At 49.9% G+C, this 70,072-nt stretch overlaps 4 protein-coding genes across 5 annotated transcripts; 3 read left to right on the forward strand and 1 right to left on the reverse strand.

The window, feature by feature from the left end:
• Positions 1–1,012: 1,012 nt before the first annotated feature.
• RHBDF1 (rhomboid 5 homolog 1) lies at positions 1,013–7,316 on the forward strand (the record flags this gene model as incomplete). 2 transcript variants are annotated; one of them, XM_080704110.1, is made up of 18 exons in its annotated part: positions 1,013–1,132; positions 1,200–1,330; positions 1,533–1,637; positions 2,042–2,255; positions 2,663–2,872; positions 2,938–3,060; positions 3,132–3,289; positions 3,758–4,015; positions 4,122–4,233; positions 4,350–4,424; positions 4,508–4,669; positions 5,245–5,345; positions 5,461–5,524; positions 5,916–6,010; positions 6,219–6,294; positions 6,362–6,462; positions 6,573–6,726; positions 6,897–7,316. In XM_080704110.1, the coding sequence occupies 18 exons, from the start codon at positions 1,013–1,015 to the stop codon at positions 7,314–7,316; spliced, it is 2,679 nt and encodes an 892-aa protein (XP_080560236.1). The 2 variants fall into 2 exon arrangements, with proteins under 2 accessions (XP_080560236.1, XP_080560237.1); XM_080704111.1 differs by lacking the exon at positions 1,533–1,637.
• Positions 7,317–8,383: 1,067 nt separating this feature from the next.
• SNRNP25 (small nuclear ribonucleoprotein U11/U12 subunit 25) lies at positions 8,384–12,160 on the reverse strand (the record flags this gene model as incomplete). Its single annotated transcript, XM_080704225.1, has 5 exons — positions 8,384–8,441; positions 8,829–8,903; positions 10,159–10,264; positions 10,702–10,792; positions 12,119–12,160. The coding sequence occupies 5 exons, from the start codon at positions 12,158–12,160 to the stop codon at positions 8,384–8,386; spliced, it is 372 nt and encodes a 123-aa protein (XP_080560351.1).
• Positions 12,161–12,728: 568 nt separating this feature from the next.
• On the forward strand, positions 12,729–18,519 carry POLR3K (RNA polymerase III subunit K; the record flags this gene model as incomplete). Its single annotated transcript, XM_080704649.1, has 3 exons — positions 12,729–12,839; positions 15,647–15,734; positions 18,392–18,519. 3 exons carry the CDS (start codon positions 12,729–12,731, stop codon positions 18,517–18,519), a joined length of 327 nt encoding a protein of 108 aa, XP_080560775.1.
• Positions 18,520–38,294: 19,775 nt separating this feature from the next.
• IL9R (interleukin 9 receptor) lies at positions 38,295–45,865 on the forward strand (the record flags this gene model as incomplete). The annotated part of the gene is made up of 9 exons (XM_080704040.1): positions 38,295–38,341; positions 38,497–38,666; positions 38,944–39,091; positions 39,164–39,342; positions 39,785–39,930; positions 40,288–40,489; positions 40,952–41,057; positions 43,965–44,049; positions 45,389–45,865. 9 exons carry the CDS (start codon positions 38,295–38,297, stop codon positions 45,863–45,865), a joined length of 1,560 nt encoding a protein of 519 aa, XP_080560166.1.
• Between the last annotated feature and the right edge of the window lie 24,207 nt (positions 45,866–70,072).

Raw genomic sequence — 70,072 nt, forward strand, 5'->3', positions numbered from 1 at the left:
GGGAGATTCCTAACTGGCGGATTACCTGCCCTGCAGCTGAGAGCCTGTGAGGTCTGTGTGCTTTGAACAGGTGAAGGGACTGGGGATTTTCTGCCTTACAGGCATTTACTCAGGAAGGCCCTCCCCCATGTGTCCTTTACAGTCTCCCAAATCCCAATTTTGAATCTCACGTTCCAGTTGTTGGACCACCCTTGCGGTCCTTCTGCAGATCCCTGGTGACTCATTTACAAGGGGGAAAGAGTCCTAAGGAGGCCAAGACTTGCCTTCTAGTCACGTGCAAGGCAGTAGTGGCCTGACCGAACCTGGCCTCTCTGCTTTGGGCCCTTTCCCTGTGTGGACTGGTGGGTTGAGGGTCTTACGCTCAGGGCTGGCCAGGCACCAACCCACCTGCCCTGAGCCGGCTTCCCACTGCTGAGTGTGTGGCGCCACCTGGTGGCCACCGTGGTTTCTGCTCCCATATGGTTTTCTGCAAGTCCTTTCCACAAAGGCACCTGGTGCCTCAGCTGCCTGGGAAGCTACATTTCTCTCTATGTTGCCACTCCTTGAGCGTTGTGTGTCGTGTGGTTAGTAGGCCTCCGCCTCTGAAGTGGGTCGTACTGCTGATAAGCACGCCCTGCGGTGTTCCTCCCTCCCGAAAGCCTTTTTTCAGCTCTCCTGTCCCAGGAGGCTTCGCTGCCCCTGCCAAGCAGCTGCCAACTGCTGCCTCCCCATCACACTCAGCATCTTTTAACACAGTACACGGACTTATTTATAGGGTTATTGTTTTCTAGACTCAGCTGCAGGTGTATGCCGAGCACCTCCAAGTGGACCTATAAAACCTGAACACCGTGAGGAGGGACAGGCAGGCACAGAGCATGCCAGTGCCCGGCACGTAGTAGGGCTTCCTCAGCAGGCGCTGCACGCACCACCGCAGGGCTAGTCATTGCTCCTCCTTCCTTCTGAGCCCCGTGGGTCGTGATCGTGACTGGACGGCACCCCGCACCCTCAGGTCTGCCTTGTTCCACTGGGTACCATGGGTGAGGCCCGCAGAGACAGCACAAGCAGTCTGCAGCGCAAGAAGCCACCCTGGCTAAAGTTGGACATCCCGGCTGCGGTGCCCCCAGCAGCAGCAGAGGAGCCCGGCTTCCTCCAGGTAGGCCCTGAGCCATGGGGCTGTGGGTGTGCTGCCTCCAGGCGGCTCACCGGATCCTGTTGCACAGCCCCTGCGACGCAAGGCTTTCCTGCGGAGCGTGAGCATGCCAGCCGAATCAGCCCACGTCCCTTCACCCTACCATGAGCCCCGGCGGCCAGTGCTGCAGCGCCAGACGTCCATCACACAGACCATCCGCAGGTACTGCCCTTGCCACCCCAGGCCTGGGCTGGTGTTGGGCACAGGGGCAGGTGCACAGGCCCCGGGGTACTGGGCCGGGTACTCGGCTTTCCCTCCTACCCCGGTTCTCACATTGCCCGTCCTCCTCCTGTCCTGGGGACAGCCTGCTCTCACTCCTACTGTCCCCGCTGGCCGCCCCACCCTAATGCTCGACCCCTCCTAGCCGGCAGGTGCGCTTTGGGCGGGTCCACACCCTGCCCCTCCTGGGTCCCCGGGCTGCCTGCAGGGCTCCCCCGCAGCGCCAGTCTCTCTCTTGGTCCCTGCTCAGGTACCTCAGGCAGGTCGTGAGATTGTGTTTCCTGGCATGTGCATGTTTGTGGCCTCTTGGAAGCTGGCTGTGGTTGGCATTCCCTGCGGCTCCTGATGGCAGGTGCTGGCAGAGCTTTTGTGTTTGCATGTCCAAGGACTGTGGGCAGCCTGCCTGGGCCTGTGGTACCTGCTGTTTGAGCTGTCTGGGGTCAAGTTCCTTCTCTGGACTCAAGGGTTGGGTGAGGGCCGAAGTGGACCAACCCCACTGGGTGAGGAGCTCCAGTGGGGACTGGACTGGCTAACCGTTTAGGGCGGCCGGGGATGGAGCCCACTTGAACTTGAAATTGGATGGGCCCATCCAGACTCTGGGCAGCAGAGGGGAGGGAGCCAGCTGGCTGCCCCGCTGAGCTCTCCCCACACCAGGGGCACAGCTGACTGGTTTGGAGTGAGCAAGGACAGTGACAGCACCCAGAAGTGGCAGCGCAAGAGCCTGCGCCACTGCAGCCAGCGCTACGGGAAGCTGAAGCCCCAGGTCATCCGGGAGCTGGACCTACCCAGCCAGGACAACGTGTCGCTGACCAGCACCGAGACCCCACCCCCACTGTATGTGGGACCATGCCAGCTGGGCATGCAGCGGGTACGCCATTGCCGCGCTTCCTGCAGGCCCCTCTTTGCTCCCCTGAACTGGGCCAGGGGTACAGCCAGTCTGAGCAGAGGAGCTTGCCAGGAAGGCAGTCAGATAGTCCCATGAAGGTACCCACGATACTCCGGGAAGGGAGCCTGGGTCAGTGTCCAGGGTCCAGGGGCTGCACCAGAGGCAGCTCTGATAGGAGATGCCCAGGTGGCCCAGTGGTACAAGGGGAGGGAGGAGCCCTCTGGGAGCTGTGGGTGGGGATGCATCCACCTGGCTGCTCAGGGGCCTGCAAGGGGTGAGGGGAGCAGGAGTTACGCTCCCGATGCAAGGTTTGCATGGGGCAGGGTGTGTTCAGAGCTCCCTCAGCACTGACCCCAGCTCTGACTGCAGTGTCTCCTCACCTCCACCAGATAATAGACCCTCTGGCTCGTGGCAGGGCCTTCCGCATGGCAGATGACACTGCTGATGGCCTGAGCGCCCCCCACACGCCCATCACACCAGGTGCTGCCTCCCTCTGCTCCTTCTCCAGCTCCCGCTCGGGTTTCAATCGGCTCCCTAGGCGGCGCAAGCGTGAGTCGGTGGCCAAGATGAGCTTCCGGGCAGCTGCAGCCCTGGTGAAGGTGGGTAGGGTGAGGGTGGGGGCAGGCAAGCTGGCTGCCAGGTCCCAATACCACCTTCCTCTCAGGGCCGCTCAGTTAGGGACGGCACATTGCGCCGGGCACAACGCCGGAGTTTCACTCCTGCCAGTTTCTTGGAGGAAGACACAGTGGACTTCCCCGAAGAGCTAGACACATCCTTCTTTGCTCGGGTAAGAAGAGCCTGGGATGCCACCCCATCTCCCCGTCTCTGTATCCAGCCTCACCGCACATGTTTGCTCAGGAAGGTGTCCTCCACGAGGAGCTGTCCACATACCCGGATGAGGTGTTTGAGTCCCCATCAGAGGCAGCACTCAAAGACTGGGAGAAAGCCCCAGAGCAGGCGGACCTCACGGGTGGGGCCCTGGACCGCAGCGAGCTTGAGCGCAGCCACCTGATGCTGTGAGTGCAGTGGTGGGTGAGGGGGCACTGGGACACCTCTGCCGGTCAGGAGCAGCTGGGCACGATGCTCCAGAATTCACGGAGCGAGTTGCCAAGTGGTCTGGGAACCGAGCTTGGCCACTCTGGTGGGGGACCATGGGCTGGGCGTGATCCAGGTTTCTACTGACTAGGGGGAAACTTCAGAACTGAGAATCTGGGTGACTCCAGCTGGGAGGAGGAGTGTGACTGGTGGCTAAGGTTCAGAACCTCTGTTGGGTCTGGGCCCGTCTGGGCCACCCCAGAGATATGTGAGGTTGCTCTTTTACCAGTAAGGTAGAGATAAAGCTGCAGGACTTGTCCCTACCTCGTCTTCACTGGTAGCTGATAGCGGGGGCAGGACAGAGACCGACCAGCACTCTGGTTCCACCCAAGAGGACTGGCACCAGGTGGCAGGGGCCGGGCAGGGGGTGAATGTGCTGGCTCCCTCAGGCCCCTGGAGCGAGGCTGGCGGAAGCAGAAGGAGGGCGGCCTGGTGGCCCCCCAGCCCAAGGTGAGGCTGCGGCAGGAGGTGGTGAGCGCTGCGGGGCCCAGGCGGGGCCAGCGCATTGCAGTGCCAGTGCGCAAGCTCTTCGCCAGGGAGAAGCGGCCATACGGATTGGGCATGGTGGGACGGCTCACCAACCGCACCTACCGCAAGCGGATCGACAGCTACGTCAAGCGACAGATTGAAGACATGGACGACCACAGGTAGGCTGCAGGCCGTGCCCCCAGGAGGAGGCTGCGTGTCGGGTGGAGGCTCAGGGCGAGGTTGTGCCCCAGGTTGGCGAGGCGCCCGCTGGTGCTCCACCTGCAGACCTTTCTTCACCTACTGGCTGACCTTTGTGCACTCGCTGGTCACCATCCTAGCCGTGTGCATCTATGGCATCGCGCCCGTGGGCTTCTCGCAGCATGAGACAGTGGACTCGGTGAGCCCCCAGTTCCTTGGGCTAGATGAATGTGGTCTGAGCTCTGGGCCCCTCCTCTCCTCTCTGGGAGAAGAGGGCCCTGTAGCCTGGTCTAATCTGGCTTCTTGGCGTCCCAGGTGCTGCGAAACCGTGGTGTCTATGAAAATGTCAAGTATGTGCAACAAGAAAACTTCTGGATTGGCCCCAGCTCGGTGAGGATGGCGCTGGGGTGGAGCCTGGCCGTGCCAGAGTGGGCTGGGTCTGGGGCTGCTGCTGCAAGTCTTCCTCTCCACAGGAGGCGCTCATCCACCTGGGTGCCAAGTTCTCCCCCTGCATGCGCCAGGACCCACAGGTGCACAGCCTCATCAGCGCTGCTCGGGAGCGCGAGAAGCACTCGGCCTGCTGCGTGCGTAACGACCGGTCTGGCTGCGTGCAGACCTCGGAGGAGGAGTGCTCGGTGTGTGCCTGCGTGCAGCTCCCACGCTGTCCTCCTGAGTCCCTGTTACTTCAGACTTCCACAGGTTCTGCCTGGTTCTTCACCCTGGCAGCTGGCGTTCCACACTGCCTCCAGACTCAGCCTTTGCCTGCCACTGCCATGCCCACGCACCCCACACTCCATTTCCATCCTCGACCACTGACTTTGACTTGATCTTGGTTTGGGTGAACTCCTTTAGCACCTGTCTTGTTTGTAATCCTAGTATTTGGGATGCTGAGATAGGAGGACCACAAGTTTGAGGCCAGTGTGTAACTTATAGAGACCTTATTTCAAAACAAAAGTTAAAAGGGGCCAGGGGTGGTAGAGTACCCTGGGTTCCATCCCAGTACCAAACCAACCAACCAAAAGCTTCTAGGAATTATGTTGTCAAACTCCTTATACCAGAATCTCTCTCGGCATGCATGTGTTTTAGGGGTGTGGACTCACAGGGGTTAGTAGTGGCTTTCCTTTTGACTTCTGACCCTAAGGCCCACATCACTTCAACTGCACTGGGCAAGGGGTGGGCTCTGACCAGAGCTGGCCCTGTGTCCCCACAGTCCACGCTGGCAGTGTGGGTGAAGTGGCCCATCCATCCCAGTGCCCCTGACCTTGCTGGCCACAAGAGGCAGTTTGGCTCTGTCTGTCACCAGGACCCCAGGTCAGTCCCGATGGCTGCCCCTTACCATATAGGTGTTCCCCTTGTTGTTGACTTGGGCGGGACGGTGCCAGTGCCAGGGGCTCCAGCACTCTGACCACATACTGGGCTCATGCAGGGTGTGTGATGAGCCCTCCTCTGAAGACCCCCACGAGTGGCCAGAAGACATCACCAAGTGGCCGGTGAGCGGAGTGGGGATTGTTGAGGAGCCCCGCCTGCCACTCTGGGAGGAGGCCACGCCCCACCCCTAGTGATTCCAGAGCCCACACTGGGCCCTCCCTGTTTGTAGACACCATGTCCCTGGCCTTTGCCCAACCTGTCCACTAACCAAGGCTGCCTCTCCTCAGAGCAGTAGTCAGTGAGGATGGGTGGAAACCTGGAGGCCAGATGACATTATTCATTATTCCAGTTTGACAGACAGCCCAGGTTCAGGGTGTGGTGATCGGCCTGAAATCAAGAGAAGCCAGTTCCCATCCAATGAGCATGCCCATCTTTGCCTCAGGGCTCAAATGGGGTGTGGAGCCAAAAGTTGGGGGAGGCACTGACTCAGATTGATCCCTATTTGTGACCCAGATCTGCACCAAAAACAGTGCTGGGAACCATACCAACCACCCTCACATGGACTGTGTCCTAACAGGTCGGCCCTGCTGTATCGGTACCAAAGGCAGGTGGGTGTGCAAGTACAGGGTGGTGCTTTCCTGGGGCTGTGCCCTTCTCCCGCACTAGTCCTGAAATGACCCAAGATCCCAGGGGGAGTGGGGTAAGAAGGGGCCAACAAAGGTGGTGGGCGAGGCTGAACCCCGTGTGGGTCCTGCCTGGACTCCAGCAGCTTTCCTCTGCAAGGTGGCACTCTCCAAACCCTGCCCGACTTCCCAGGTGTGAGATCACCTCCCGGGAGTACTGTGACTTCATGCGGGGCTACTTCCATGAGGAGGCCACACTCTGCTCTCAGGTAGGCCTCAAGGGCACGCCCATCCTGTCCTCTCAGCCTGTGGGTGCTGACTGACCACTCTGCACAGGTACACTGCATGGATGACGTGTGCGGCCTGCTGCCTTTCCTCAACCCAGAGGTGCCTGACCAGTTCTACCGCCTGTGGTTGTCCCTCTTCCTGCACGCTGGGCAAGTGAAACTGGGCAGGGTGGTTGGCCTCAGGACCGCAGCTGTGGCTGGCTGGAGGTGGAGAGCCAGCATCCCCGCTGAGTGCCCCACCTGTACCCCACGTCCCACAGGGTCTTGCACTGCCTGGTGTCCATCTGCTTCCAGATGACTGTGCTACGGGACCTGGAGAAGCTGGCAGGTTGGCACCGCATAGCCATCATCTACCTGCTGAGTGGTGTCACTGGTAACCTGGCCAGTGCCATCTTCCTGCCATACAGGGCAGAGGTAGGCTGCCTCCTGGGGTGGGGACCTGCCGTGCCCACCCGTGTCGAGCAGAGTGCTCAGCCTGGGAGCATGTTTGGCTCCTCAGCCTGCTTGTGCTGGGCCTTGGGAGGTGGGATGAGATGCCACGAGCCCGGGAGGGTCCCTGACCACACCCACGACCGCTGTCCCAGGTGGGCCCGGCGGGCTCGCAGTTCGGCATCCTGGCCTGCCTCTTCGTGGAGCTCTTCCAGAGCTGGCAGATCCTGGCACGGCCCTGGCGTGCCTTCTTCAAGCTGCTGGCTGTGGTGCTCTTCCTTTTTGCCTTTGGACTGCTGCCCTGGATCGACAACTTTGCCCACATCTCGGGCTTCATCAGCGGCCTCTTCCTCTCCTTTGCCTTCCTGCCCTACATCAGCTTTGGCAAGTTTGACCTGTACCGCAAGCGCTGCCAGATCATCATCTCCCAGGCAGTCTTCCTGGGCCTGCTGGCGGGCCTGGCAGTCCTCTTCTACGTCTATCCTGTCCGCTGCGAGTGGTGTGAGTTCCTCACCTGCATCCCCTTCACTGACAAGTTTTGTGAGAAGTATGAGCTGGACGCTCAGCTCCACTGAGTAGGCTGTGGGTGCTGGCGGCCACAGCCACCTTAGCCTCACAGTCCTGTGGACTCTGCCTGATCCATGTGGGGGCTCATGTTTCTGGAACACAGACCTTTTGTGCCTTGTTCACTTCTGTTGAACCCTTTATACTGCTGGGCATTTGTTATACTAATTCCCACGATAACCTCCTAACTAGTCCCTGACGACCACCTAACGTGGCCAATAAATGGACTGGGAGCGTTTTAGCTGCCACTAACATGACCAGGGCGTCTCCTCCTTCCTGGTCTCTGGCTGAGGGGAGGGAGGCCCTGCAGGCCCCTGGCCTCTGGCAAGAGTTCCCCAGAACCGGGAGCTAAGTGATGAGAGCCACTGGCACTTCCGGCTCCCCCTAGTTGCTTGGCCAGGTGGCCACCTTGCTCCTCTTCCTTAGTGGGAGTGGAAGCCAGCGATGGAGCACAACCTGGGATGCGCTGCTACACTTCCCCTTGCCAGACTGGAAGGCATGCAACCACACACAGCACCTTCGTTTCCTATCCCATGCTGCCCCCTTCCCACTGCGCCTGGGGACGGCACTGCTGTAGGGAACCCTGTGCGTGGGGCTGGAGGCATCATCCCTGCCCGTGTCCGTGCTGCATGCTGGCTCCCACTGCAGGCCGATTCCCCTCACTCAAGTAGAACCAGAATGCCAGTGTTCTGCCTTTCATTTCTGCTCTGGTCTTACCCCTGCTGTGGAGATCATGGCAGCAGACATGTGGTATGGCATCTTGGACTCAGGACTCACCTGCCCAGCTCTCTGCACTAACCTCCCCTGGCAACGGGGTAAATCCAGTCCCTCCGACACAGGATATTATCTGACTGTTCAAAATACGAAGCACATAGGTTTATTTTGCACATAGAGTCAGGCCCACAGCCGTGGTCAGTGACCAGGGCCTTCAGGCCCACCCAGTCCAAGTCCCAAAGGTCCCAGGTTCATGCTGACCATTCCGGCTGATGCTAAAGGCGTGGCCACTCCAATACCAGGAGGGCTCCATCCTGTTGAAAAGGCCTGACCACCAGTGAATAGAGATGTCCTTGTCTGTGATTCACTTTTGCCTCAGCTTTTTGATGAAGGAAACTTCATCCCGATTCCGGATACCATAACTGAAAGAGAAGGAAAAATACAGTGTCTGATCTACGGAAGGGTCATTTGTGACTCCTCACCTGAAGCTTGTGAGGGACCAAGAAAGAATAAATGGGAACGACTGGCATCCAGGAAGATCGAGGGTGGTGCAGCCATTCTCCACGGACCCACACCGCCCATGGCCCGCCTTTCACCTCCACATCTGGTCTCCTTTCCTCCCCCTGCATCGTGCAGCCCTGGTGCCCCTCCTCTGCCTACCATTCTCCTTGTGGGCCGGCCCGAGGAATATCCAAAGGAAGGTGTCAGGCCAGCCAGGGCCCTTCCCACGCTAGCCCTCTGGCAGAACATGGGCACTAGAGGGCAACAGACCAGATGGCTCTGTAGCTCAAGGAGGGGCCTGAACTTACTCTCGGAGCTTCTTTCTGTCATCTGTGAGCTTCTCTCCTGCAGAGATCAAATGGTATGTCCTCCACACATACGACCTGCAAGAGGTGGACGGGTGAACCATTAGCCCTGAGCAGGGAGAGCTGAGCAGCTGCTGGGTGACAGACACTTGTGTGCTTAGCCCGCTGGAACCTAGGGCAGCTGGGCCAAGTAGGTCGCTGATGAAACAGGTGACATTACTGAGGCTCAGCGAACAGGGTCTATAGAAGTGTAAGGGCTGACAGCGCCCAGGGAGGGGACAGAGGCCACTGGCATGTGGACCACTCAACTAGGGAGAACACTTCTGGACGTGCCCGTGCCCCAAGGCTTAGTAAAGACCCAGTGGTGACGCTGATGAAAGAGTGTGGAGTCAGGTGTGGTGATGTAGGCTTGTAATCACAGTACTGGGTAGGCTGACACAGGAGGATCACAAGTTCACGGCCAGCCTCAGCGACATGGCAAGACCCTTCGCAACTTGTGTGACCCTGTCTCAAAATGAAAATAAAATGGGGCTGGGAGTGTCGTTAGAGGTGGAATGCTCCTGGCTTCAGTCCCTAGCATAACACATGCAAAAGAAGGTAAAGGCCCAATAATAATTACTTAAATAAACTGGGCGTGGTGGTGTACTTTTGTAATCTCAGTACTTGGGAAGCTGGGAAAGGAGGATTGCAGGTTCCAAGCCAGCCTTAGCAACTTAGGCTCTGCTTAAAAAAAAAAAAAAAAAAAAAAAAAAAAAAAAAAAAAAAAAAAAAAAAAATAGGGCTGAGGGTGTAGCTCAGAGGTAGAATGCCCCTGAGTATGATACCCAGTACCTCCCCAACCCCACAATGCTGGGTGTGGTGGTGCACGCTTGTAATCCCAGCATTTGGGAGGTTGAGACAGAAGGATCATTGTTCACAAACAGCCTCAGATACTTAGGGAGCCCCTTTGGAACTCAGGGAGACCCTGTTTCAAAATAAAGAATAAAAATAGGGCTGGGGGTATAGCTTGGAGGTAGAATGCCCCTGGGTTCCATCCTTAGTACTGGAAAAAAAAAAAAGTGGTGCTTGCAGCAGCCTTAGAAAGGGTTACAGTGAAATCGGGCATGGTAGCGCACACTTGTAATCCCAGCATTTGGGAGGCTGAGACAGAATCGTGGCTCGTGACAGCCTCAGCTACTTAGTGAGGCCCTTTGCAACTCAGTGAGACCCTGTTTCAAAATAAAGAATAATAGGGTTGGGGTGTAGCTCGGAGGTAGAATGCCCCTGGGCTCTACCCCTAGGACCTCAAACGACGAGAAAGGGGTACAGTGTTAAGAGCTGCTGCTACACTTACCAGCTGATGTGCTGAATGCCCCCTTCACGCTCCTGCTTGAGCTGCACGTATCTCTGGAGGGCCTTCTTCAGGTCCAGGACTGTGGCATTCTGCACTACGACCACAGCTGTAAGCAGGGACACAAGTGGAAGAAGACCCGTGTGGAGACCCACAGTTAGAGACTTACAGAGCAGGAGAAGAATCCAGTCCCTGTCAGGATCTGCTCTGCTTGGCCGGTCAGGTTTGTGGTTGCCCCAATACCCTGAGCATGGCTCCCTCTATTTCCACTGACTACCCTTTCCTTCCTGTCCATGTGAAAGCTTAGGCCTAAAGAAAGGAGTACAGAACTGGGTGTGGGAGCACTTATAATTTCAGTCTTGGGAGGTTGAGACAGGAGGATCACAGGTTTGAGGACAACCTCAGCAAATAGTGAGATTTTCATTAACCTAGCAAGACTCTATTTCAAAATAAAAATAAAACAGGGCTGGAGGTAATAAAATAGCTTGGAGGTAGAATGCCCTGGGTCCAATCCCTACTGCCCCCCCACAGTAGTACAGCACTTACGCATCACTTCTCCGTCCATCTTGCACACTCGGACTGTCATTGCTTGGCCGTATTCTAGTGCTATCTGAGAATTGACCTCCTCCAAAGTCACCTAGGAAAGATCAAAAGGGGAGGCAGTAACCCTTACTCTCTACCACCCCAAACAACAAAGAAAAACAAGTGGATAGTGGTAAAAAGAAAAAATGGTGCCCACTTGTGAAGGGCAAAGAAGGGCTTTCACCTATATTTTAGGGTTTCCCAGTTTTTCAGTACCTCATTCTCATGTCCTACCCGCCTTTTTACTTAAAATGCTGACGTGAACAGAGGCTCTGGAGAAAGGTGCAAAGAATCAGGGGAAATAAGCCATCTGAAGATGAGGCTGGACACGGAAAGAACTGAACTCCGAGGCTGCCAGTTTACCCAGAGTCCCTGATCACTGGCATTCAGCCAGGGAACTGAGAAGTGAGGCAGGTATGCAAAGCTTACCACGAAGAAATGGCAATGAGAAAAAAATTTTTTTGGTACTGGGGATTGAACCTAGGAGTATTCTGCCTCTGAGCTACACCCTTTTTATTTTTTACTTTTAAATAGGTTTTTAAGTTTTTTATTTTGAAATAGGTTCTCACGAAGTTGCTGAGGCTGGTCCAAAACCTGTGATCCTCCTGTCTCAGCCTTCCAAGCACTGAGATCACAAGTGTGTGCCACCATGCCCAGCAATAACTTTTCTTTTGGCACTGGGGATTGAATCTAGGGATATTCTACGTCCAAGCTACAACCCAGACCCATTTATTTTTTATTTTGAGACAGGGTCTTGCTAAATTGTGAGAGTTTCACTGTGTTGCTGAAGCTGGCCTTGAACCTCTGAGCCACCTGCCTCAAACTCTCAAGTACAGGGATTACAGGCCTCAGCAATTTAGTGAAGCCCTCCGTAATTTTAATGAGACGCTGTTTCTAAATAAAAAAGATAGGGCTGGGGGTGTAGCTCGGAGCTAGAATGCCTCTGGGCTCAATTCCCAGTACCCCTCCCCCCAGACCTTGGTTGTTTCGTTTCCCACGGACTTTCCGCATCAACTCTGACTTTTTATTTTTTTGGTGGTACTGGGGTTCCTGGAAACCCTTCTACCTCCGGGCTACACTCCCAGACCTATTTTTACATTTTTATTTGGAAACAGGGTCTCTTAAGCCAGAGCGGCTGGCTTCGAACCTGCGCGATCCTCCCGTCTCCGCCTCCCAAGCGCGGGGATTACAAGCGTGCGCCACCACGCCCGGCATCACCTCTGACTTTTAAACTAGTACGTTAGAACGCCATTTACCAAGGCGAGGGAGTGTCTCGGCATCCCAGGCCTAGCCCAGGCCGAGCCTCTCGCTAATGCAGAGGCGCCTGCTTCCAGCCGGGCCACGACCGACCGTGCGCCCCGCGGGCGCAGTCCGTGCGCACCTGGATCGGCAGGTCGCAGAGCAGAGGGTCCTGCACCACCATGGCGAGACCCTCTTGGAACACGTCCACGGCCTCGGAGTGCGGCAGCGCCTCCTCTTCATCCTCCTCGTCCTCCTGCTCCTCCGGCCGGCGCGAAACCTCCGGTTCTTCCAGGGCTGCCCGCAGGCCGCCGGACTCCGCCGGCCCTAAGAGTCCGCAGGGGTGGCGGAGCCCGCAAGTACTTGTGCGCCAGCCCCTGCCAAGCAGCGGCCTTTGGTGCGCCGAGAAGCAGCGCCTGCGGCGACCAATGAGAGTGCGAGGCTGCCTGCCGCGAAGCCGGCTGGGAGCTCGAGGCGGCGAGCCTATAGGTGGACCGGAGGGCGGGGCGGCGAAAGGCAGCGACCAATCAGAATCACGAGCCGCCTGCGTAGGCCGGCTGGGAGCGTGGATGCGGCGAGCCCATAGGTGGGCCGGAGGGCGGGGCGACCTCAGCGACCAATCAGAAGTGCGAGCCGCCTGCGTAGGGCGGGCTGGGAGCGTGGAGACGGTGCTTCTGTTCGGAGGCGAGGAGGTGCGCGGCTTCCTTAGCGCGCAGGCTGGCGGTGAGAGGCGGCCGGGCGGGATAGGGGCCATGCTGCTCTTCTGTCCCGGCTGCGGGAACGGGCTGATCGTGGAGGAGGGCCAGCGCTGCCACCGCTTCGCCTGCAACACGTGCCCCTACGTGCACAACATCACCCGCAAGGTGGGCGCCCGCGGGCCGCGCCGCCGAGCCAGCGTCGCTCGCGCGGTCGCCTGGCCGGGACGCCGTGGGACCCCGGCGGGCCCCTCGCCCGCGCGCGCCTTCGCGGTGGTCGCCGCAGTGGGAACGAGTTAGGGCTGGCCGGACCCACTCGCACCGCGCTCGAGACCTGCCGCGGGTCCCGCCGGCTCCGCCCTGCTTCTCTGACCCTCAAGCCGTTTCTCTTTTGCTCCAGCCTCAGGCTCTGATTCCTGGAGGATTTCCCGTGGTCACTTGGCCGGCTCACTCTTCCCCTAGAGAGCCACCTTACTTACTGGCCCTGTCTCTACTTAAATGGTTACTCTGCTTAAAATTGCAAGCAATTCTGAGCTTACTCTCTTTTCCTGCTGTATCTTTCCCACGGGACTTATTACTAAAGTATTACACATCTTATTAATACTAGGACATAATTTATCATTGCCTATAAAATTTATTTTGACACAATTTAAATTTTTTCGTGTAATAAGATACTCATAAATACAACATAAAAAGTATATCAAAGTTGGGTGACAATATTTATGATGATACATGATAATACTTGAAAAGTTTAATTTGGGTATATAATTAATTCATATGTTTTTACCTCTATTCATTTTGACTTAAAAAAAGAAGAAATGCAAGTAGTGAAAGAATATTTACTAATCTAAAGAAAAATAAGACAAGATTTTTGGATTTAAAATTTTAAAATGTCAATCATAGTTATGGTAGACAAAAGATGGGAAAAATAAAAGCCATTTGTACACTCTCCCCAAATGGGATTGCTCATTGTACACATCTCTCTGCTGTCCTGTCTGGTTTTAGTTTTTTTTATTTTATTTTTTCTCTTTGAACTGTAGTTATTTTTTTACACAAATTTTTAATTGAAAATAAATGGTATAATTTCAACTGTACTTGGTGCCCTCCCCCCCTGCCCCAGCCCCCCCCCCAATGATTGTCCAGGGTAATCATGCCATATTCATACTTTTACACATATTCGGATGTAGACCCTTATTAATCAAGTTCAGCCTTCCTCCTCTCCTATCTTTCCATTCTAACTTTGCTGAGATTTCCCCTCCATTATCTGGAGTCCCTCTGGTATCCCCTTTGTTCCCTAGTTTGGGCATATTAGAGGAAACATATGAATACTAGGACATAATTTTAAGAGCGCAGGGAGTTTTCTGTTTTGTCTTGCATGTTCCAGCCTGAATGCTTGGAGTAGAATGTACAATATAGTAAGTGTTCTGAAAGTGGAGGATGCATATTTATTAAAATGTGTCATTTTTCCTTGCTAATCCAGCTTTACTTCTTAGAAGGTAGGGCACATCGGTGCTGCCTCATTTTTGTTTGCTTGTGCTACTGGGGTTGAGCCCAGGGCACTCCACCACTGAGCTACACCCCTAGCCCTTTATTTTACTTTGAGTCAGGGTCTTAGTACTTGGTGACGTCAGCCTTGACCTTGCAGGCTCTGTCCCTTGCCCAGGTGACAGGCACCGCACCCCCGCTGCGTCATTTCTTTCTTTTTTGTACTGGGGATTGAACCCACGGGTACTATGCTTCTGAGCTACACCTCCAGCCCTTTCAGTCATTCGTTAATTAATTCTTGTGTGGGGTGCTAAGGATTGAACCTATTCTACCTCTGAACTACGTCCTCAGCTCGCTCTCGCTCACGCGCGCTCTCTCTCCCTCTCTCTCTCTCTCTCTCTCTCCTCTCTCTCTCTCTCTTTTGGTGGTACTGGTGTTCCTGGAAACCCTTCTACCTCCAGGCTATACTCCAGACCTATTTTTATTTTTATATTTTGTATTTGGAAACAGGGTCTCTTAAGCCCGGCCTCCTCAGCTATTTTTATGTTATTGTTTTGAAACACCGTCTGCTGGGTTGCTGAGCCCATCATCCGACCTGCAATGCGCCTGGCCTAATCTCCCAAATACTGGGATTATAGGCATATGCCACCATGTCTGGTTTATTTTTAGTTTGAAACAGGGTCTTGCCAAATTTCCGACACCAGCCTTGAACCTGCAGTCTTCCTGTCTCAGCCTCCCTAGCACTGGGATTACAGGTGTGTGCCATCTTTCCCAGCCTACCTCATTCTTAATATTTGCATACTGCACTTTATAGCTGTGTGGCAGGAGTTTAGATAGTCTCAAAATATGGAAAGATGGTAGCCGGGCATGGGGGCACACGCTTGTAATTCCCGCGCTTGGGAGGCGGAGACAGGAGGATCGTGCAGGTTCGAAGCCAGCCGCGCTGGCTTAAGAGACCCTGTTTCCAAATAAAAATAATATAAAAAATAGGTCTGTGAGTGTAGCCCGGAGGTAGAAGGGCTTCCAGGAACCCCAGTACCCCCCCAAAAAAAAAATATATATATGGAAAGATGAATTCTTATGTATTACTGAAGTTTCAGGAATGTCTGATAAAACTTGGAAAGAAAACAAATATGGCCTGCTTTGGAAGTTGCCTGCCTGGGGAAGTGGCTGGGCGACCTGGTACGAGTGGGCTGCAGTTGTCTTTGTTTCTGTCATCTCAGCTTGTTAGGTATCTTAGAGGTCACACTAAGCTGCAGTCTTTATAAAGGTCTCTGACAGTTGTATCTCCTGCTTGGAGGACATCCTAGTCATGGAACTTCTCCATGGAGTGTGCTGTTCTGTGAGGAACTTTGGTTTTGTTTGGCATCTCTGCATTCTTTGTGGAGGGATGGCAGTCAAGGGACCGCTTGAGGGCAGTGGTGGTTTGGTGGCCCATATGTTTCTTTTAACCTACTTGGAGTCCAACAGGCTTTTTATTTGTGTTTTAGGTAACAAATCGGAAGTATCCAAAGCTAAAAGAAGTAGATGATGTACTTGGGGGAGCAGCTGCCTGGGAGAATGTTGACTCTACTGCAGGTGAGAGGGAACACCTTTTCTGTTACTGTGCTGTGGCAGCTTTGATGTTGCTGACTCCATTCCATGTTGGAGTCTATAATGTACTTCTCTTTTTTTGTGTGGGTGGTATTGGGGATGAGTTACATCCCCAGGCCTGTTTTTCCTGTATTTTGAAACAGGGTCTCACTAAGTTGTGGAGGGCCTCACTAATTGCTGAGGTTGGCCATGGACCTGAAATCCTCCTGTCTCAGCCTGCCAAAAAGTACTAGGAATACAAGCATGTACCACTGTGCTTGGCCTTTTTATTTTTGCGGTACTAGGGATGGAACCCAGAGGCATTTTACCTCCGAGCTACACCCCCAGCTCTATTTTTTATTCTTTATTTGGAAACAGGGTCTCACTGAGTTGCAAGGGCCTCACTGAGTAGCTGAGGGTGTCCGCAAACCTGGATCTTTCTGTCTCAGCCTCCCAAATGCTGGGATTACAAGTGTGTGCCACCACACCTGGTGCCTGGCCTATTTTTATTTTTTATATATTTATATTTTTTTGAGGTACTTGGGATTGAATCCAAGAGCATTCTACCACCAAGCTACACCCCTGTCCTATTTTTTATGCTTTTTACTTTTGAAACAGGGTCTCATTGAGTTTTGGAGGGCCTCAATAAGTAGCTGAGGCTGGCTGTGAACCTACAATCCTCCTGTCTCACCCTCCAACTATTAGATCAGACCCACTCTAAGATGTACATTTATTTATTTATTCTATTTATTTATTTATTTACGTATTTATTTATTTATTTATTTATTTATTTATTTATTTTTGTGTCTGGTACTAGGAGTGGAACCCAGGATCCTTCTACCTCTGGACTATATCCCCAGACATTTTTTTTTTTTTTTTTTTTTTTTTTGCGGGTCTGGGGTGGAACACAGGGCATTCAACCTCCGAGCTACACCCCCTGCCCTATTTATTTATTTTTTTGGTGGTACTGGGGTGGAACCCAGAAGCTTTCTACTCCCAGACCTATTTTATACTTTATTTGGAAACAGGGTCTCACTAAGTTGCTGAGAGCCTCACTAAGTAGCTGAGGCTGGCTTCGAACCTGTGTGATCCTCCTGTCTCAGCCTCACAAGCGCAGGGATTATAAGCGTGCACCACCACGCCCGGCTCCCCTGCCCTATTTTTTATTCTTTATTTTGAAACCGGGTCTCACTGAGTTGCAGAGGGCCTCACTAAGTAGCTGAGGCTGTCCGCAAACCACGATTCTGAATGCTGGGAGCCTCCTGAATGCTGGGATCCCCAGACCTCTTTTTATATATTATTTGGAAACAGGGTCTCACTAAGTTGCTGAGAGCCTAAGTAGCTGAGGCTGGCTTCAAACCTACTATCCTCCTGTCTCGGCCTCCCAAGTACTAGGATTACAAGTGTGTGCCATCACGCCCGGCTTTATGATGTACTTTTTGATATAGGTGTCTAAAACTGAAAAATATGTCTTTAAAATATTTGTTATTATTTAAATTTTTTGCACATTTGTTGTCGTTGTTTTGTTCTGGAGATTGAACTCAGGGCATTCTGTCTTCTTTCTTTTTCCTTTTGAGTCCTTGCTAGAATCTCCTTAATGTTCCATTCATAGCAACACAGGCTTTTTCCAGCATTCAGTTTAAAACTGATCGACCAGGTACTTTATCCGCATATGGTGGGTCGCATGAGTCTTGGGAGGCTGAAGTGGGAGGATTGCTTGAGCCTTGGAGTTCAAGGCCAGCCTGGACAGCATTATGAGAATAAATAAAAATATAAATGTTCCAGGCCGGGCGTGGTGGCGCACGCTTGTAATCCCCGTGCTTGGGAGGCCGAGACAGGAGGATCACGCGGGTTCGAAGCCAGCCGCGCGCGCTGGCTTAGGAGACCCTGTTTCCAAATAAAAAAATGTAAAAATAGGTCTGGGAGTGTAGCCCGGAGGTAGAAGGGCTTCCAGGAACCCCAGTACCACCAAAAAAAAAAAAAAAAAAAAAAAAAAAATATATATATATATATATATATATATATAGTGTGTGTGTGTGTGTGTGTGTGTTCCAGCTTCTGCCAAACAGGCATTTTGCTACAGTAGCACAAAACAGGCTAAGATGGTTGCATTCCATTTTATTTATTTATTTATTTATTTATTTTTTATTTTTTGCGGGTCTGGGGATGGAACCCAGGGGCATTCAACCTCCGAGCTACACCCCCTGCCCCATTTTTTATTCTTTATTTGGAAACAGGGTCTCACTGAGTTGCGGAGGGCCTCACTAAGTAGCTGAGGCTGTCCACGAACCGCGATCCTCTGGTCTCAGCCTCCCGAATGCTGGGATTTACATTCCATTTTAAGCTTTCAGCAGTCTTCAAGCTGATTAAAGGAGGAGAGTGGGAGGATTGCAGGTCTCCTTGGTTTCCTGATGCTAGTGCATCATGGGAATGGTGTCACTATTTCCTCGTGCTACTGCATCATGGGATGATGTCACTATTTCCTCGTGCTAGTGCATCATGGGATGATGTCACTATTTCCTCGTGCTAGTGCATCATGGGATGATGTCACTATTATAGATTTACCACAGCAAGGGAGGCCAGATGAGCAGGGGTCTTGTCAGCATACTCTTCACAGCATCTTGCTTGTGTAATGTGGGTCTCTTGGTTTTCTTCATTGCCAGAGCCATGTCCCAAATGTGAACATCCTCGTGCTTACTTCATGCAGCTTCAGACGCGCTCTGCAGATGAGCCAATGACTACCTTCTACAAGTGCTGCAGCGCCCAGTGCGGATACCGCTGGAGGGACTAGGGCCCAGCTGGCCCAGATGCTTCAGTGTTTGCTCACCTCGTCCCCCAAGGTGGATTCCCATCTAGGACCGAGTTGTGTGTCCTAAGGGTCTTGGCTAGTGTAGTGGGAGGCTAATCCTTTAGGGTTGGTGGGCCAGGGTGCCAAGAAATGTAGCCAGGAATTCTTTCTGTGGGGAGGAAACCCTTAAGGAAGGGTACTCGGTTTAAGGGCCTGTTTTTTTCCCATTTTTACATTTACTAGGCAGTTGACATTTCCTGACCAGCTCCAATATTGCACTGTTTGCACAATTTAGTACATTAAATGCCCCTGAATATTTAACTATTAGTTGTCAACTTACTTAGCTGCACATGGTAGCCCACACCTATAATGCCAGTATTTCGTAGACGACAACAGCAGGATCAGTGGTTTGAGGCCACCCTGGGCACCTTAGAGCCTCAGCAATGTATTGAAACTCTGTTTCAAAATAAAAAGGTGAAAAGCTATGGGTGGGCTCAGAAGTAGAATGCTCCTGGCTTCCATCCCCAGTACAACCCCCCAAATAAAAAACAGAAGGGGTTGTGGATGTAGCTTACAAATGGAATGCCCTGAGTTCAATCCTCAGTACCCTTCTCCCCCAAATTGGAAAATTGTAAACTAAATAAAAATTTATTCTGAGCTGGATGTGGTGGTACATGCTTGTTATCCTAGTAGACTAGAGGCTAAAACAGGAGGATCGTAAGCCGGGCGTGGTGGCGCACGCTTGTAATCTCAGCGCTTGGGAGGCTGAGACAGGAGGATCACAGGTTCAAAGCCAGCCTCAGCTACTTAGGCTCTCAGTAACTTAGTGAGACTCTGTTTCCAAATAAAGTATAAAATAGGTCTGGGAGTATAGCCTGGAGGTAGAAAAGCCCCTGGGTTCCACCCCCAGTACCGCCCCCCCCACACACACACACAAGGAGAATTGTAGGTTCTCGGCCAGCAATTTAGGCCCCTTGCAACATAGACCCTATTTCCAAAACAATAACAACAAAAAAATAGGTCTGGGGTGTAGCTTAAGAGGTAGAATGCTCCTTGGTTCAATCTTCAGTATTACACATACACAAAATTCTGGATATTTTATAAAAACGAACTCTAATAATTGACCTTTTAATGTTTTAAATACTTTAAGAAATAGATCAAGCTGGGCGAGGTGGCGCACACTTGTAATCCCAGCATTCGGGAGGCTGAGACGAGGATCGCGGTTCGTGGCCAGCCTCAGCTACTTAGTGAGGCCCTTTGCAACTCAGTGAGACCCTCTTTCCAAATAAATATTAAAAAATAGGGCTGGTGGTGTAGCTCGAAGATAGGATGCCCTTGGGTTCAAACTCCAGTACTGAAAAAGGAAAAAAAAAAAAAAAAAAAGAAATAGATCAAAGCACAGTGATTTCCCTACATTTACTACTAAGGTTTAAACAGGTGACAGAATTGTTTTTCTTTCTTTTGTTTCTTTCCTTCTTTCTTTCCCTTTCTTTCTTCCTTCCTTCCTTCCTTCCTTCCTTCCTTCCTTCCTTCCTTCCTTCTTTCCTTCTTTCCATACTGGATAGAACCCAAGGACATTCTACCTCTGAGCTACACCCCAGCCCTATTATTATTTTTTTTTGTGGTACTGGGGATGGAACCCAAGGACATTCTATCTCTGAGCTACACCCTCAGCCCTATTTTTTAGTCTTTATTTGGAAACAGGGTCTCACTGAGTTGCAAAGGGCCTCGCTAAATAGCTGAGGCTGTCCACCATCCTCCTGTCTCAGCTTTCCAAATGCTGGGATTACAAACATAGGCCACCACTCTCAGCCAGCCCTATATTTTATTCTTTATTTTGAAACAAGGTCTCACAGAGTTGCAAAGGGCCTCCATTAAGTAGCTGAAGCTGGCTGGAAACTGCAGTCCTCTTGTCTCAGCCTCCCGAGTGCTGGGATTATAAGTGCATGCCACCACACCTAGCTTATTTTTTATTTTGAAATAGTCTCAGTAAGCTGCTGAGGCTGGCTCCCCACTAGTGGGGCTATAGGTGGTGCCACCATGCCCAGCTTCTTAATCTCTTTTTTGTTGTTGTTTTGTGATATTGGGGATTAAACCCAGAGGCTAAACTGGAGGCTAAAACAGGAGGATTTTAAGCTATACTCTAAACCCATTTTATTTATTTATTTTGTTTTGAAATAATTTTGTTAGGTTCTCACTGAGTTGCTGAAGTTGGTCTCAAACCTGAGACCCTAGTGTCTTAGCCTCCCAAGTGCAGGGATCATAGGCATGCACCACGATACCCAGCCAATCTTCTTAATAGTGAGATCTCACTTAGCAATCACGGGGCTTAAATTTCTTTTGATACAGATCTTTCTTTCTTTCTTCTTCTTTTTTTTTTTTTTTGGTACTGAAATTGAACCCAGGGACATTCTACCCAACCCTTTTTATTTTGAAAGAGGGTCTTGCTAAGTTGTTGAGGCTAGCCTTGCACTTGCAATCCTCCTGTCTCAGCCACCTGAGTCATTGGTACTGCAGACATGAGCCACTAAACCCAGTCAAGTTTTTACTCTGTTTATTTGTTTTTGTTGTACTGGGAATTGACCTAGGGGTATTCTACCTCTGAGCTATACCCCAGACCTATTTTATTTTTTATTTTGAAACAGTGTCTTGCTAAGTAGCCAGGGGGATGCAAGCCTCTTGCTTAGCCTCCCACTGTGCCTGGCTTGGCTTAATTTAGTTTTTTTTTTTTCTTTTGTTCTTTGCGGTACTGGGGATTGAACCCAGGAGAATTCTACTTCCAAGCTATAACCCCATCTCTAATTTGTAATTTTTTTTTTTTTTTTTTTTTTGGTGGTACTGGGGATGGAATCCAGGGGCATTCTACCTTTGAGCTATACCCCCAGCCCTGATTTTTATTCTTTATTTTGAAACAGGGTCTCACTAAGTTGTGGAGAGCCTCACTAAGTATCTGAGGCTGGCTGTGAACCTGTGATCCTCCTAAGTACTGGGATTACAAGCGTGTGCCACCATGCCCAGTGTAATTTAGACTTTGAGATGCGGTTTCCCCATGTTGCCCAGGATGGTCTGGAACCTGACTTAATTATTTCATAGTATTCATAAATTATAACATCACTTTGTATTCTGTACATACATACAGTAATAATTTGTTTATTAAAAAAATGACCCGCCGGGCGTGGTGGCGCACGCTTGTAATCCCCGCGCTTGGGAGGCAGAGACAGGAGGATCGTGCTGGTTTGGAGCCAGCCTCGCTGGCTTACGAGACCCTGTTTCCACATAAAAAAGTTAAAAAATAGGTCTGGGAGTGTAGCCCGTGGGAGTGTATCCCGGAGGTAGAAGGGCTTCCAGGAACCCCAGTACCACCAAAAAAAAATGACCCAACCCACCAAGCAGGCATGGTGGTGCATGCTTGTAATCCCAGCATTCAGGAGGCTGAGATAGGAGGACTGTGGTTCGAAGCCAGCCTCAGCTACTTAGTAAGGTATTTGCAACTCAGTGAGACCTTGTTTCAAAATAAAGAATAAAAAATAGGGATGGGAGCTGGACATGGTGGCACACGCTTGTTATCCCAGCGCTTGGGAGGCTGAGACAGGAGGATCGCACAGGTTCGAAGCCAGCCTCAGCTACTTAGGTTCTCAGCAACTTAGTGAGGCTCTGTTTCCAAATAAAGTATAAAATAGGTCTGGGAATGTAGCCTGGGAGTAGAAAGCCCCTGAGTTCCACCCGTAGTACCACCAAAAAAAAAAAAAATATATAGGGGTGGGGGCATAGCTCGGAGATAGAATGCCCCTGGTTTCCATTCCCAGTATCATACACACACAAAAAGAATAAAAAATAGGGTTGGGGGATGTAGCTTGGAGGTGGATTGCCCCTGGGTTTAATCCCTAGTACAAAAAAAAGGTCCAATTATCTGCTATCTGCAGAAGACTCATTGTAGGTCCCAAGACACAAACTGAAAGAAAGGGAAAAGATGCCGAGAAAGCAGAGGCAGCTATATGTAAGTAATCCAGTCACCAAAGAAAGAAAATTACCATGTGATTTTGTCAAGACCTTGGATTCTAACCAGGCGTGGTGGTGCACACTTGTAATCCCTGCACTTGGGAGGCTGAGACAGGAGGATCGCACAGGTTCGAAGCCAGCCTCAGCTACTTAGTGAGGCTCTCAGCAACTTAGTGAGACCCTGTCTCTAAATAAAATATAAAATAGATCTAGGAGTGTAGCCTGGGAGTAGAAAGCCCCTGGGTTCCACCCTCAGTACCACCAACCAACCAACCAACAAACAAAACCTTGGATTCTTGGATCCAGAGATGTAGAAATGAACTATGGAGTCAGATATGGTGGCCCATGCATGTAATCCCCGTACTTGGGAGGCTGAGACAGGATTGCAGGCTTGAGGACAGCCTCAGCAACCTACCGAGACTCTCAAATAAAAAGGGTTGGGGGTGTGGCTTGGAGATAAAATGCCCCAGGGTTCAGCCTCCATTACCACACACACACACACACACACACACACACACACACACACACACACACTGAAAATGGACCTGGAAAAGATTTAAACAGACAAAACGGTGTTAAGGACTAGTGCGAGAGCCAGAGGGAGAGAGCACGGGTGCAGGTGCCCAGGCTGGCTCCAGCAGGGAAGGTGTGGAGCAGTTAGGGTGCACACATCTCCCTTCCTGTGCCACGCGCATCTCCGGTGTGTCCTGGGGCGTGTGGGGTACTGTGCTATCAGGAAAGGCAGCTGTGGGTCACCTCAGTGACCCCCCCACTCCTGTGATTGCCTCACCACCTGGGAAAGACTGATATTTTCAGAACTGACCTTTCTGCTGGAGCTAACTTTCCCAGCGCCCATCTCCTGGGCTGTCTTACTCCAACAGCCTTGAATACTTTATGTCATGATGTCCTTAGTGACGGTGGCACACATGACTGCACTTGGCGGGCTTCATTCCCCACCCTATACAGGGCGCTGATATTGACACAAGTGTTCTCGCATGTGATATGGTGCAGTGGAAGTGATCCCTTCATTGGCGCCCCTTCTCCTGACTACCTCCCTGGCTACTTCACCCTTTAAGTCCTAAGTTTCTGGTACGGCTGGTAACCCTGTAAGGCTGAGAGCTAATTTAGCTGCCTTACTTTCCCCGAGAGGTTTTAGCCCTTGGTCCTGAGTGGTCCTGCTTTTCATCTGGGTTCCTGACTCAGTGTTACTTATGAGCACCAGGAGACTGTGGGACTCAGACAAGGTCGAGCTGGGTGGGGGAGTGGCCGGTGAGGTATTGTTTGATGGGGGTGGAGCTTCAGTTGTGTAAGATCTGGAGATGAATGACGGTGAGGGTTGTACAAAACACAAACACACTTGTGGTATTGGGGATTGAACCTAGGAGTGCTGTATCTCTGAGCTACATCCCAGCCTTTTTTTAATTTATTTTTTGTTTTGACACAGCATCTCACTAGGTTGCAGAGCATCTCACTGTTTCTGAGGCTAAATCTGCAACCATCCTGTCTCAGCCTCCCAAACCCTGGAATTATAGGCATGTGCCACTACACCCAGGTATGAATATGAATATACTTAAAAATGGTTATGATGGCCTCTGTCTCTCTCGCCCTTTTTTTTTTTTTTTTTTTTTTGGTACAGGATCAAACCCAGGGGCATTCTACCTTTGAGCTATACCATTGGCCTTTTTAATTTTATTCATTCATTTTATTTTTTACTGGGAATTGAACTCAGAGATGTTCTGTCTTTGAGCTACAACCCCAGCCCCTATTTTTTGTTTTAATAGAATCTCAGTTGCTGAGGGCCTTGCTAAATTGCTGAGGCTGGCCTTGAACTTGCGATCCTCTTGTCTTAGCCTCCCAAGTACTGGGATCACAGGCATGTGCCACCATGAATTACTTATTTTTTTTCTAAACGGCCTCACAAAGTTGCAGAGGGCCTCGCTAAGTTTCTGAGGCTAGCCGCAAACCTTCAATCCTCCTGTCTCAACCTCCCAAGTACTGGGATTATAGGCATAGGGCTGGCTAGCGTGCCTGTCTGACCCTGTACCCTTGAGTTGGGGAGCAGATAGAACTTGTCTTCAGATTTTTAACTGTAGTTCTTCTGTGTGGCATTGGCCTGCATGTGATTAGTTCAGGAGTTTTGGGTTGAGTTTAGATGCAGAATTTGGTGCATGTTTTCCTTCCTTCCTTCCCTCCCTCCCTCCCTCCCTCCCTCCCTCCCTCCCTCCCTCCCTCCTTCCTTCCTTCCTTCCCTCTTTCCTTCCTCTCTTGAGTAATATCAAGGAAGTATAAAATAAACATTGAGATATCTTTGCCTCTCAAACTGGCAAAGATTAAGAAGTCGGTCAGTGTTTACTACTGGCAAGAGTTACACTGCTAAGTCAGGTGTGGTGGCGCACACTTGTAATCCCCACGCTTGGGAGGCTGAGACGGGAGGATCGCACAGGTTCGAAGCCAGCCTCAGCTACTTAGTGAGGCTCTTAGCAACTTAGTGAGACCCTGTTTCCAAACAAAGTATAAAATAGGTCTGGGAGTATAGCCCGGAGGTAGAAAAGCCCCTGCATTCCACCCCAGTACCCAAAACAAACAAACAAAAAAGAGTTACACTGCTGGTGGGAGTAGAAGTTTTGTAGGGCCCCTGACAGTTTGTGTGTGTGTGTGTGTGTGTGTGCGTGTGTGTGTGTGTGTGTGTGTACATAATTTTGTGGTAGTAGGGTTGAACCCAGGAACATTCTACCTTGAGCTACATCTTTTTTTTTTCCAGTACTGGGGTTTGAACCCAGGGGCATTCTACCTAAGCTATACCCCCAGACCTATTTTTTATTCTTTTTTTTGGGGGGGTTAGGGATGGAACCTAGGGGCATTTGACCTCCGAGCTACACTCCCTGCCCTGTTTTTTATTGTTTCTTTTGAAATAGGGTCTCACTAAGTTGCAGAGGGCCTCACTAAGTAGCTGAGCCTCCCGAATGCTGGGATTACAAGCGTGCGCCACCACGCCTGGCTCTGTTTTTTATTCTTTCTTTCTTCTTTCTTTCTTTCTTTCTTTCTTTCTTTCTTTCTTTCTTTCTTTCTTTCTTTCTTTCTTTCTTTCTTTCTTTCTTTCTTTCTTTCCTTATTTATTTATTTTGTGGTACTGGGGATAGAACCCAGGGGCCTTCTACACTCCCAGACCTATTTTATATTTTTATTTGAAAACAGGGTCTCACTAAGGTGCTGAGAGCCTCAGTACGTAGCTAAGGCTGGCTTTGAACGTGTGCGATCCTCCTGACTCAGCCTCCTAAGTACTGGGATTACAAGCGTGCACCACCACACCTGGTTCATTCTTTATTTTGAAACAGGGTCTCACTGAGTTGCAGAGGAACTCACCATGTAGCTGAAGCTGACCTTGAACCTGCGATCCTTCTGTCTCAGCCTTCCAAATACTGGGATTACAAGTATGTGCCACTATGCCCGGCTCACCCCAGTCCTTTTTGTTTGTTTGTTTTTGTTTTTATTTTATTTTATTTATTTTTTCTGGTTCTGGGGATGGAACCCCGGGACATTCGACCCCCCAGGGGAGTGGTCTCCTCTGGGAATCACAGAGCTCTGCCTCCTAGCTTCCAGCCCTGCCCCCTGTGAGACAGTGGCTCAAACCTTTCAGGTTCCATCCCCAATACCGCAAAAAACAATAAAAAAGAAAAAACTTTATTCTATTGTAAGTATGTACCTATGGGAGTTTAAGTGTCTGGAAACTGGTGATGTGGCACATTCCTGTAGTTCTAGTGCTTGAGAGGTTGAGACAGGAGGATCACAGGGTTGAGGACAGCCTCAACAACACAGCAAGACTTTTAGCAATTTGGCGAGATCTTGTTTAAAAAAAAAAATTGCCTGGCGTGGTGGCGCACGCTTGCAATCCCAGAATTTGGGAGGCTGAGACCAGAGGATCGAGGTTCGTGGACAGCCTCAGCTACTCAGTGAGGCCCTAACCCTAACCCGGTTTCAAAATAAAGAATAAAAAATAGGGCTGGGGGTGTAGCTTGGAGGTAGAATGCCCCTGGGTTTAACCACAGTACCGCAGGAAATAAAATAAAATAAAATAAAATGGACTGGGAGTGTAGCTCAGAGGTAGAATATCCCTGGGTTTAATTCCCAGTAACCACTCACCACAAGTGTCTGTGTGAAAATCTAATCTTTTTTTTTTTTTTTTTTTTGGTGGTACTGGGGATGGAACCCTTCCAGCTCCGGGCTATACTCCCAGACCTATTTTATATTTTATTTGGAAACAGTCTCTTATGCCAGCAAGGCTGGCTTTGAACCTGCACAATCCTCCTGTCTTCACCTCCCAAGCATGGGAGTTACAAGCATGCACCACCATGGGGCATTCGACCTCCGAGCTACTCCCCCTGCCCTGTTTTTTATTCTTTATTTTGAAACGGGGTCTCACTGAGTTGCGAAGAGCCTCACTAAGTAGCTGAGGATGTCCACGAACTGCGAACTACGATCCTTGGGTCTCAGCCTCCCGAATGCTGGGATTACAAGCGTGTGTCACCACGCCTGGCTCTAATTGTTCTTTCTAAAAAAAGATTAAAGTAACCACCAAGCTGGGTGTGGTGACGCAGGCTTGTAATCCCAGCATTCGGGAGGCTGAGATTGGAGGATCGCAGGTTCCTCCTTAAGCAGTCTCAGCTGCTTAGTGAGCCTCTTAGCAACTTAGGGAGACCCTATTTCAAGATAAAGAATAAAAAATCAGGATGGGGTGTAACTCAGAAGTGTAATGCCCATGGGAACTGTACCAGTATTGGGAATGCCATCATAGGAAGATTTGAGAAATCTATGATTATTAATATATTTCAAAAGTTGGGTAAGGGGCAAATCTGTGCAAGGACTTGGTTTCTGCCTAAAAGCAAGCAACTATTCCAGTGTAAATTAACCTAGTTAAAAGCAATCAACCAGTCAATAGGAGGGGAGAACTAGGCTTTTCTCTATCTAAAGACAGATCTACATGATTGGATAAGCTAGCTAAAATGGTAGGAGGGGTCGACCTTCACGAAAGGAAACACCTTGCCACACCTGGCTGGGGGAGGTACCTTACAGGGACGTTCACTATGTCAGAATTACGTAAACAAGATGGAGGCCATGGGTATAAAAAGTCCGGTCCACGTGCTGTACCTTTGGAGTGGTGAGTTGGCCTGGGCCACCCTCCCCCCTCATGCCATTTTGGCATGGGGCTCTATTTTCTGTATTTCTTTTTAATAAACTTCTTTAAATCTTCAGCAACTGTCCAAGCTATGCATATTTATTCTTAGCTTAGGACAAGAACCCGCGGTTTTTCTGTTTTTGGTCATTTTGGGTTTTGTTATGGGTGGGGGGAAAGTGTGCCCGGGACCCTCGCAGAGGTTCCCAGGGAACAGTTTCCCCACAACCATATTCTCCCCAAACCGTAACAGGTACAATTCCCAGCAAAACACACACACACACACACACACCCCAAAATTCCTTCTGATATCACTTTAGGCCTGATGTTAAAACATTAGGGAGATAATCCACAGATTTAGGGCAAAAAGAAAGAAAGGAATGCAGTCGGGGCTGTTGGAGATTTGCAGAGTAAAAGGGATGAGGCCAGGGCAGTTGGTGGCCATGGAAACAAGGGCACCATTTTGAAGAGGCAAGACTACCTTTCCTGCTGGTGGTCAGTTTACCCTCTTGCAGTGCTGGCTTTGCGGGAAAAAGGGATCCCGGAGGCTTCCCCCAGAGCCAAAGGAAGGCCTCGAGCAGGTCCAGTGGGCATCCCTGTGTCACTTCTTAGGAGGCTTGGCCAGATTCCCCATCCCATACTTTCCCTGCCCTTCTTTCTTAATGTCAGCAAAAGAGAGCACACTTGCATCTGTTGGATATGTTTGCATATATATAAGGAAGAGTTTAAGTTTGCCTTTTTTATCTTAACTAAACATAAATTATTAAGAATTAAATTCTAATTAATATGTGATTCTACATATAAAAGGTTAAAGAATAGGCTGTGTTTTGATGAAACAATATTAAAGAACATAAAGTATTACATCTTATTGAAAAGGAATGTTTTGTCTAAATTGAAAGAGTTCAGCTGGACATGATAGTACACGCTTGTAATCCCAGTACTTGGGAGACTGAGACAGGAGGATTGCAGTTAGCAGCCACCTTAAGCTACTTAGGACCTCCATAACAGTGAGACCCTGTTGCAAAAATAAAAGAATAAAAAATAGGGCTGGAGGTATAGCTCAGAAGTAGAATGTCCCTAGGTTCCATCTACAATACCGCAAAAATAAATAAATAAATAAATAAATAAAATACATAAATGGTTTCTATAAGGATTATTTTATTTTATATTTTCTGATACTGGGGATGGAATCCAGGGGTATTCTACCTCTGAGCTATATCCCTAGCCTGATTTTATTATTTTATTTTGAAACAAGGTCTCATTAAATTAGAGGACCTAAGTTGCTGAGGCTGGCTGCAGTCCTATCTCAGCCTCCCAATACTGGGATTGCAAGCATGCTCCACCACACCCGGCAAAGGATTGTTTTAAATATAAGGAAACTCAATAAATAAAAGGAGATAATTTTTGGTATGAGGAAGGTTTAGTGAATTGCAAGTGATCTGTAAAGGATAACAAATATTATTTAAAGGGTTTTTTTTTTTTTTTTTTTTTGGTGGTACTGGGGTTCCTGGAAGCCCTTCTATCTCCGGGCTACACTCCCAGACCTATTTTTACATTTTTATTTGGAAACAGGGTCTCCTAAGCCAGCGTGCGCAGCTAGCTTCGAACCTGCGCGATCCTCCTGTTTCTGCCTCCCAAGCGCAGGGATTACAAGCGTGCGCCACCACGCCCGGCTTATTTAAAGGTTTTTCTAAAAGTCACATTTAATGATTGATTCTGTGTTTGAAGCCATTAGGTTTTCTTAAGATATTAATGTGCTCTTAGTAAAATTTTACTGAAAGTAGCCTAGAGAGCAAAATATTTGCATTTTATTAAGATCATTTCCTGTGTTCAATATATTTAAAACAATAAGGTTTTCTGCTCTTTGCCACATTTAAGAAGAACTAGTTTAAGAGAAAAGGTTTATGTTTTATCAAGATAATCTGTGTTTACTATCATTGTTAGGTCTTGGTTTCTAGGAGGGCCAAGGTTTAAGTGCCTGTGTTTTACAGTCTGTTAAATGACCAATTTGTAACTCAGGCTGAATGAACGGCTATTACTTTGGCTTACTGCAGTCAAATTTTTACTACTACTACTACTACTAATAATAAATTTACTGTAGCCAGTATTTGACTCCCTATACATCTGTGACTATAGATGTGAATATATCTGAGGGCTAAATATGCTGTGTATCTGAGGTTTATCTAAATATTTCACAGAAGCTTGTAAAGTGAAAGATGGGTGGTTTCGTGTACGTGAGGTGACCAGAAGTGATCTCTCATGCAGAGCACATCACTTCTCTCCCTTCACCTGAACAAGCGTGGTTATTGTATAAGGGAGGAAGACTGTCCATCAGATAACAGGCCTGCTTCTGATTATTAATAGTTCTCTAAACTTATAAAAGGTTCAGAGCTATTCTTTGAGTTTTGTCAGTGCTGTTAGCATATATAGACTTGTAATTATAATTATCTTACTGAGCCATGGATTCTAAATTCCACTCCAGTAGTAAAAGTTAACATATGTTAACTTCTATGCAACTGTGAAGTTATTGTTTTTTTTTTTTTTTTGTAAGCGTGGTGGTGCACGCTTGTAATCCCAGCAGTTGGGAGGCTGAGACCAAAGGATTCCAGTTTGCAGACAAACTCAGCTACTTAGGTACTTTGCAACTCAGTGAGACCCTGTTTCAAAATAAAGAATAAAAATAGGACTGGGGAGGCCAGGCGTGGTGGCGCAAGCTTGTAATCCCCACGCTTGGGAGGCTGAAACAGGAGGATTGCACAGATTCGAAGCCAGCCTTAGCTACTTGGTGAGGCTCTCAGCAACTTAATGAGACCCTGTTTCCAAATAAAATATAAAATGGGTCTGGGAGTGTAGCCTGGAGGTAGAAAGCCTCTGGGTTCCACCCCAGTACCACCAAAAAAAAAAAAAAAATAGGGCAGGGGGGTAGCTTGGAGGCAGAATGCTCCTGGGTTCCTTCCCAAGTACCACAAGAGAGAGAGAGAGAGAGAGAGAGAGAGAGAGAGAGGGAGAGAGAGAGAAGAAGAGAAGAGAAGAGAAGAGGGGAGGGGAGGGGAGGGGAGGGGAGGGGAAGGGAAGGGAAGGGAAGGGAAGGGAAGGAAGGAGGGAGGGAGGGAGGGAGAAAGAAGAGGAAGAGCTGGGCGTGGTAGTGCAGGCTTGTAATCCCTGTTCTTGAGAGGCGGAGACAGGAGATCAGACAGGTTTGAAGTCAGTTGCACTGGTTTAAGAGACCCTGTTTCCAAATAAAAGACCTAAAATAGGTCTATGAGTGTAGCCCGGAGGTAGAAGGACTTCTAGGAACCCCAATACCACCAAAAAAATAAAAAAATTAAAAAAAGAAAGAAAGAAAAAGACTACATAATTTACATTATAGTGTGTGTGTGTGTGTGTGTGTGTGTGTGTGTGTGTGTGTGTGTTACTGGAGATTTAACCTAGAGGCATTCTATCTTTGAGTTACATCCCAGTCCTATTTTTTATTTCTTATTTTTTGAAACAGGGTCTCACTAAGTTGTGGAGGGCCTTACTATGTAGCCAAAACTAGCTGAAAACTTATGATCCTCTTGTCTCAGCCTACTAAGTACCAGAACAAGTAAGTGCCACCACACCCAGCTTACATTATAATTTACAATGGTACTTCTGTTTTTATCTATCATCTATCTATATTTATTTTTTAGTACTGGGGATGGAACCCAGGGCATTCTATCTCCAAGCTACACCCCCTGCCCTATTTTTTAATTCTTTATTTTGAAACAGGGTCTCACTGAGTTGCAAAGGGCCTCACTAAGTAGCTGAGGCTGTCCTCGAACCGTGATCCTCCTGAATGCTGGCATTACAAGCATGCGCCACCAGCGTTACTTCTATTTTTAGACTCACAGAAGAGACGTCCTCTGAGGTTTTGTAGGTGCAGGACCAACAGACACCTACAGGAGAAACAAGACACTTGGCTTATAGATGGCTCTGCCCGGTATGTAAAAACAGAAGGCACAGAGCAGTGGGTAATCATAATAATAAGCAAAGTGATAGTAGTTGGTATGCTAAACTGCGTGTTGTGTTTTAGGCTTTGTGCCAAGTGACCTTTTTACGGTGTTTTACATACATATCTATATGCTGACTTATGGTCTGTTACGTATGGATTGGCACCTGGCTTCCAATTTGAAATGCTAATTATTAGATGGTCCAAGGTAAAGAGTTGGAAAAATTATGGCAATATATCTGCGTTATTGTGCAATGCACTAACATGTCAGCTTCCCCCGTAGATGCTCACTGCAACTGCATTACCATCGAAAACCAGACGAATAGTTTTGTTGCCCAGCAAACCAAAATAACCAGGCATATAAATTTTGATCAGCAGCTCTGATGACAGGCTTGACACAATGGGCACAGCAAAACCTTCAGGCACAAAGGAGAAATATATGACATCAGCACCCAGAGGAGAACCAGGTGTTAGGCTTAGGAAACAGATTGCTGTAGGATTTGAATCGATTATTTTAGTGGTCAACAGTCAATACAAATGTAGAATGGATTAATATGTATATTACAATTGGCAGATATTTGTCAGCTATTCCCAAGATGCCATCAAGGGAACAACTGGGTGCCACCATCAGGATGACCTGGGAAAATCATTTAATTCTTTTTGTGTGTGTGTGTGTGGTACTGGGGATGGAGCCCAGGGGCATTCTACCTCCGAGCTACATGTCTGGCCCTAGTTTTTAGTCTCTTTATTTTTTGAAACAGGGTCTCACTGAGTTGCAAAGGGCCTCACCAACTAGCTAAGGCTGTCCACGAACTGCAGTCCTCAAGTCTCAGCCTCCCAAATGCTGGGATTACAAGCGTGCGCCCCCACGCCTGGCTAAATCATTTAGTTCTTGATATGAATTAGCTGCGAATGCTGGAGTTGATTATACTCTTTTCAATTTAATGGAACAGTGGTTTGGAAAATGGAAAGGAATAGTGACATCAGTTCTAATATCCCTGATTATAATATTTGGAGTAATGACCCTAGTAGTATGACATGTACGCCCCTGAGTTAGGGCCTAATCCAGGGGATAACAGGGACAGCTCTCAGATAAAATCTCTTCTTGTTAAATACCTTGAGAGCCAGGCATGCTGGCGCACACTTGTAATCCCAGTATTTGGGAGGCCGAGAGAAGAGAATCGCAGGTTTGTGGCCAGACTCAGCAACTTATGAAGCCATCTGCAACTTAGTGAGACCCTGTTTCAAAATAAAAAATAAAATAGGGCTGAGGGTGTAGCTCAGAGGTAGAATGCCCCTGGGTTCAACACACACACACACACACACACACACACACACACACACACCCCAAAACCTAAAAGCCAAAGCCAAACAAAAACATAAAAAGGGATAAAGGGATGGGGATATAGCTTGGAGGTGAATGCCCCTGAGTTCAATCCCAATCCCACCTGCCAAAAAAAAAAGTAAAATTGCTTTGCTGAGCCCTCTCCTTTTCTTTCTCTCTCTCTTTCTTTCTTTTTCTTCTTTCTTTCTTTCTTTCTTTCTTTCTTTCTTTCTTTCTTTCTTTCTTTCTTTCTCTTTCTTTCTTTCTTTCTTCCTCTCTCTCTCTTTCTTTTTTTTTTCTTTTTGCAGGCCTAGGTCTAAGGATGAAACCCAGGGACATTCGACCTCCGAGCTACACCCCTGCCCTATTTTTTGCTCTTTATTTGAAATTGGGTCTCACTAAGTTGCAGAGGGCCTCACCAGGTAGCTGAGGCTTCAGCGAACTATGATCTTCCGGTCTCCGCCTCCCAAATGCTGGGATTACAAGTGTGCGACGCCATGCCCCCAGCTCTGAGCCATTTTTGAATGTGGTTCTTTTCTTGCAATGCTATGTATATTTATTTCTAACATCTGGAAGGATTTTTGCCTAATTTCTTACAAGAACTACCCCTGGGGCTAGATAAAAGGAAATTCTGGTTTTAAAAATTCTCTTTTCAGCCAGGCTTCAACCCTGGGTTCCATTCCAGTACTGCCAACAAAAGAAAAATTTTTTTTTCTGAGTTGGGCATGGTAGTAAATACCTGTAATTCCAGTACTTGGGAGGCCAAGACAGGAGGATCACAGTTTTTAGGACAGCTGCAGCAACTTAATGAGGCCCTCATCAAGTTAGCAAGACCCTGTTTCAAAATAAAAATAAAAAGGTTTGGGCTCAAACCTTTGGGCTCAAATGTAGCTCAGAGATAGAATGCTCCTGAGTTCAATCCTTAGTACCTCCCTAAATAATTACCCTCTGTATTTTCTTTAACTGAAATCACATTACTTTTATGTTTAAGACCTGCCCTGCCCCTGATGTTCGCAGTTGGCCTTAGCTGATGGAAGTACCTGTATGTCTCATCTTGGAAAAACCAAGAAGGGATGCAGCCACTGCTGTGCACCTGGCCAGGGTCCTCACCTCCTGGGGCTGGTTCAGCACACTGCAGTGACATTCCTGGACGGACCATAGCAGACACTCATCTGCAATCAGGAGACAAATTATTAATGTCCACATTTGAGAACCCTAAATGTGATGGGGAATAAGAGTTGCCCTCCTCACAATTCCCTGGCTTGCAATGAGTGGGGACAGGCACCTCTCTGCTCTGGGGTGGCAGCTCTGCAGAGCTCGTGGTTTCAGATGTGGGCGGCCCGTGTCAGCCTGCCGAGGCTCACGTCACTGCCTGCCACAGTTATCGCCTAGATCAGGTGAGGGGCTTTGCCGCACACCAGGGACGGTCAGCAGCAAGTCACCTCCAGGCTGGGGTGCCTGAGACTCTCGATGGCCCTGGGCAGATGCATTTGGGATGGTGAGTCTGTTCTGGGCTTCCCAACCTCTCACGTCATTGTGAACTTCAGAAGGCAGACAACAGTGGCTCTCTGTCCCTGGGCCCAGGGAACTGCCAAGGGGAAGTGTGGCTTTGGGAGCACTGCCCTAGTTTTACCTCCTCTGTGTCCTGGCCTTCGGCATCTGTCTCAGAGATAGTGGAATTTGCAGCTAACCATAGAATTACAAACTGCAGTTTCCAGGCCTGTAGGGGTCATGGGTACAGCTGGGGTCAGTGTGTCCATGCTCCCACCAGACAGAGGGAAGGACGAGTATGTCAGGCAGCATTTCTAATCATGGAAGAGACTTCTTCCTCAATGGCTGAGCTGCCCTTGGTGGGGACAAGAGCCCATGGGTGTTGTTGGCCTAGGTGGACTCAGCTGTGGGCAGAGTGCGTGGGGTAGAGCTGAGGCCTGAGGGCTGGTGAAGCCCCCAAGCCAGGAGCTTTGGGAGCTTCAGGGCAGAAGAGGTAGACAGCAGGTGTGGCTGAGATTCCACAAGAAGGTCAACTCAGCCAAGCAGGGGAGAGGAAGGAGAGTATTTTGTTTAGGAAGCAATATCTTGTTCATTTCTTGGGGGCTCTGGGCTAGTTTGTTCTCTTGAGGGGCTTGAGGATATGGGGCCTCCCTGCCCCCAACTCATTCTTCCTGTAAGGCCTTCTATTTTTTTTTTTTTGTTGTTGTTGTTGTTGCAGTACTGAGGATGGAACCCAGGGACATTCTACCTCCGAGCTACACCTCCAGCCCTATTTTTTATTCTTTATTTTGAAATAGGGTATCACTCAGTTACAGAGGCCTCTGTAGCTGAGGCTGGCCACAAACCTGTGATCCTCCTGTCTCAGCCTTCCAAGTACTGGGATTACTAAGGCTTCCTATTCTGAGCTTACCCTCTGGTCAGAGAGCTTGCCCTTATGAGGCCAAGAGTGCGAATTCTCTTAGTGCCACCTCAAGTGATGTTCCAGAGCCCCCCTCTGTGGTGATGAGGTATAGACATCACCAGAGGCAAGGGTGGCCACTTTAGGGAGTTGGAGGAGGATTATTTTAGGAAGCTGAGCAGGTGCAGGAGATGCAGTAAATGAGGAGCTGATCCTATCCAGTATAGCACAGCAGAGAGCTTTGCCCTGCAGTGGACTGCCCGGGGCCACCGTCTCTGCACCTTCTCATCTGCTGTCATCTCTCTCCTGCCTGGCTGGCCCACCCTGTCCCTCCTGCTCTGTTGGTCCCCAGCTTTGTCAGCACCACCACAGGGAGCCGTGACCCCATACACCTGTGTCCTCACACACCATGTCCTCACACACAGCATCCATAGTGCCGTGTCAGGGGAGGCCCCACCCCTTCGTGTGTTCTGGTATGGGCCTGGGTCTCGCTCCCATTTCCAGCCCCATTTCCTGGTTCGTAACAGAGCGTCAGGTACAGGCAGCACCCATGTGCTCCAGGTCCAGCTCCTAGGAAGCCGGTCTGCCTACCTTTACTTCCAGCAGAGAGAAAGTGATGTAGGATAAAGGTTCATTTTTTTATTGGTACTGGAGATTGCACCCAGGGGCATTCTATCTCTGCTACAACCCCCAGCCCTTATTTTGAAGGAAAGTCTCACTAGGTTGCTGAGTCTTGCTACATTGCTGAGGCTGTCCTAGAACCTGTCATCCTCCTGTCTCAGCCTCCCAGGGTTCATTTAAGTCTGAACAGTGACCTCCATCCATCTGCCTTCATGTCTTCCAGCTTCATGAGTGGGTGGAGAAGAAAGGGTATCTCATATGTCATTTCAGTAACATAAAGTAGGGCTGAGGTGTGGCTCAGTGTACAGCACTCACCTGGTTTTGCAAGACTCTGGGTTCATTCCCAGTGCTGTGTGCATGCACACACAAATATACAGGTATAGAATAGGTTCTGTGTGGCAGTAAGTGGATATAGTCACTGGCCCCAAGTGAAGCCTATCCAGAGCATCTTTCAAGGCACCAAGAGCCCAGAGCTGCCTGGCCAGCCCCCATGGAGGCGCTCTGTGCTGGCTGAGATGAGTACTGGGGCCTGAAGGCCAAGGAGGGCGAGCCCGTGATTTGGCCAGCCCTCCCCAACGCCTAACATCTCTCCTAGGACCAGGGAGCACACAGGTGCTGACTGTGCCTGTCCTGCCTGCCCGGCCTAGGGGCTGCCTGCCTCAGTAACGTCATGTCTTCTGCCTGAGGTGCCAGAGGAGAGAGAGGCTGGTGGTGCCCTGGGGAGCAGGGGCAGCCTTCCATCTTGGGCCTCAGGCCATTCTTGAAGCATTTGTGATGTCCTCTGATGCCTGTGCTGATGGGAGTCATGAATTGCCCAGGCAGCTTGCACTCTGCTCCCCAGCTACAAGGTTGGAAAGTCCTGTGTCAAGGACCAGCAAGGACCTTCTCCCAGACGGCCAAGGTGCCCCTGGCTGTACCCAGCTGTCTGCTGTTCCCTGGGCTGTCTTGCCTGCTGCCCTCTGTCCAGGCTAGAGAGGGGGCCTGCTGAGTGGGAGCCACCCCACCTTGCTCTCAAGTCACCGGCTCCTGGGTCAGCCTGTGGTTGGGCTGGGTGGGTTCTGTACATCTGCTTACCAGCTGGGGCAGGGTCGCCACGGGGTCTGGGTGGCTGCTGTGCTGAGCTCTCGCATTCTGCCTTCACACACCTTGAGAGTGGGCTGGCAGTCCCATTCCACCTTGCCAGGAACTACGCGGGAGTGGACAGAACCTGCCTTGGAGAGCTGGTCTTTCACGCTGCCGCTAGCATTGCTCTGTGTCAGGGAAGGATGAGGTCTTAACAGGGGTCTGTCCTGGGTGCGTGAACTGGCCGCTTGGGTGTGTGGGTTGGAGTGGGGCCTGCTGACGTGTCTCCTGCAGGGTGAGCTGCTGTGGTCGGGCACGTCTCTGCTGCTTTTCTCCTTATCACTAATCAGGCTTGTGTAACCAGGCTGGCCCTGCTTCCTGCTTAGGGGCGATCAGTGAGCCATCTGTAGCAGCAAATGGGGTGCCTGGGTGTCAGCAGCTTCCCCACAGCCAGGCACTTCCTGATGCCCACCCCTGGTCTGTAGCTAACCTCAAGCTCCCTGAGGAACCTGGCGCTCAGGGCCTTACCCTTTGCAGGAACCTGGGCACAGGCGTGAGAGGCACTTTAGGAAGTGCTGTCTGTTGCAGGAACACCTGCTGCCATCCTTGTCCATGTTCCTGGGGCTGAGCCTGGATCGTTAAGGCTGCAAAAGGAAGCAGGGATGTCCAGAAACCAGCTGTGACCCTGAGCAAGGCCTTCCCACCCTGGGGATATGCTTCTGTGCCGCAGCTGGGGCACCCTTTCACAAAGCTATTGTCAGAACACAGGTAGAAAGTGCAGGTTCCTATGGGTATGCTGGTGCACACTTGTAATCCCAGTACTTTGGAGGCTGAGACAGGAGGATTGCAGGTTTGTGGCCAGCCTCTGTTACTTAGTGAGCCCTTCTGCAACTTAGACCCTGTTTCAAAACAAAGAATAAAAAATAGGGCTGGGGATATAGTTTGGTGACAGAATGACCCGGACTCAATCCCCAGTACCACATAAAAGAAAGAAGGAAAAAGAAAGAAAGGAAGATAAAAAGGAAGATAGGAAGAAAGAAAAGAAGAAAGAAGAAAGAAAGAAAGAGAGAAAGAAAGGGCAGGCGGGTCCAAGTCGGCACAGGTGCAACTCGCAGGAGCTCAGTGACTCTGACCTGTGGTGGTAGTTGGTAATAACCAGTTTCCCCAGGCCTGACTGTCCTCCAGCACACAGGGCGTGGCTGGCAGAGGAGGCTGGTCTCAGGCAGAGGCCTTCTAGTCAGACATGGAGACAGCTGTGAGAGTCCAGGACCCAGCAGACCTGAGCCCGAGGTGCGTCTTGCACACTAAAGCCACACGTCTTTGGTTGGGTCAAGTGGCCTTTCTGAACTTCAGCTTTTTATCAGTGAAGCTTGGACAGAGGTGCCTGTCTCTTTTGGGACATGGTGAGGCATAGGTGGTGTCCACTTTGAGCTTCTGCTAGGCAGGGTGTCATGGGAGCACCCCTCGCAGATGAGGGTGTCTAGCACAGTCTCCTCAGTCCAGTCCCTTGCAGATTGGACCTTGGGGAGTGATATCCTGATTCGAGACCTGGGCACCTGGCTCCTGCTCTGCACCTGCGTCTGCTGGGGAGTCTCTGTTCCAGAGGGGCCAGGAGGTGAGGGCTGAGCACTGGTGTTGGTGAGGTGGCTGGGTTGAGAGCTATGGGGTGGGGTGGGGACAGGGTTGTCCTGTGTTGAGCCCTAGCCCAGGTCCAACCAAAACTAGTTTTCCCACGCTCCCCATTTTGGGCCTGACTTGCCTGTGCACCATGGACCAAGCCTCCCAGGCCTCTCAGCCCTGCCTTCGACAAGTTATCCTTAATCTCTGGAGACTGCCTTGTGGGGTTCAGCTGTCAGATCCTCCCCTGCCCCTGACTCGGCTCTGCCCCACAGAACCCATCAGGGGCTCCCCATGGTACTTACTCACAGGACCAAGGGCTGGAACTTTCACCTGCCACAACAACAATATCCTCAGGATCGACTGCCACTGGTCTGCCCCAGAGTTGGGCCAGGGCTCTGCCCCCTGGCTCCTCTTCACCAGGTGAGGATGGAGGGTGGGAGCGTGAAGGCCCCGTGGGCAGCATGCTCTGGCACTGAAACACAGCCTTTCCAGCAACCAGGCACCGGGCGTGAAGCACAGGTGCGCCTTTCAGGGCAGTCAGTGCACTGTGCTGCTGCCCCCCGAGGAGGTGCTCTTGCCGTCTGACAACTTCACCATCACGCTCCACCGCTGTGTCTCGGGGAAGGAACAGGTCAGCCTGGTGGACCCACAGTACCTGCCCCGGAGACATGGTGAGCAGGGACGCCTTGCCAGGAGCAGTTGTGCTGCTTGGTGAGGAGGCAGGGCCATTGGTCCATGATCCCCATGGTCCTGAGAGTTCTTGCCAAGAGAGACCCAGGGCTAGGAGCAGGCTGGACCCCAGAGATGGAGGGCCAAGTGAGTGCAGGGCCAGCTGGTGCAGGGACTGTGCTTGGGCTTCTGTCGCTAGAAATGCACTTCAGTCGTAGCAGGAGGGGCTGCAGCAGCAGGTTGTGAGGGAATGGGAGGCCAGGATTTGGAAGACATCCCACTGCAGGGGCAGGAGGAAGCCCTTGCTGTTCTGCCCCCCAGTCTCAGTGAGGCCCCTCGCTGACCTGGCCCTTTGGTATTCTTTTAGGTCCCCAGGTCTGAGTGTGCTAGTGGACACGCCCCCTGTGTGGGGCTTCGGGCTCACACAGCCTCACTCTGTTTCAGTTAAGCTGGACCCTCCCTCTGACTTGCAGAGCAACGTCAGCTCTGGCTCCTGTGTCCTGACCTGGAGCATTAGTCTTGAAATGGAGCCAATGACCCCAGTTCTCAGCTATGAGCTGGCCTTCAAGAAGCAGGAGGAGGCTTGGGAGGTAACTCTGGTTGGCTTCCCTGGGAGTGGCTAGGGTGGATCATGAGGGGGGAAGGACCAGAGCCAGGTGTGTGTATACGTGTGAGCGTGTGTAAGCATGCCTGTGCATGTTTGTATATGTGTTAATGTGTGCATGTACACGTATGCCTGCACCTTGTGTTTATATGTGTGTGTGTGTGCACGGGGTGCCCTGTGATACTGTGCATGCAGTTGTGACAAGTGAAAGTGCCTGATTACATACGTGTGTAAGTTCATGTGTGAACAGGTGTGTCTGTGTGAGTGTGGATGTGATGTACACTTTATGCACGTGTTCGCATTCTCAAGGCTTGGCCACAGCTCAGCCTGTGAACCTCCACAGCAGGCTCGGCTCAAGGACTCCATCATTGGCGTGACCTGGCTGGTTCTTGAAGGCATCGAGCTGGACCCTGGCTCCACCTACGAGGCCCGGCTGCGCATCCAGATGGACATGCTGGAGGATGACGTGGCGGAGGAAGAACGTTACGAGGGCCAGTGGAGCGAGTGGAGCCAGCCCGTGCGCTTTTCTTCTCCTCAGCGACCAAGTGGGTGCTGATGGAGGCTGCGCTTCTACAGACATGGCCCCTCTCCTTTCTACCTTTCATCCCCTGGAGTCTGGGATGTGTAATGGGGACACAGAGGCCTTTGCCTCCCTAGGAACCTGTGTTTAGTATCTACTGCTAGGAGTGCACTGAGGCTTCTCTCCAGGCTGGCGCCTCTGTCTGGAGCTAGACAGTCTCCTCAGCAAGGCTTGGGCTGACCCTGGTGCACAGCAGTGCTGGGAAGGCTCCTAGAACTGACCACCAGCCATACAGCAGATGCCAAGGGTGAGGCCCAGAGTGAGGTTCACCCCAGGGACTTCAGCAGGCCAGACATAAGTCTCCAAGGCCCACCCCAATCTCTTTCCTTTTTGGCACAGGGCACTACTGGGGCCCCTCTGCTCTGTGGGCAGGGGAAACGTCCGGGCACTAAGGCTGCTCATAGTCCTGGGCCTTTCCCACCCACAGGCTCTCTGATCCCACCCTGGGGATGGCCAGACAGGACCCTTATTGCTGTGTCTATCTTCCTCCTACTGACTGGCCTGGCTTACATCTTGTTCAAGCTGTCACACAGGTAGGGAGCCAATGTGTGTACATGTGAACATATGTATGCAGTTGTATTAGCGTGTGCATGAATCAATGTAAGTGTGTCTGAATGTACCTGTGCATGAATTAGTGTGTTAGAGTGTAGGTTAGTGTCTTAGTGTGTGCATGAGTTTGTGTATTGGCATGTGTGTTAGTGTGTGGGTGTGTATGGGAGTGCATGTGTATATATATATATCTTAGTGTGTGCATGTGCTAGTGCATGTACGTGAATGTCTTATGTGTGAATGTGTCTCAGTCAGCATCCTCACTGCTATTATCCAAACAACTGACCACACAAGTCAGAGGAAGGAAGATTTATTTGCTCACAGTGTTTGGAAATCTCAGATTCAGTCCATGTGAGGCGAGGTCTGTGGATCTCAGACAAGCCCCTGTGTCTTGGTGGTGGGCAGCAGAGAGAGGGAGAGAACGGGATTTGCTCTCTCATTTTGGAGGCCAAAAGCAGGAGAGGCAGCACGCAAAGGGACTCAAAGACAGAAGCAGGGCTCCCAAGGCCACACCCCGGGACCCACCTTCCCCAGTCACCCACCTCCTCCATTGCTGCCCCGTGAGTCCAAGTGGATGTACACACTGATGACTTAATTAATCAACTCTGAGCATAAATTCACGAGCTCTTCAGGGAACAATCTCTATCTCACAGTGTTAATGTATGCTCCTGAGCCTTAGTGTGTACATGTGTTAGTGTGTGTCTGAATGTATTAGTCCAGGCATGTGTTAATGTGAGTGTGATTATGTTAGTGGGTGCATGTTAGTGTGTGAGCATGTGTGTGCATGTCGGTGTTTTAGTGTATGCATATGTTAGTGTGTGTGCATGAATTAGTATGTGTTGTATGTGTGTGCATGTGCCCGTATGTATGTGTGAGTATACATGTGAGTGTATTAATGTCTTAGTGTGTGTATGCTAGTATATGTGCATGCATGAATGTGTTAGTGTGTACATGTTAGTGTGTATACACATGTGAGTCTCAGTGTGTGTATGTGAGTGTGCATGTGTCTTTGTGTATATATGTTAGTATAATCATATGCATGTGAGTGTATGTGTGTGAGTGTATCAGTTTGTGTGTGTGTAGGTATGTGGTGTTTGAACATAGAGGGCCACCCCGCATGCTTCTCTCCCCTCTCCACTGTCTGGTCCTGGGTGAAGTAGGACTTTCAAGCCTCTATACTGAGTCAACAGGGGTGTTCTTTCCAAGTTGTCAGGGGAGTGAGTAGAAGGGGATGCTGTGGCAAAGGCTGAACATGGGGAGCTTGGTTTCCACCAACTGTGTAGGACCAGCGTCACAGGACTCAGGCACTCCAGGCCCTTGCCTCCTGGCCCTGGGGGTGTTTGCTGATCTGCTCATCTTTTCAACATTGTATGAAGATGCCGCTTTATGGGCTCCTCAGGATCCTGTTTTCAGCCCTATGATGACTCAGAGAACAAGCGGGGCAAGGGCCTTCCTTAGACAAGCCCCATGTCCTATGGGCCACACATCAGGTTACAGGGTCACAGGAGCCATATCTGGGAGTGAGTCCTGGAGGAGACTATCCAGTGTGGACAAGCAGTAGAGGGTGAGAAGGGGTAAACAAAGAGTGTGGGGGTGTGGGGAGGAGTGCTGGCAGAGCAGGTTGGTGAGGTCAGCTTAGCTCTGTGGGGTTGGAGGCCAGCGAGAGGTTCCTGGGCAGGCAGGTTGATGCTCAGAGTGCCATGGGTGGGCCCAGGAGCCGGGCCCGTCTGCTCATACAGCTTCTGAAGCCGCTGGCTCTCTGAGGCCTGGGGATGTGCTGGTCACTTCTAGGCCCCAACCACCATCACAGTGTGCCCTGTAAGGCATGTATAATGCCTTGGCAAAATAAATCAGTTCTGTGGGGCATTAGCAGGGCCACAGCCAGTTGGGTCCTATTTTGAGGGAAGGTTTGTCCAAAGAATTTTTTTTATTTGTTTCTTTTTGTGTGTGTGGTACTAGGGATAGAACCCAGGGGCATTTTATCTCTGAGCTATACCCTCAGCCCTATTTTAAAATTTATTTTATTATTTTATTATTTATTTATTTATTATGTTACTAGGGGTAGAACCCAGGGGCTTTCTACCTCCGGGCTATACTCCCAGACCTATTTTATATTTTATTTGGAAACAGGGTCTCACTAAGTTGCTGAGAGCCTCACTAAGTAGCTGAGGCTGGCTTTGAACTTGTGCAATCCTCCTGTCTCAGCCTCCCAAGTACTGAGATTACAGGCATTTGCCACCATGCCTGGCTTATTCTCTTTATTCTTTTTTTTTGGTGGTGGTGGTAGTGGTGCTTGGGTTCCTGGAAACCCTTCTACCTCTGGGCTACACTCCCAGACCTATTTTTATATTTTTATTTGGAAACAGGGCCTCTTAAGTCAGCGTACTGGCTTTGAACCTGTGCGATCCTCCTGTCTCTGCCTCCCAAGCACGGGGATGACAAGCGTGCGCCACCACGCCCAGCTAATTCTCTTTATTCTGAAACAGGGTCTCACTGAGTTGCAACGAGCCTCACTGAGTAGTAACTAAGGCTGTCCGCGAACCACGATTCCCCTGTCTCAGCCTTCCAAATGCTGGGATTACAAATGTGCACCACCACGCCTGGCTATTTGTTCATTTTTGAGACAAGGTCTTGTTATGTTGCCCAGGCTAATCTCAAATTCCTGGACCTGATTCTCTTGTCTCCTGAGTAGCTGGAACTACAGATATGTACCACCATGTCCACTCCTCTAAGGACAGGTCTGGATACAGCAAGAGGCAGCCTAGATGAAGTGGGCTTGAACCTGCTGGTTGGAGGAGAGCTCAGGCCCCCACGGAGACCTCTGCTTTTCTTGAGTGTGGCCTTGGGAGGAGGATCTCTGTAAGGCTCTGACTGTCCCCCCTTGGCCTCAGGGTGAAGAGAACCTTCTACCAGCATGTGCCTTCACCAGCGGTGTTCTTCCAGCCCCTGTACATCGTGCACAACGGAGACTTCCAGGTGTGTGCAGAGGACACAGCATGGCCTGGGGCAGATGTGTCCCAGAGGTCTTTTCTGTGCAGAGTGTGGGCTTGGATGGGGGTTGGGAGCAAGCATGGGGCCTTTGTCAGTTCTCAGCCTTTTTTTGTATACATAGTGGGTTAGATTTTTATCCACTGTGTCTCAAATGGGCAAACATCTAGCTGTATTTTCCAAAGTGGATTTATTTTTGTTCCTCGGTGTTCAGTCTATTCTTTAGGAAAAACTGTAAAATATTTCCTGACTCATCTCTCTCCTCTGCTCTGCTGCTGAGCTCCTTTCAGTGTCTCTGATTTCCTGCTTAGATTTGAGTTCCTCCATGGGGTCTGGATTAGGCTGATCCTGCTCTTCCCCAGGGCCTCTGCTCTTGGTGTCCCAGGGCCTCCCTCCACCTGGGTCAGGGATATCCCCTCCAGAAGGTGCCACCAACTTATTATTCAGAAAAAATTATTTCCCTCTTAATGGGAAGTCCAGTTTTCACGATTGTTGTCCAAAAGCATAATGTGAAGCTCAAAACTGATCACTTGGCTCCTGTGGGTGTCCAGAGCTGGCAGCTGAGGACAAGCTGAGCACTTGGCTCCTAAGCCCACCCTTCCCCAGAGCAGTGGATGTGAGGACAAGCTGAGCGGGCAAGGGCTTGAGGCCCCTGGGCTGTGCCATTTGGTTGCGGGCACTGTGTTCAAGGGAACAGTGCAGCGACAGAGGGCGGTGTGGGGTGCATCGGAGCAGGCACCCAGCCTCTCTACAGAAAGAGCGACTGCCAGAAGTTATGCAGACCTCGGGTGGCTGGTGTTGTGGGTCAGCACTGGAGGGAGCAGCGCAGTGGTGAGGGTGTGGTGTGTGTGAGGCATCTGGTGGAGGCTCCTGTTCCCATGGAAGGCGCAGCTTCCTTTCAGAGGTGGGGCCTCCTAAGCTCCACGGAGGGTCCCGGCTGTGTCTCCTGTCTCATGTGTGTAGTGGTGTTTAGGTTGGGGCTGCCAGTCTCTGTGGGTTCTGGAAGGGCCTGGGCAGCATGATGTCAAGGATTCGCTTGGAAACACCTGTCACTGTCTGTACCCTGGCTGAGGCTGATGTGGCATGGGGCCCAGGGCTTGGGCAGCTCTGAGGGGCCTGGGAAGACTTAGGATCCTGTGCTTAGGCCAGGCTAGCATGTGGGAGGAAGATAGAATGCTCTGGCCCAGGTGCTGCTTCCTCTGGGTGAGGGTGGCAGGAGAGCTTCCTGGAGGAGAGAGGCTGGGCGCCCGAGGCCAGGCTGCTGCCCCTAGAGAGATCTCTGAGCCTGCTGTCTGAGCTCCTCCTTTCTCCCTGGGCTCTGTTCCAGACCTGGATAGGGGCCCACAGGGCTGGTCCACAGCTGACCCAGGACTGCGTCAATACCCCACAAGAAGCCTTGGAGTCCACTATCACACTGCTTACCTATGGTCCTGCACAGCCCTGGCAAGCTTCCAACCTGGAGGAGGAGGAAGGTACTGTCCTTGGCCTCCCAGGGTCCCTGAGCTCAAAAGATGTGCTGCTTACAGGATGTGTGGAGTTGGCAGAACTGCCATCTGCCTACCTGCCACAGGAGGACTGGGCCCTCATGTGCCCCACCAGGCTGGCCCCTGCAGACTCAGAGGGCAGAGACAGCGACTACTGTGCCGTGGGCTGCTATGGGAGGTGCGTCCCCTCCGCTCTCCCAGGAAGCGTGCAGAGTCCTGGGCCCATCCCAGCCTCAGCCTGTGACCTTTCCTGCAACCAGGGGGGCATGGAGTCCCAGCAAGGAGGGGGCTGGTCGCAGTCAGAAGCAGGGGCTGCGTGAGGACCTCCAGAGCACCTGGTTCCCTCACATCCTGAGCAGGTGTGGGGCTCAGTTCTGAAAGTTCTAGAACCCTGACTCGAGCCAGCAGCTTCATGTCCGTTTTGGGGAGAATGAACTAAAGGCACTGGAGCTGACCCTTGGCTGGGACTGGGCCTCCTGAGAAGGTGCACTCGTCTGCATGGAGCAGGAGGCTCCTCCCTACCTTTTCCAATCAGCCCTTGTGAGGAGGGCTGACAGCTGCCTCCCCGAGGTAAAGCCACCAGCCCATTCTGTCCTGACCCCTCCAAAGGGCCAGCCCGGGTCCACTGATCAAAGTTGAGGTGCTGTGCCCAGCTGGAGCATTCTCTTTTGCACCTTCCTGAGGCATCTTCCCTATGGAGACTAAAAGGCACATATTGGCTGTTTGAAATGGGATAGCTGGGGCTGCAAATCAGGGGGATCGAGGGGTAGAGTTTGTCCAGCTCCAGGAACAGTGGCGTCTCAGTGACACACTCCAGGGAGGCCAGCCCCTTGCTCTTCCTTGTCCTCATCTTCCCACTGGCCCTGAAGGTTGAGTCAGGGCAGAAAGAGGCCACGGTCCACAGAAGAATCATGTGGAGCCATGATCCACAGAAGGCCCTACTTCCGCCCCACCCTGTGTGGGACCATCTTGGGAGGGCAGCCATGGTCTGGAGAGACTGGGGACCAGAGCAGACATCCTAGGGCCTACCTACCAAGGTGCCACAAATCTGGCTGAGACCCACAGAGCTGCTGTCTCACAGCTCTCAAGTTCAGAGCTCGGTAACTGAGGTGTCTCCCTCAATTCTGGAGCGGAGGGCTGTGCTCCCTCGGAGGTGCCTGTTCTAGGCCTCGCCCAAGCTTCAGTTGTCTCTGGGGCTGTAGCAGCAGAGGTCCAGCATGTGCATTTCCGTGTTGAAATCCCTTTTCTATAAGGGAGACAATCATAGTAGGTTAGGGCTGGACCTAATGACTTCATCTTGATCATCTTCAAAGATTCTATTTCCACATAAGACCACATTCGCAGGTGCCGGAGGTAAATTTTAACACATGATTTTTGGGGATATAATCAATCCATAACAGATGCCCCCTCTGCCAGTGAGCCCACATCCCTTCTGGCCCCAGGTGCAGTGGCTTCTGGGATGCCCATTACCTTCCTGGGTGCCCAGGCAGAGCACACTGGAGCTTGACTGCTGGGAGGTGCTAGTGCTGAAAGCATCTGTCCAGTGATGGCTGGGATGAGACCATTCTGGGTTGGGGGAACTAAAGTTTTAAGGTAGGATAAGTGCCAGGCTTGGTGGTGCATGCTTGCAATCCCCGCACTTGGGAGGCTGAGACAGGAGGATGCACACATTAGAAGCCAGCCTCAACTACTTAGTGATGCTCTCAGCAACTTAGTGAGACCCTGTCTCCAAATAAAATATAAAATGGGTCTGGGACAAGAGGATCCGGGTTTGCAGACAGCCTCAGCTACTATTTAGTGAGGCCCTCTCCAGCTCAATAGTGAGACCCTGTTTCAAAATAAACACTAAAAAATAGGGCTGGGGGTGTAGCTCAGAGGTAGAATGCTTCTGGGTTCCATCCCCAGTACCACACACACACACACACACACACACACACACACACACACACACACACACAGTAGGATAAAACAGTCCAGTTTGAATCTGGGCACCAAACCACAGGGTACACATCTATGGGGCCCAAGTACCCTGTGGCCTGGGAAGAAAGAAGAACTTGTAGCTCCAGACCCTCAAGGGCAAGAGCCCCTCCCAAGTCAGGTACGTACCCCTCATGCCATGTCTATGGAGACCAAGAGGTCTTGTGGGGAGTCTCAGTGGAGCCAGGTCCTGGTCAGCAGGCCCAGAATGGATCTTCAGCATCCAGGGGTAGGAAGGGTGTAGGAGTAAGGTGCAGGCATCCTCAGCTCTAACCAAGTATAAAATACTAGTGTGAATCCACTTCCTGGTGCTGCCTCTGGGTATATTTATAACTATCTATGAGGCACCTGCGGCTTCACGTGGGAGCTTAGCCACCTTGTGCCTAGACAAGCACAAGTGTCACAGTGGGGACACTTCTCCTGCATGGCCTGGACACCTGTTCACTAGACTTATTCTCCCCGAGTGGCACCTGGAGTCCTGAACCTGGGCTGGAGCCTGAGTGAGATGCACTTGGGGTGAGTGATTGCAGGGGCTTCACTGGACCACCTGGACCTCGCCTTCCCCTCTGCACACGGGGCTGCAGATGTAGCAGAGTTGCTGTGGGTTCACCTGAGCACGACACTTGCACAGATGGGCTCAGAAAGTGCCGACTTTCTCTGATTGACACAGGACAGCCCTCTGCAACCATGCGCCAGGTCATCAGGGTAAATTTCACTGACACACGAGACCAGATGGCAGCTTCTCGAACTTTATTCTGATGGATGCTTCTCCAGTTTCTCTCTTACTTCTTTCTTCTCTTTTTTCAGGATTTGTTACAATCTTTATAGTCATGCAAATAGGAACTTCAAGGACAGAAAAAGTCTTTAACAGACTTCAGGGCAGGGTGCCAGACATTTAAATAATCATAGAAAGTGTGCTTTGTCTCATCACAAGGCCAGCTTGAACTTAATCTTATATATTGGCCCAAACTAAGGTCAGTTTGAACTTAATCATTGGCCAAACTTCATCCTTGGGAAAAAAAAAATCTTTGCTGCCTGAGTCTCACAAGCCGCTGCCCATCAATTTTAGTTATAATGCTTATACATAAAATTCCAATTATACATATTAATCCAAATAATCCTAAAATAATTCTTTGAAGAAGGAAATGCTAGACATACTTCATGGGGGATCTACGCCCTTGCGAGTCCCCTGACTGAGCTTTCTCAAGGTCTGCATGAGATGCTGTAGCAAAGGTGGGGAGTTTGTTAGGGACTGGGTTGTTATTATTTAACAATGAGTTTGCTAGCCAGGCATGGTGCCTCATGCTTGTAATCCCAGTACTTGGAAGACTGAGACAGGAGGATCCAGGTTCATGGCCAGCCTCAGCTACTTACTGAGAACTTGTTTCCAAATAAATAATAAAAAATAGGGCTGAGATGCATCTTACAGGTAGAATGGCCCTGGGCTCGACCCCCATCACCCCCCCCCCCCCACACACACACACAATGGGTTTTGCTAGAAGAGTGGGTTTGCTTTGCCACAGTCATTAGTTTTCTGGGAGGGTCACTTTTGATGTTTAAGAAAACAAAATAGAGCCAAGCATGGTGACGTACACTTGTAATTCTAGCATTTGAAAGGTGAGACAGGAGGATCGTGGTTCATGGACAGCCCAGGCTACTTAAGGAGGCCCTCTGCAACTCAGTGTGACCTTGTTTCAAAATAAAGAATAAAAAAAAAGCCGGGCGTGGTGGCGCACGCTTGTAATCCCTGCACTTGGGAGGCTGAGACAGGAAGATTGCACGGGTTCAAAGCCAGCCTCAGCTACTTAGTGAGGCTTTCAGCAACTTAGTGAGACCCTGTTTCCAAATTTATATATATATATATATATATATATATATATATATATATATATATATATATATATTTAAAGGTCTGGGAGTATAGCCCGCAGGTAGAAAGCCTCTGGGTTCCACCCCCAGTGCCACCAAAATAAAGAATAAAAAATAGGGTGTAGGACCTAAGCAGGTCCATGACAGGCTTCATCCATACAGCAAACATGCTAGGCATAAGTTTCAGTTTCCCAGGAATACAACTAACAGTTAAGTGTCAGTGTTGGCACCTGGGTCAGGATGAAAAACTCCCAACCAACCCCAGGAGGCATGAACCAAATGGGAGGCACCAAGTATCCTGTCCATTGCTTGTGATAACAGCAGTAAAAATTCCTTCTGGTAACTCCTTTGTAAATCACAGCCCGGGTGACTGAAATGTATAAAACTGCCTTGGAACAAAGACTCGGGGTCCTTGTCAAGACTCCATTGCATTGGAGGGACTTGGACCCTAGCTTGAGCTAGTTCCCCAATAAACCCCTTTCTGTTTTTGCATTATTGTGTGTGGTGGTGGTCTCTCTCACCCTGGGGTCCCGGACTTTGAGTATAACAAGGGCTGGGGGTGTAGTTCAAAGGTAGAACATACCTGGGTTCCATCTCCAGTACCAAAAAAAAAAAAAAAAAAAAAAAAAGAAAGAAAGAAAAAACAAAACGAACACCCTCGTTCCTAAGGAAACAAAACTAAACAGGCTGGTTCCCAACATGGTGACCAGACTTCATAATGGTGGTAGCCTTGCTTATACCAGTAATAATGATGTGTTGTCCATTTGCAGGGAAAACTAAGTGAGCGTGTTAGGTGCCACCTCCCATTGCTGTTCCTGCTTGACAGCCATCCTTTGTCTTCTAGCCATGGCAGAGGGAGTCACAGTCTTTCTCCTTCCAAGCAAGTGTGAGCCCCTTTAGTTGGCTGACAACTACAGGATACCTCAGCAACCAAAAGTTGAGGGTTTTAGGCCCTGTACAAAACCTTGTTTCAAAATAAAAAGCAAAAACAAAGCAGCCACTTTGGTGGAACACTTGCCTAGAATGTGCCAGGCCCTGAATTGATCCTCAGTTCTGCAAAAGCAAAGGAAAAGCAAACTTTGCCCTTGGGGAGGGGCAAGATAGCAGGAGAAGCAGGGGTGGTGACAGAGTCCCCTACCCCATTCCAGAACACAGTCAGCCTGGCTCCAAGCAGCACATTCTTCTCCCTCCTCCAGCTCCAGGGCTCCTGAGCTCCAGGCACATCTCAAGCATGTAGTGGAGGGGTGCAGGGACAGATGGTTCCCAGCAACCCAAGTAACCCAAGTGGAACTTGTTGATTGTCCTCCTGTGGATGGCTCATGGGATCAGCACAGCCCAGCAGGGGCCCTTGGGATCAGCACAGCAGGGACTCTGCACCAGAATGTGGTGTACTGCATGGGACATTTTCTCAGCTTGGGTATGATCTACCTCTGGATCTGGTAAGTACAACTCATTTTCCCTCAGTGAGGGCCTCCCAAAAGTTGGCTTCAGCAGGGTGTGGTGCTGAAACAGGGGTTTCTTGAGAGGAAACCTGGTGAGTTCTTGTCTATGGTGAGCGAAGAATGACACCCGCAGACTTCAGGAAGGGGAGTAAAAGGTTTATTGGAAGCAGCAGGGAATGGGGGGAGAGTGGCTGAACACCTCCAAAGGGGCTGGAACTCTGAGTCTAGCAGCTGCCTTCAGGACAACACTTGAGAGTAGCCCAAGCCAAATTACCTTCAGGTGCAGGCTAATTTCTCCCAGAGTCCACACGATATGCCAGAAAAGAGGTACAGGTCACCCCTAGGGGCCTGGCCAGCCTTGATGTCCAGCAGAGGCCTTCAGGTCACTACCTGAGAGTCACCCAAGCCACGTGCCCTCAAATGCACTCTGCCTTCTCTCAGAGCCAACACGACCTGCAAGAGAGAGAACAGCTCCCCCAAAGGGGAGAGGGTCCCGAGAGGATAAGTCCCCGTTTTGCAGTCTGAGTAAGGTGAAGGCCTGATCGTTTGTGACCTCTTTTGGTTAGGGTGACTTTGGGATTCCAAAAGGAGAATTCTGGGAAGTAGCTCTCAGAATTTGCATAGGGTATTTGCAAGTTCTTTGAAGGGTCTCCTTTCAGGAATGCCAGACTTGCTCGGTGGGTTTGATTAGTAAACAGATGGCTTTGTGAAGCTCTGGCCTTCTTATCTTTGAGCGTTTGGAATTTCAGGTTTGCCCCTCAGGAAACTCAGGAAATTAACTTTTTCTACCGAGGCCTTTTCCCTATCTGCCTATTTCCTTTCTATCTCCTCAGTGGCTCATGCTTGTAATCCCACCATTCATGAGGCTGAGACAGGAGGATCCTGGTTTGAGGACAGCCTCAGCTACTTAGTGAGGCCCTCTGCAACTTAGACCCTGTTTCAAAATAAAGAATAAAAAATAGGGCAGGGGATGTAGCTCAGAGATAGAATGCCCCTGGGTTCCATCTCCAGTACTGGAAAAAAAAAGTTGGCTTCACTGGGTGAGGGAGATGCGCTGTCCATGGGCCCCTTGGAGAGGTGGGTGCCTAAGTGGTGTGCGCACAAGGTGGTGGGGCTTCAGCCATGGATACAGGTGGGGTGCTGTTGTCATGGGTCAGCATGATATGTTCTGTGGGTTCTCAGCTTCCATGGTGAATAATTTTAACAGGAGCCAGTCAGAGCCAAAGGCAGAGGTGTATTAAGAACAAGTGAGAATACACAGTCAAAGGAGAGCACAGGCCAGCTGGAGAACATGAGAGGCCCCTAGTAGAGCAGGCGACTAGGATGGCTGGGGTGGAGGTCTAGGCTTTCTCTTCCTGGAATCAGTTGGTGGTGGCTGTGTGGTGTCTGACCTTGTTCCTCCCCTGGGATCTTTGTTTACTAAGCATCTCAGGAATCTCAGGTAGAGGGGAGGGGCCACTGTGATTAAGGGTGTGGGCTCCTTGAGGCTTCTCCTAAAACAGAACACAGCCTTTAGGGTGGAGCTAGGTCTTATGGACTTTTAAGCCTTTAAAACGATATTTTTCTTTCCTTTCCAAGTTGTCTCCTCTTTACATAGTATTTCATTTCTTCTATCCCACCTCACCGTCAGAAGTAAATTTCTATGGCATTATTTTAAAAAAAGAGGAGAGAAACATCTCTGTACTTTTTTTTTTTTGATACTGAGGATTGAACACAGGGGTAGAACACTTATTGAGGCTGTCCTTGAACCTGTCATCCTTTTGTTTCAGCCTCCCAAGCACTGGAACTACAGGTATGTTCCACCATCCTGGTGAGAGAAACACATCTTCAAAAGCAGCTTGGGAAGATAAATTTTACTTTTTGCAAAATGGAACCCTGCCACCAGTGAGTCAGTGTGCAGGAACAACATGGTAGCAAACTGCTGGCCCTTTTATTTTCAGCTTGGGCTTCTGTGCTGTGCCTCTTTTAATGGGAATGTCATGGGAAAACATCACACTTCTGTAGGGTTCTTGGTTTATGTGGCAGGAAAGAATTTCAGCATTTGCCAGTCAGAAAAGACAGAGGCTTTATTTAGGAAAGTGAGAGCTTTGAGTGGGAAAGCAGGCAATTTTAAGAGAGGTAGAGCAAGACCATCTTCGTGGCTTTTTCATTTCTTTTATAGAACCCTCACAAGGGTGTCCTCTTTTTTTTTTTTTTTTCAGTACTGGGGATGGAACCCAGGAGCATTCTACCTTTGAGCTACACCCCCAGCCCTATTTTTTATTCTTTATTTTGAAACAGGGTCTCACTGACTTGCAAAGGGCTTCACTAAGTAGCTTAGGCTGTTTGCGAGCCTTGATCCTCCTGTTTCAGCCTCCCAAATGCTGGGATTACAAGCATGTGCCACATGCCCAGCTGTGGTTTATATTATTTAACATGATTGTCAGGCTTATGTCTTCCCGGTTAGAGGCAGTTAAATTATAAATGATGTGCCAGAAGGAGCCAGAGATGATGGCCCCTTAGAAGTCTTCCTGCCCCCTTGATCCCTGATAGCCTGTCTACTGGACTCTAGCTTTCCTTCCCTGTCATCAACCCTTCTCAGAAGGAAACAGCTGGAGCAGTAATTGCTCCTGTTACCTACAGGCAGTTAGGAATACCAGTACACAAGCTGGGTGTGGTGGCGCATGCTTGTAATCCCCATGCTTGGGAGGCTGGGACAGGAGGATTGCACAGGTTCGAAGCCAGCCTCAGCTACTTATTGAGGCTCTCAGCAACTCAGTGAGACCCTGTTTCCAAATAAAGTATAAAAAATAGGTCTGGGAATATAGCCTGGAGGTATAAGGCCTCTGGGTTACACCCCCAGTACCACCAAAAAAAAAAAAAAAAGGAATACCATTACAATTTGGGTGGTGCTGATAAAGGATAAAGGGTGGCCAGAGCAGGAATAAGGCTGAGGCAGCAGCTCCCCTGACCTCTCGAATAAGACTAAGTAGGGATTCCAAAACAAGATTTAAAATGGACTGATTGGGGCCCAGCTCTATGGACCAATCAGAGCCCAGCTGTAATGACCAATCAGAATCCACATCTAAGAACCAATCATGAGAGTTGCCAGGCTATATAAGACAGCTTCCTGTCTGCCTAGTAGACACAGGAGAGAAGTAGAGCAGTAGCACTCAGGACTGAAGCAGATCTTGGACTAGCTACTGCAGGGAGAGGAAGGGCAACGGTGGCTGAAGACGCTGATGCATGCAGAGCTGAGGCACTGAAAAGCAGAGCTCGCAACTGATTCAACAGTGCCTCCTTTGCAGTAGTGGTGGCCCAGGCCCACCATGAGCTCCAGGACATGGCGACTCTCTCAGACCTTCTCAGGCTCTTCTACGAGTACGGGATCTCTGCGCCACTGGGCTCGGCTTCTGCATTTCCCTTCGAATTTTTCATCTTTCTCTACACAAAGCTCTCTTTCACCCCCCACTGAGTCCCATGAGGCCAGAGAACCCAGGACTCAATAGGCCTCCTATCTTCTAGGAGGCTATCTACTCAGCAGTTGTATGAAAAAAACCAAATACTTCAAAGAGTACTACTTTTCCCCACCCTGAAACTCAGAGCGGGACTCCCTTCCCTGAAACCTCTGGAGGTCCCCCACCTCTGCCCACTGTGGTTCTCAGGGGAACTGAGCAGGAGGCCCTGGCCCAGGGCACCCTGACTTGGCAAAAGAGGATGCTGCTCTGCAGACACAGGTGTGATGCATGACCACTTGCAGAGCTATCTGAGAGAGGGGCTTCACCAGACTACAAGGGCAGCAAAGCCCCAGGCAACAACAAGGTGCAGAATGGAGTGCCAGTGGGCGGAGAGTCAGAGAACCTTCTCAAAAGGCAACATACAGGATGATTTCCAGGCAATGGCTCTTGGTGCCTCTCTCTACTGCCAGACTGGACTTCATTTTGGAAATGGAGAGGCAGCTAAGGTGCATTTTAATTGATTAATTATTTAATTTTGGTGGTACTGGGATAAATCCCAGTGGCATTCTTCCTCTGAGCTACTGCCATTCTAATTTATTTATTTATTCATTTATTAATTTTTGCACTACTGGGGATGAAACCCAGGGGCATTCTTCCCCAGAGGCACACCCTCTATTGTACTATTTTAATTAATTCATTAATTTTTGTGCTACTGAGGATAAAATCCAGGGGCATTCTACCTTTGCGCTATACCCCCAGCCCTACTTATTATTCTTTATTTTGAAACAGGGTCTCACTGACTTGCAAAGGGTTTCACTAAGTAACTTAGGTTGTCTGCAAACCCTGACTCTCCTGTCTCAGCCTCCCAAATGCTGGGATTACAAGTGTGTGCCACATGCCAGCTGTGGTTCATATTTACTTAACATGATTGTCAGGCTTATGTCTTCCTGATTAGGGGCAGTTAAATTATAAATGATGGACCAGATGGAGCCACAGATGATGGCCCCAGAGAAGTCTCCTAGCCCCCTTGAACTTTTGAGCCCTGACAGCCTGTCTACTGGACTCTAGCTGTCCTTCCTCTCATCAACCCTTCTCAGAATGAAGCAGCTGGAGGAGCAACTGCTCCTGTTCCCTAAGCGCAGTTAGGAATACCAGCACAATTTGGGTGGTTCTGATAAAGGATGAAGGGTGGCTGGAGCAGGAGTCAGGCTGGGGCTGCAGCTCCCTTAACCTCTAGGACAAGACTAAGCAGGTATTCCAAAAAGAGATCGAAATGGACCCAGCTCTAAGGACCAATCAGAGACCAGAACTAAAGACCAATCAGAGTCCAGATCTAAGGACCAATCAGGAGAGTTTCCAGACTATATAAGACAGCCTCCTGCCCACCAGCTAGATGCAGGCGAGAAGTAAAGCAGTAGTTCCCAGGAGGATTGAAGCAGAACCTTGAGTACCTACTGGCGTGAGAGGAAAGGTAGTGGAGGATGAAGATACCGATGGATGCAGAGCCATGGCATTGTGAAGTAGAGCTTGCAACTGATTTGACAGGATCTCTGCAGTAGTGGCAGCAGCCCAGGCACACAATGAGCTTCAGGAAACAGAGACCCTCTCAGGCTCTTTCTTGTGTACAGGATCCCTTCCCCACAGGAGATCATGGTGCTCCAACAGGCTCGGCTTCTGCATGTCATTTTGAATTGTCCATCTTTCTGTACTCAAGGCTTGCTTTCTCCCCACTCTGTGCTCCCCCCCCCCCACCTCAGTCCAATAAGGCCAGAGAAACCAGGACTAAACAGGACACTTAACTTCTGGGAGGCTCTCTGGAGTCAGCAGTTATATAAAAACAATAAATATGTCAAAGAGCACTGCTTCTCCCCATGCTGAAACTCAGGGGACTCTCTTCCCTGGGAGCTCTGGTGGTCCCCCACCTCTGCCCACTGTGGCTCTCAGGGGAGTAAAGCAGGAGGCCCTGGCCCAGGGCACCCTGCTTTGGCAAGTGAGGAGGCTGCTTTGTGGACACAGTGGCCATGACTCATGGCCACTGGCAATGTCGCTGAGGGAGGGGTGGCTTCAGGCTACAGGGCCAGCGAAGCCCGAACTGTGATGAGGTGTAGAATGGATTGCCAGCTGGTAGAGAGTGTGAAAAACCTTCTCAAAGGACAAAATACGCTGGGCGTGTTAGTGCACCTTTGTTATCCCAGGCTTGGGAGGCTGAGACAGTAGGATCGCACAGGTTCGATACCAGCCCCGGCTATTTAGTGAGGCTCTCAGCAACTTAGTGAGACTCTTGTTTTCAAATAAAATATAAAACAGGTCTGGGAGTATAGCCTGGAGGTAGAAAAGCCCCTGGGTTCCACCCCAAGTACCACACACACAGTAAAAAGTTAAAATAACGGATGCCATCTAGGCAACAGCTCTCAGGGCTTTAATTCAAGACTGGACTTCATTATGGACAGAGAGAGGCAGCTAAGTTGCATTTTTTATGTGTGTGTGTGGGGGGATGGAACCCATTGTTCTACCTCCCAGACCTATTTTATATTTTATTTTGAAACAGGGTCTCTGTTTTTTTTTTTTTTTTTTTTGGTGGTACTGGGGATGGAACCTTTTTAGGTGGTACTGGGGATGGAACCCTTCTACCTCCGGGCTACACTCCCAGACCTATTTTATATTTTATTTGAAAACAGGGTCTCTTTAAGCCAGCAAGGCTGTCTTAGAACCTGCACAATCCTCCTGTCTCCACCTCCCAAGCATGGGGATTACAAGCGTGCGCCACTACGCCCAGCTGGAAACAGGATCTCTTAAGCCAGCTGAGGCTGGCTTTGAAACTGGGTGATCCTCCTATCTCATCCTCCCAAGCACAGGGATTACAAGCATGTGCCACCATGCCCTGTGGCTAAGGTACATTTTTGTTTTATTGGTGGTACTGGGGATGAATCCTAGTGGCATTCTTTCTCTGACCTACAACCCCTATCCTAATTTATTTATTCCTTTATTCATTTATTTTTGCACTACTGGGGAAGAAACCCAGGGGCATTCTACCTTTGTGCCACACCCAGCCCTATTTTTTATACTTTATTTTGAAACAGGGTCTCAGTGAGTTGCAAAGGGTTTCACTAAGTAGCTTAGAATGTCTGCAAACCCTGATCCTCCTGTCTCAGCCTCTCATATGCTGGGATTAAAAGCATCTGCCACACGCCCAGCTGTGGTTTATGTCTTCCCAATTAGAGGTGATTAAATTATAAATGATGTGCCAGACGGAGCCACAGATGATGGCCCTGGAGAAGTCTCCCATCCCCCTTGAACTTCTGAACCATGACAGCCTGTCTACTGGACTCTAGATATCCTTCCCCCTCATCAACCCTTCTTAGAAGGAAGCAGCTGGAGCAGCCATTGCTTCTGTTCCCTACACGCAGTTAGGAATACCAGTACAATTTGGGGGGTGCTGATAAAGGATGATCAGTGGCTGGAGCAGGAGTAAAGCTGGTGCCGCAGCTCCACTGACCTCTAGGACAAGACTAAGCAGGTATTCCAAAAAGAGATTGAAAATGGACCAATCAGGGCCCAGCTCTAAAGACCAATCAGATCCTAGCTCTAAAGACCAATCAGAGCCCAGCTATAAGGATCAATCAGAGCCCAGAAATAAAGACCAATCAGCTTCCAAATCTAAGGACCAATCAGGAGAGTTGCCAGGCTATATAATACTGCCTCCTGCATGACAAGTAGATGTATGAGAAAAGTAGAGCAGTAGTACCCAGGAGGACTGAAGCAGAACGTTGACTACCTGTTGGCGGGAGAGGAAAGGCAGTGGTGGCTGATGACGCCGACGCATGCAGAGCCATGGTACCAGAAAGCTAGAGCTAGCAATGGATTTGACAGGGCCTCCTCTGCATTAGTGGCAGCCCAGGACCCTTTGAGCACAACAGCACAGCGACCCTCTCAGGCTCTTCCATGTGCACGGGATCCCTGTGCCACTGGGAATCATGGTGCACCACCAGAATTGGCTTCTGCACGTCCTTTTGAATTGTTCATATTTCTCCACTCAAGGCTTGCTTTCTCCCCACTCTGTGCACACCCACTTCCCCAGTCCAATGAGGCCAGAGAAACCAGGATTTAACAGGGCACCTCGTCTGGAAGGCTCTCCGGATTCAGCAGTTGTATGAAAACAATATGCCAAAGAGCACCGCTTCTCCCTACCCTGAAACGCAGAGGTGAATCCCTTCCTCAGGAGCTCTGGAGGTCCTTCGCTTCTGCCCACTGTGGCTCTCAGGAGGGTAGAGTAGGAGGTCTTGGCCCCAGGAATCCTAATTTGATAAAAGAGGAGGCTGGTCTGCAGACCCAAGGGCCATGATGCTTGGCCACTGGCAGAGCTCCCTAATGGAAGGGCTGCTCCAAACTACAGGGGCAATGAAGCCATGGGCATTGACGAGATGCAGAATGGAATGCCAGCTGGTGGAGAGGGCAGAGAACCTCCTCAAAGGGCAAAATACAGGATGCCATCCAGGAAATGGCTCTCAGGGCCTCTCTTTAATGCTGGACTGGACTTCATTCTGGATGTAAGCAGCTTAGGTGCATTTTTTTTTTTTTTTTTTTTTTTTGCGGGTCTGGGGATGGAACCTGGGAGCATGTTACCTCCGAGCTATACCCCCTGCCCTAGTTTTTTTTTTTTTTTTTTTTTTTGTGTGTGTGTGTGTGTGTGTGTGTGTGTGTGTGTGGTACTGGGATTCCTGGAAGCCCTTCTACCTCCGGGCTACACTCCCAGACCTATTTTTATATTTTTATTTGGAAACAGGGTCTCTTAAGTCAGCGTGGCTGGCTTTGAACCTGTGCGATCCTCCTGTCTTAGCCTCCCAAATGCTGGGACTACAAACGTGTGCCACATGCCCAGCTGTGCTTTATATTTGTTAACATGATTGTCAGGCTTATGTCTTCCCACTTAGAGGTGATTAAATTATAAATGATGTGCCAGAAGGAGCCACAGATGATAGCCCCAGACAAGTCTCTCAGCCCCCTTGAACTTCTGAGTACTGACAGCCTGTCTACTGGACCCTAGCTGTCCTTCCCCTCATCGAACTTTCTCAGAAGGAAGCAGCTAGAGCATCCACTGTTCCTGTTCCCTATGGGCAGTTAGGAATACCAGTACAGTGGTGCTGATAAAGGATGAAGTGTGGCTGGAGCAGGAGTCAGGCTGGGGCCGCAGCTTCCCTGACCTCAAGGACCAGACTAGGGATTCCAAAGAGAGATTGAAAATGGACCAATCCGGGCCCAGCTCTATGGACCAATCAGAGCCCAGCTCTAAGGACCAATCAGAGCCCAGAACTAAGGACCAATCAGAGTCCAGATCTAAGGACCGATCAGGAGAGTTATGAGGCTATATAAGACAACCTTCTGCCCTCTAAGTAGAAGGAGCTGAGCTGCGGAACGGTGCTTTGAATTACCTACTGGCAGGAGAGGAAAGGCAGGAGTGACTGAAGATGCTGACACATGCAGAGCAGTGGTGCTGAAAAGAAGAGCTTGTGACAGATTCAGTGGTGCCAACTCTGAGTAGTTGTTGGCCAGGCCCACCAGGAGCACCTGGCTACAGCAACCCTCTCTGACCTTCTTGGGCTCTTCCACCTGCGTAGGATCTCTGGTGGAGCAGAGATCATGGTTCACCACCAGGCTCAGCTTCCGCTTGTTCTTTTGAATTGTGCATCTTTCCCCACACAAGTCACATTTCCCCCCCAAGTCTCATGAGCCCAGAGAAACCGGGACTCCACAGTGTATCTAACTTCTGGGAGGCGCTCTGTACTCAGCAGTCTTATGTAATAAATATTTCAATACTTCACCCAGAAATTCAGAGGGGACTCCTTTCCTCAAGAGCTTTGGAGATCCCCTACCTCTGCCCACTGTGGCTCCCAGGGGGGCAGAGCAGGAGGCCCTGGCCCAGAGCACCCTGCTTTGGCTGCTCTGCAGACACAGAGGCCATGACACGTGGCCACTGAAAATGTCACTGAGGGAGGGGTGGCTTCAGGCTACAGGGGCAGTGAAGCCCGAACTGTGATGAGGTGCAGAATGGATTTCCAGCAGGTAGAGAGGGTGGAGAACTTTCTCAAAGGACAAAATACGCTAAACGTGTTAGTGCACGCTTTTAATCCCAGCCTTAAGAGGCTGAGACAGGAGGATTGCACAGGTTCGAAGCCAGCCTCAGCTATTTAGTGAGGCTCTCAGCAACTTAGTGAGACTCTTGTTTCCAAATAAAATATGGAATAGGTCTGGGAGTATAGCCTGGAGGTAGAAAAGCACCTGGGTTCAACCCCAACCACATACAAAAAAGGGACAAAATACGGAATGCCATTCAGGCAACGGCTCACAGGGCTTTAATTTCAGACTGGACTTCATTCTGGATGTAAAGAGGAAGCTAAAGTGCATTTTAATTGGTTAGCTAATGCTATGAATCTTACTGACACAGTGGTGAGAATGACGGGTCTCAATGTATTTCACAAATACTCGGTTTATTTTACAATGCTCATAACACTCCCATCTTCTCTAACTAAGCCACTGGCCAGATAACATTGGTTACCTGAGGCAGCATGGGTCTCTGCGGGTAATCGAGGTTCAGGATCGCTGTCACAGCCATCATTGGTGGTCGAGGTGCAGATGCTCCATGTCCAGGGAGTCAGACAGGGATGAGCACAACTGTCATTAGAATAATTGTCCAGCAGCTGCCAGAGGAATGTTTCCTTCTGGCTGGGCTAACTTTCAGCCACTTAGACAACTGGGTGAGGACCACCGATCTGGTCATTTGCTAGGTCTTCTGTATCCTAAATTGATGTCACTACTTACGTAGGCTCATTGCTTCGACCGTCATCTTGTTTTCTCAGCTGTTTCATCTAATGGACATATGTCCAGGATGTGTGTCCATTATACTCACAACAGTTAATTTTGTTTCTGGGACTGGTGATGAATCCCAGGAGCATTCTTGCTCCAAGCTACAGCCCCTACCTATTCTCAAACATAATGTCTTTCAGGAATACTGAACCCTAGCTACCTTCCCCTGTCAACCCTTCTCAGAAGGAAGCACGTGGAGCAGCCGTTGCTCCTGGACCCTATGGGCAAATAGCAATACCAGTACAATTTGGGGGCAGCAGATAAAGGATGAACGGTGGCCGCAGCAGGAGTCAGGCTGGGCTGGGGCTCGCCTGACTACTAGGACAAGACTAGAGATTCCAGAAAGAGATTGAAAATATACCAATCATGGCCCAGTTCTATGGACCAATCAGAGCCCAGCTCTAAGGACCAATCAGAGCCCAGTTCTAAGGACCAATAGGAGTCCAGATCTAAGGCCCAAACAGGAGAGTTGTCAGGCTATATAAGCCAGCCTTCTGTCCTCCAAGTAGTAGCGGCAGAGCAGCTGAGCAGTAGAGCAGTCAAGGGGCTGAGGGGTCAGTCGGCCGTGGGGCCAAGCATCCGAGTGGCGGAGCGCCTGAAGGGCCGAGCAGCGGTACAGCGAAGCGGCGGTGCGGCGGAGCTGCGGGCTGTGGAGCCGAGGGGGCATAGAATCCGTTTCCAAATAAAATATGAAATAGGTCTTGGAGTGTGGCCTGGAGGTAGAAAAGCACCTGGATTCCACCCCAAGCACCACACACAAAGCGGGACAAAATACGGGATGCCATTCAGGCAACAGCTCTCAGGGCTTTCATTCCACAATGGACTTCATTCTGGATGTAAAGAGGCAGCTAAAGTGAATTTTAATTGGTTAATTAGTTAATGCTATGAGTCTTACTGATACACTGGTGAGAAGGACGGGTCCCACATAATGTCTTTCACAAATACTGAACCCTAGCTGCCTTCCCCCGTCAACCCTTCTCGGAAGGAAGCACGTGGAGCAGCCGTTGCTCCTGGACCCTATGGGCAAATAGCAATACCAGTACAATTTGGGGGCAGCAGATAAAGGATGAACGGTGGCTGCAGCAGGAGTCAGGCTGGGCTGGGGCTCCCCTGACTACTAGGACAAGACTAGGGATTCCAAAAAGAGATTGAAAATGGACCAATCAGGGCCCAGTTCTATGGACCAATCAGAGCCCAGCTCTAAGGACCAATCAGAGCCCAGATCTAAGGACCAATCAGAGTTCAGATCTAAGGCCCAAACAGGAGAGTTGTCATGCTATATAAGCCAGCCGTCTGCCCTCCAAGTAGTAGTGGAAGAGCTGCAGAGCAGTAGAGCAGTCAAGGGGCTGAGGGGTCAGTCGTCCGAGGGTCCACGGGCCGAGCATTGGAGCATTGGAGCATCAGAGCGGTGGAGCGGCAGAGGGGCCAAGGGGACGAGGGTTGGAGCGGCGGGTTAAGCAGTTGAAGGGACATAGAATCCGATTCCAAATAAAATATGAATAAGGTCTTGGAGTGTGGCCTGGAGGTAGAAAAGCACCTGGGTTCCACACCAATTACCACACACAAAGCGGGGCAAAATATGGGAAGCCATTCAGGCAACAGCTCTCAGGGCTTTCATTCCACACTGGACTTCATTCTGGATGTAAAGAGGCAGCTAACGTGAATTTTAATTGGTTAAATAGTGCTATGAGTCATACTGATACACTGGAGAGAAGGACGGGTCACACATAATGTCTTTCACAAATAATGAACCCTAGGTACCTTCCCCATCATCCCTTGTAGGAAGGAAGCACGTGGAGCAGCCGTTGCTCCTGGACCCTACGGGCAAATAGCAATACCAGTACAATTTGGGGGCAGCTGATAAAGACTGAACGGTGGCTGCAGCAGGAGTCAGGCTGGGCTGGGCTCCCCTGACTACTAGGACAAGACTAGGGATTCCAAAAAGAGATTGAAAATGGACCAATCAGAGCCCAGTTCTATGGACCAATCAGAGCCCAGCTCTAAGGACCAATCAGAGCCCAGCTCTAAGGAACAATCAGAGTCCTGAAGTAATCCCAAACAAAAGAGTTGTCAGGGTGTATAAGCCAGCCTTCTGCCCTCCAAGTAGTAGCTGCGGAGCAGCTGGGCAGCACAGCAGTCAAGGGGCTGAGGGGTCAGGCGTCCGAGGGTCCGTGGGCCGCACATTGGAGCATCGGACTGGCGGAGCGTCCGAGGGGCTGAGGGGCCGAGGGGACATAGAATTCGATTTCAAATAAAATATGAAATAGGTCTTGGAGTGTGGCCTGGAGGTAGAAAAGCACCTGGGTTCCACCTCAAGCACCACACAAAGAGCGGGGCAAAATACGGGATGCCATTCAGGCAACAGCTCTGAGGGCTTTCATTCCACACCTGACTTCATTCTGGATGTAAAGAGGCATCTAAAGTGAATTTTAATTGGTTAATTAATGCTATGAGTCTTACTGATACACTGGCGAGAAGGACAGGTGGCACATAATGTCTTTCACAAATACTGAACCCTAGCTACCTTCCCCATCAACCCTTATCGGAAGGAAGCACGTGGAGCAGCCATTGCTCCTGGACCCTACGGGCAAATAGCAATACCAGTACAATTTGGGGGCAGCTGATAAAGGATGAACAGTGGCTGCAGCAGGAGTCAGGCTGGGCTGGGGCTCCCCTGACTACTAGGACAAGACTAGGGATTCCAAAAAGAGATTGAAAATGGACCAATCAGGGCCCAGTTCTATGGACCAATCAGAGCCCAGCTCTAAGGACCAATCAGAGTCCAGAACTAAGGCCCAAACAGGAGAGTTGTCAGGCTATATAAGCCAGCCTTCTGCGCTCCAAGTAGTAGCGGCAGAGCAGCTGAGCAGCAGATCAGTCAAGGTGCTGAGGGGTCTGTCGGCCAAGGGTTCCGAGGGTTCGTGGATCCGAGCATCGGAGTGGCAGAGCGGTGGAGCGGCCGAGGGGCTGAGCGGCCATGTGGCGGAGCGGCCGAGGGGCCGAGGGGCCGAGGGGCCGAGGGACCGAGCGGCATAGCCGCAGAGTGGTGGAACGGGGATCTGAGTAGCCGAGGGGACATAGAATCCGATTCCAAATAAAACATGAAATAGGTTTTGGAGTGTGGCCTGGAGGTAGAAAAGCACCTGGGTTCCACCCCAAGCACCACACACAAAGCGGGGCAAAATATGGGATGTAAAGAGGCAGTTAAAGCGCATTTCAATTGATTCTTTATTTAATGCTATGAGTCTTACTGACACTCTTACTGTCACACAGAATGTCTTTCAGGAATACTTGGTTTATTTTATAATGCTCATTACACTCCTATCCTCTAACTAAGCCACTGGCCAGATAGCTTTGGCTACCTGAGGCAACACGGGTCTCTGCGGGTAATCGAGGTTCAGGATCGCTGTCACAGCCATCATGGATGGTCGAGGTGCAGATGCTCCATGTCCGGGGACTCAGACGGGGGTGAGCACAACTGTCATTTAGAATAATTGTCCAGCAGCTTCCAAAAGAATGTTTCCTTCTTTCCAGGCTAACTTTCAGCCACTTAGACAATTGGGTCAGGACCACCGATCTGGCCATTTGCTAGGTCTTCTGTATCCTAAATTGATGTCACTACTTATGTAGGCTCATTGCTTCGACCGTCATCTTGTTTTCTCAGCTGTTTCATCTTATGGACATATGTCCAGGATGTGTGTCCGTTATACTCACAACAGTTAATTTTGTTGTTGGGACTGGGGATGAATCCCAGGGGCATTCTTGCTCCAAGCTACAGCCCCTATTCTCATTTATGTATTCCTTTATTCATTTACTTTTGCTCTACTGTGGATGAACCCCAGGGGCATACTACTTCTGCGCCACACCCCCAGCCCAATTCTTTATTCTTTATTTAGAAACAGGGTCTCACTGAGTTGCAAAGGGCTTCACTATGTAGCTTAGGCTGTCTGCAAACACCGATCCTCCTGTCTCAGCCTCTGAAATACTAGGATAACAAGTGTGTGCCACATGCCCAGCTGTGCTTTATATTTGCTTATCATGGTCATCAGGCTTAGGTCTTCCCACATAGAGGCAATTAAATTATAAATAATGCGCCAGACAGAGCCACAGGGATGGTCCAGGAGAAGTCTCCCAGCTCTCCAGAATCTCTGAGTCCTGACTGCCTGTCTACTGAACCGTAGCTATCCTTCCCCCTCATCGACCCTTCTCAGAAGGAAGCAGCTGGAGCAGCCATTGCTTCTGTTCCCTATGGGCAATTAGGAATACCAGTACAATTTGGGGGTTGCTGATAAAGGTTGAAGGGTGGCCGGAGAAGGAGTCAGTCTGTGGTTGCAACTCCCCTGACCTCTAGGTCTAGACTAGGGATTCCAAAAAGAGATTGAAAATGGACCAACCCGGGCCAGCTCTATGGACCAATCAGAGCCCAGCTCTAAGGACCAATCAGAGCCCAGAACTAAGGACAAATCAGAGTCTAGATCTAAGGACCAATCAGGAGAGTTGTCAGGCTACATAAGCCACCTTCTGTCCTCCAAGTAGAAGCGGTAGAGCTACCTGGCGGTGACGGCTGCTCCTGATGTAGTGTTTTAACTTCCTACTGGCAGGAGAGCAAAGGCAGTAGTTGCTGCGGGGGATAGGTTGGGGGGGAAAGGTGCGTGGTGTGTGTGTGGAAAAGTAATCCCCCCCCCACTATCACACAGACAGACAAACAGAAAAACCGTGGATTCTTGTCCTAAGCTAAGAATAAGTATTCATCGCTTGGACAGCTGCTGAAGATTTAAAGAAGTTTATTAAAAAGATAGAAATATAGAGATAGTTACAGCCCTGTGCCGGAGCAGGGCACAGGGGGGCAATTCGAATGAAAATGCCAATGAACTCCAGTTTACTGAGTTTTTATCCTGTCTAAGTCCAGCAGGTCCCTCTGATTTTTGGAGATCATGTTACACCTTATCTCCAACCCCGGCTCTGCTTCTGTTATCTCTCCAGCCGAATTTATGGCCTAAAAGGGGAGACATCTCTGTCTCCAAACACAGGCCCAGATTTATGGCCTGAGGGGGAGGCACCTCTGTCTCCAGTCACAGGCTTTTACCTTGTCTTCTCCCCCAAAATGTGTTAAATTGTTCTTAGGAATGCAAGGACATGTTAGCTCACCCTGGCTTTCTTAGTAAAGAAGACATATTTCAAGATTGGACATCTTTCCCAGTATCGACACATTAATACATTTTAAACCCTCTTCCCAATACCAGTACAGTAGTGACTGAAGATACTGACACAGGAAGAGCGGTTGTGCTGAAAAGCAGAGCTTGGGACAGATTCTATGGTGCCGCCTCTGAGTAGTTGTTGGCCAGGCCCACCGGGAGCACCTGGCCACAGCAACCCTCTCAGACCTTCTCAGGCTCTTCCACCTGCACGGGATCTCTGGTGGAGCAGAGATCATGGTTCACCATCAGGCTTGGCTTCTGCTTGTCCTTTTGAATTGTCCATCTTTCCCCACACAAGTCTCATTTCCCCTAGATTCCCATGAGCCCAACACGTGCAGAGCCATGGTACTGGACAGCTAGAGCTAGCAATTGATTTGACAGAGCTTCCTCTGCAGTAGTGGCAGGCCAGGCCCTCCATAAGCTCAAAGCACAGACACCTTTTCAGGCTCTTCCATGTGCGCAGGACCCCTGTGCCACTGGGAATCATGGTGCACCACCAGGATTGGCTTCTGCACGTCCTTTTGAATTGTTCATCTTTCTCCACTCGAGGCTTGCTTTCTCCCCCCTCTGTGCACACCCACTTTCCCTGTCCAATGAGGCCAGAGAAAATTGGAATTAACAGGCTACCTAGTCTGGGAGGCTCTCCAGAGTCAGCAGTGGTATGAAAACAGTAAATATGTCAAAGAGCACTGCTTCTCCCCACCCTGAAACTGAGGTGAATCCCTTTCTTGGGAGCTCTGGAGGTCCTCCATTTCTGCCCACTGTGGCTCTCAGGGGAGCAGAGCAGGTGGTCCTGGCCCCGGGCACCCTAATTTGATAAAAGAGGAGGCTGGTCTGCAGACCCAAGGGCCATGACACGTGGCCACTGGCAGAACTCGCTAAGGGAGGGGCCACTCCAAGCTACATGGGCAGCGAAGCCATGGGCATTGATGAGATGCAGAATGGAGTGCCAGTTGGTGGAGCGGGCAGAGAACCTTCTCAAAGGGCAAAGTATAGGATGCCATCCAGGCAAACGGCTCTCTGGGCCTCTCTTTAATGCTGAACTGGACTTCATTCTGGATGTAGGCAGCTAAGGTGCATTTTAATTAATTTTGTTGGTGGTAGTGGTTATGGTTCTCAGTGGCATTTCACCTCTGAGCTACACACCCTATCCTAAATTATTTATTTATGTATTTTTTGCATTATTACCCATTAACGATTTTATTATCATTAAGGTAAGCTGGGCCTGGTGGCATACACTTTTAATCCTAGCATTTGGGAGGCTGAGACCAGAGGATCACGGTTCGCAGACAGCCTCAGCTCCTTAGTGAGGCCCTCCGCAACTTAGTGAGATCCTGTTTCAAGCTAAAGAGTAAAAAGTAGGGTAGGAGGTGTAGCTCAGAGATTAAATGCCCCTAGCTTCCATCCCCAGACCCACAGGGAAAAAAAGATGCATTAAAACCAGAATAAGCCAGGTGTGGTGGCACATGCCTGTAAACCAGTACTTGGGGGGCTGAGACAGGAGGATAGGTTCACAGCCAGCCTCAGCAATGTGTGAGCCCCTTTGCAACTTATTGAGACCCTGTTTCAAAATAAAATATAAAATAGGGCTGGGGTTTAGCTTTGAGGTAGAATGCTTGGGTTTAATCACCAGTACCACACAAACAAACAAGCAAACAGTAAATAGGAGACTCAAAAGTGAGGAAATAGTCTTATTCATTCTCTAAGATCTTTAAGATAAAAAGTGCTGGGTGTGGCTTGCACACACATAATCCCATTACTCCAGGGGCTGAGACTTGAGTAGAGCAGGTTCTAGGCAATCAGCAAGACCCTGTTCCAAAAGGAGGGAATGCAAAGGAGCTTCTATTTCAGGGTCAGAGGCAGTGACTTTGTTCTCCACTAAGTTAGCTCTCTTCAGGCCTCTAGGCCTGGGGGTGGGAGGTGGGGTAGAGTATCAGCCAAAGCAATCTGGCTTCCTCTTCTTGTTTTCAGGACCTGTGAATCCTTATTCTCATACACAGTTTAAAGTCTATTTTACTAAGAATTAAATTTTAAAAATCAAGGTGGATTAAAAAAATTTTTTTTGGTGGTACTGGGGATTGAACCCAGGGGCATCTACCTCCATGCTACACCCCCAGCCCTAATTTTAATTCTTTATTTGGAAACAGGGTCTCACTGAGTTGCAAAGGACCTCACTAAGCAGCCGAGGCTGTCTGCAACCTGCAGTCCTCCTGTCTCAGCCTCCCAAATGCTGGGATTACAAGCCTCCACCACCATTCCCGGCTTCTGTTATTTTGAAACAGTTTCACTAAATTGCAGATGGCCTCACTACATTGCTGAGGCTAGAACCTGTGATCCTCCTGTCTCAGCCTCCCAAGTACTGGGACTACAAGAGAGTACACTACACTTGGTAAACCAGAATATCTGAAGGACTTAGCTTTATTATTACTATTATACCCAATTACCTAGGAAGCCCAAGCAAATTGCTGTGCTAATGGTTGGCTAGGAAATCTTTACGTAAGTTGTATCCAAGATGGTTGTGATCACATCTGGAAAATAGGAAGACTGCAGTCACTTGTTTTCTGCTCCTGCTTTATAAGAATGACCGGCTCGCTCTGTCCTGCCGATAATACCACACGGCAGCAGAATGGCCACAGTTCTGGTGAACCTGGTAAAAGAAAACAACTTCACTTCTGTGAACTATTCTGTGGTGTTTGGATTTCCCTGTTGCTGTGGACGAGGCTTTGGAATTGATGAGGACAGAATGCTGAGACTCACCTCCCAGCAAAGGGTGCCCTGGTATTGATCCTGGCCAGCTGTCCGGCTCCTCGGTTTCCTCCAGGTGACCTCTTTCCTTGCTAGAGACAGCACTTGAGACAGCACAAGTGGTCACTTAGGTATACATTTAATGTCATAGTAGGTGCAGAAAGTCTTCTTGAAACTCTTGAGAAGCTTAAGTAATGCTTTTGACTTGGTTTCTTTTAAATGCAAGACACCTGCAGTGTGTTGAGTATTCTGTATTGTATTTCTTCTGACCCAAAGGTCAAGCAGAATGTAATTGGTAAGCAGAAGTCTAGTTGGTCACTGAGCTGGTCAGGATGATGGAGCTTAAAAGATACTAACATGTCACCATTACTAAGCAGACCTACTTCCTAGTGTTAGAATGTTGTACACTAGCGAGCAAGAATGACTGTCCATAGCCAATTGTTTTTCCAAAAATCCACACTTTATTAACAGGTTCAAACCTGGACCCAAGCATCTGCTCAGCAGATAATGACAAGGGCCCCGTCTTTTGTTAACCCTCTCCTTATATAGCATCTTGTTACAAGGTCATTAGTCATTCTATCAGCCTGGACATTTTTGATGTTTACAACCTGAAAAGCAACCATAAAGCACACAACTGACCTGGAAGTTAATAATATCCCTCCTCTTAATATCCCTCCTCTTACAGTATTTTTACCCACATGTTGAGGAATGAGATAACGGGGATGTGTGAGTCAGCTGCTGCTTTTATTTTACCTCCCCCCAAGGACAGCCGGGGTTCCTTGCCCCATTTGTCTTTCTATCTGCCAATTAGATAGAGGAGGCGAGGGAGAGCAGGCTTGGGAAGGTATACACTTTTCAAATTTATAACTCCTATGTTTAAATTGCCTGAGAAGCATAGATGTTCAGGGGTGGCAGGGGCTCACGGAAGAGGGTCTCTTATCTATGGAATGTTTGTTCAGACATAAGGGCAATGGAGCTGGCTCCGGGCTGGCGCTTTC

The sequence above is a fragment of the Muscardinus avellanarius genome, assembly GCF_963383645.1.
Source record: "Muscardinus avellanarius genome assembly, chromosome: 10".
Lineage (NCBI taxonomy): Eukaryota > Metazoa > Chordata > Mammalia > Rodentia > Gliridae > Muscardinus > Muscardinus avellanarius.